Source organism: Nomascus leucogenys, unplaced genomic scaffold (assembly GCF_006542625.1).
Source record: "Nomascus leucogenys isolate Asia unplaced genomic scaffold, Asia_NLE_v1 000707F_120825_qpd_obj, whole genome shotgun sequence".
In the NCBI taxonomy this organism is placed as follows: Eukaryota; Metazoa; Chordata; class Mammalia; order Primates; family Hylobatidae; genus Nomascus; species Nomascus leucogenys.
Window position 1 is genome coordinate 31,763 of NW_022095961.1, and position 67,749 is coordinate 99,511.

General features: G+C 60.4%; 4 protein-coding genes across 4 annotated transcripts in view; 3 read left to right on the forward strand and 1 right to left on the reverse strand.

Annotated features, from left to right (window-relative positions):
- Positions 1-6,780, forward strand: part of LOC100599316 (autoimmune regulator) — a 12,252-nt gene extending 5,472 nt beyond the window's left edge. The window contains exons 9-15 of the mRNA XM_030808604.1: positions 605-704; positions 1,335-1,517; positions 2,121-2,242; positions 2,753-2,834; positions 3,381-3,401; positions 4,742-4,804; positions 6,251-6,780. Of these exons, the coding sequence (XP_030664464.1) occupies positions 605-704; positions 1,335-1,517; positions 2,121-2,242; positions 2,753-2,834; positions 3,381-3,401; positions 4,742-4,804; positions 6,251-6,322 (643 nt within the window). The 3' untranslated portion in view covers positions 6,323-6,780. The remainder of the gene's footprint in view (positions 1-604; positions 705-1,334; positions 1,518-2,120; positions 2,243-2,752; positions 2,835-3,380; positions 3,402-4,741; positions 4,805-6,250) is intronic.
- A 5,958-nt stretch (positions 6,781-12,738) lies between these two features.
- On the forward strand, positions 12,739-40,175 carry LOC100582114 (ATP-dependent 6-phosphofructokinase, liver type). Its single transcript, XM_030808601.1, has 22 exons — positions 12,739-12,894; positions 19,396-19,469; positions 23,788-23,865; positions 25,002-25,191; positions 25,874-26,039; positions 26,530-26,574; positions 26,811-26,919; positions 29,165-29,260; positions 29,358-29,450; positions 31,363-31,488; positions 32,243-32,307; positions 32,971-33,034; positions 34,616-34,762; positions 35,020-35,090; positions 35,850-35,937; positions 36,579-36,731; positions 37,299-37,463; positions 37,655-37,716; positions 37,954-38,065; positions 38,768-38,867; positions 38,965-39,070; positions 39,520-40,175. Exons 1-22 carry the CDS (start codon positions 12,810-12,812, stop codon positions 39,665-39,667), a joined length of 2,343 nt encoding a protein of 780 aa, XP_030664461.1. The 5' UTR covers positions 12,739-12,809; the 3' UTR covers positions 39,668-40,175.
- Positions 40,176-41,759: 1,584 nt separating this feature from the next.
- Positions 41,760-52,223, reverse strand: LOC115833774 (cilia- and flagella-associated protein 410). Its single transcript, XM_030808602.1, has 7 exons — positions 51,708-52,223; positions 50,159-50,177; positions 48,470-48,516; positions 45,756-45,985; positions 44,570-44,741; positions 43,559-43,652; positions 41,760-43,098 (listed from the first exon to the last, which is right to left on the reverse strand). The coding sequence occupies exons 1-7, from the start codon at positions 51,782-51,784 to the stop codon at positions 42,970-42,972; spliced, it is 768 nt and encodes a 255-aa protein (XP_030664462.1). The 5' UTR covers positions 51,785-52,223; the 3' UTR covers positions 41,760-42,969.
- Positions 52,224-66,488: 14,265 nt separating this feature from the next.
- The window catches only part of LOC115833775 (transient receptor potential cation channel subfamily M member 2-like), a 17,262-nt gene continuing 16,001 nt past the window's right edge, over positions 66,489-67,749 (forward strand). The window contains exons 1-2 of the mRNA XM_030808603.1: positions 66,489-66,583; positions 67,372-67,460. The gene's annotated coding sequence lies outside the window, so the exon portion shown is untranslated. The remainder of the gene's footprint in view (positions 66,584-67,371; positions 67,461-67,749) is intronic.

The following is a 67,749-nucleotide window of genomic DNA, read 5'->3' on the forward strand; positions in this document are numbered from 1 at the left end:
CCACCGAGCCCTGCCCCCATTCCAGCCCCACAGGACGTGGCAGTCTGTGGGAGGAAGAGCTCTGGGTGGAGTGGGGACCCACGTTCAGGCGAGGCTCTGCCCCAGCTCCTGAGTGGCCGTCACCAAGCCCCCTCTCAGCCTCGTGCGTCATCACTAGAATAAGGGGCACAGTGGGGGTCATTGCTCGGCTCCTTCTGAAGCCGTTCCTCCTTGCCGTCTCTTCTGCGCTTGATCACCTCCCATTCTGCTGGGTGCCATTCCCCTTAAGGAAACGGGTGGGTCAGCTTATGGAGGCCCCCGGCAGGGCCCAGCCCTGAGAGGCAGGCAAAGCCACTGTGGGCTCACAGGTGTTGGGGATTCCTGGGGTTCATCAGCGAGCACGCCAAGGGGACCCTGATTACGCTGGCCAGGGCCACCCCGCGAAGGGTAAATGTCCCCTCGCTGGGCTCTCCCTTCCTGTGTCTCTCCCCATCTCTCTGCTGTGCCTCGGTTCCCACTCTGCAAAAGGACATGGTGCAGAGCCCCCGAGCTCCACCTGTGGGTTTGGGGATCTGTCACCCGCTGTCTTGTTCTGCATGTCTCTGACTGGTGGACACACGAGCAGTGGGACCTGGAGGTGCTCCAGCTGCCTGCAGGCAACAGTCCAGGAGATGCGGCCCCGGGCAGAGGAGCCCCGGCCCCAGGAGCCACCGGTGGAGAGCCCGGTATAGGCCACGCCGCCTCCTAGCCAGGCCACCCCTCCTGTCCGTCTGTCCCCTGGAGTCCAGTGGGACAGGCCTGCCCCAGCCATAGCACTATGCCCCCCATGTCCAAGCCCGGTCCTTGTGGTCTCCTGTGGTGGAGTCCCCATCATGGTTCCTATGGGCCTAAACCCAGGTCTCCTGGCTGCGGGTCCACCCCAGGAGAGGCACTATGAGCACTGATAACGGCCCCAGAAGATGTGTTCATCGTTCTGCTGCTGTGAGGATAGGAGGGCTACTGTGCACAGACCCAGTGTTCGCTCTGACAGCCCTGAGGGCCCCTTGTGTGTAGAGAGGGGAGGAGGGAGGACCACAGAGCCAGGAACTGCCACAGACTTTCCCACTCAGTGTGGACGCCTTCCACCGTGCTGGCGCTCCGCCCCCACCCTGCCGGCGCTCCGCCCCCACCCTGCCGGCGCTCCGCCCCCACCCTGCCGGCGCTCCGCCCCCACCCTGCCGGCGCTCCGCCCCCACCCTGCCGGCGCTCCGCCCCCACCCTGCTGCCCCGGGTTTCAGGGTCCCAGCAGTCACTGACTCCCGGGTGGTGCCGGGCAGGTGCCCGCTGCCCCTCTGATGCTGACCCTTGGGTTCCAGCACCCCCCAGGGCTTAGGTCGGCGGGAGAGGAGGTGAGAGGTCCACCCAGGGAGCCCCTAGCCGGCATGGACACCACTCTTGTCTACAAGCACCTGCCGGCCCTGCCTTCTGCAGCCCCGCTGCCAGGGTTGGACTCCTCGGCCCTGCACCCCCTGCTGTGTGTGGGCCCTGAGGGCCAGCAGGTGAGCGGGGAGTGGAAGTCAGGGTGGGCTCTTCAAGGACCTACGGGGTGGATGAATTCACCTGAAACAGGAGGAGAGGGAGGCCCGGCGCGAAAGGCTGTGGGAGGCACAGGGCCTGGGGCCGTGGGGGGAGCGTGGGGGGCTGCGGGGGGAAGGGGACGCTCCTAGACCTCCACTCCAGCTCCTGGCCCTGGGCATTACTGCTCCCCCAACGAGGCACGACAATGAAGGGGGGGATGTCCAAGCACACATGGAGCCCTCCCCTCCCTGCCTCAATTCCCTTCACTGCACCCCTGTGGGCACCACCCTTTAGGAGACTCCCGCACTCAGCCCCAAAGGAGGCTGGGCCCACCAAGCAGGAGAGAGGTGCGGGTGCCAGGCTTGCAGGCGGCAGCCTGAGGGTGCTTGGGTCGCCTCTGCCTCCTGGGGATGGGACTGGCCCCGCTGTCCTGCAGCCTGCATGGCACCGTGAGGCTTCTCACTTGCACGCAGACCCGCCGTCCAGCCCTGGGTGGTCCCAGGGGAGAGCGCAGAGCACGGGTTCGGGTTCAGCTACATTTTCCCCCGCCCCCCCGCGTCACCCTGTGCTGTCGCCTCCCACAGAATCCGGCTCCTGGTGCGCGTTGCGGGGTGTGCAGAGATGGTACAGACGTGCTGCGGTGTACTCACTGTGCCGCCGCCTTCCACTGGCGCTGCCACTTCCCAGCGGGCACCTCCCAGACTGGGTGAGTGTGGTCGGCATGGAGGCCTGAACCCACATCCACACCCTACACCCCACCCCACACTCCTCTCCCACACCATACAGCCCACAACCACACCCCACCCACACCCTACACCCATACTCCATCCCACACCCCCCACCCACACCCCTACTCACACCCTACACCCCACCCACACCCTGCACCCCACCCCACACCCACACCCTGCACCCCACCCCACACCCACACCCTACACTCCACAGCCACACCCCACCACACCCCCCACACCCTACACCTACACCCCACCTCATACCCTGCACCTCACCCACACTCCACAGCCACACTCCACCCCATGCCCCACACCTCCACCCCACACTCCCACCCACACCCTACACCCACCCCAAACCCACCACTCCCACTCACCACCCATGCCCACACCCCACACCCGACACCTCCCCCAGCACCCCACACCCCATACCCCGGAGGTGGCACTCCTGCTCCCCCCCAGGCCTGGCAGCCCCTCATCCTCTGCTGCAGGACGGGCCTGCGCTGCAGATCCTGCTCAGGAGACGTGACCCCAGCCCCTGTGGAGGGGGTGCTGGCCCCTGGGCCTGCCAAGGTCAGTGCCGCAGGGACCCTCCATGCATGCCGGTGCTGGGGGTGGGGAACCCCTTGGGTTGGGGTGGGGGAAGCACATCTCAGGGCAGACCCTGGGTGCCAGCTTCGAGGGTTTGCACCATATGCACTGACCATGTGCTCATTATCTGTAGAAAATATTGTCCCTTTAAACCAATTCTTTTGGCAACTTAAATATAGTTAAAAAGCTCCCCCGAGGGTTGGTGACTGACATCATGGTTGGCTGTGTGGCTGCCTCACAGCTTGAGCCTGAGAGTCCCGCCAGGGCGCCCTGGTGGGGTGAAGGGAGAGCGGGAGTGCCACGCCTGCAGGAGCACACCCCCACCCTGTCTGACCCCTCTAGGTCGTCTCACCCCCAGTCCTCCCTGGGGCCAGGATCCACCCCATTGTGTGGCCGGAGCCCTCTCAGAGAGGCAAAGCGACCCCAGGTCCAGCCACTAGTTCTTCCTGTCCTCCTGCTCTGGCGTCAGAGAGGACCTGGGTGGCACGGACACCCCTGACTGCTGGGGCGGCTGAGCTTGCCCTGGAGCTGGGTGTGGGGGAGGCCCGAGTCGCTGCTGCAGGAGCCTCCAGGGGTGGTGGCCTCTTGCCCTGACCGTCCCCAGCAGAGGCCTCCTGAGCACGTCCTGGCCACCGAGGAGCCTTTAGGGATCCTGGGGTGATTACACGTCCCACCTGCTCCACTGGCCCATGCTCTCTCCCAGCTGTGCCTCCACCCTGTATACACCGTGTGGGTGACAGGCCACCCCGGCGTGGTACTCCCCAAGAGGGTGACAGCCCGCCCCAGCGTGTTACTCCCCGGGCAGGTGACAGGCGTCCCTGGCATGCAGGCTCTGGCCTGGCATGGCACAAGCCTCAGACCAAGCCCTGCCCTTGGGGCTCTTGTGAAACAGTGGCGTGGCCCACAGCTGTCACTGTCCCCTTCCTTCTAGAAGCCTCCCTCCTCATACCACCCACCTGGAGTCAGGGGCCCAGCCGGGCCTACACAGATGCCCCTCCCCAGCCCTAGGCAGCTTTCCTGCAGCTGCTCCTGCAGCGGATACCTGGTCATTAACCTCCTGGGTTCTGTCTCTGAACAGTAGAGCCCTCTTTCTTGTCATTGTGATGTGAAATGTAACGCCATGTTACAGGAAAAGTTCTGGCTGGCCTTGGCCCCTGCCCCCCACAGCCTGTCCCCTTCCCCCAGGGTGGTTGGGCTTGGCCCCAGACCCCGTCCTGAGCATGTCTCCCACCCCCTGGGAGCATCCTTAGGACCGGGGAGCATCCAGGGGCTTTCTCCTCCAGACCGGGCAGCCCCTCCCTCAGCCACGCTGGGCTGCCGGGCCTTGCAGCGCCAGTGTTCACCCGAATGGAGGAGCTGGGATGTGGCTGTTTGGGGCTACAAATGGGCAATTCCACAGGGTTCTATTTAATATGGTCTCCTCTCTGCTGGGGGTGCCTGCCTGGGCACCTTCCCCCACTCTGGTCACTCACTCATAGTGTGGGCTGGCCCTGGTGGTGCTTGTCGGGGGCGGGGTGGCATGGACCAGGCACTTTCCTGTCTGGGCCTCAGACTTCCCCTCTCAGAGTGGGACTTCCTTGCTGGTTCCCTGAGCCCCCTCGTTTTCCCCAGGAGGCCACACAGTGTGGAGGCTGTCTGAGGGCCGCGGCAGCTGGCCGTGGGCGGTGGGCAGTGGGCAGGACCCTGGGGAGGCAGCCGCAGCCCCATCATGCCCATGCAGCCCTGTGCCCCCGCCCCCAATGGAGCTGGGTGTAAGAATTCCCATCTCAGTGTGGGGGAAACACCCCCGCGGCCCCTAGGCCCTGCGGCCTCTGTGTCCCTGTGCGGCCTCTGTGTCCCCGCCAGGGCTGTGGGAGTTGGGTTGACCTCTTCCCTTTCCTGGGTTCCAGGATGACACTGCCAGTCACGAGCCCGCTCTGCACAGGGATGACCTGGAGTCCCTTCTGAGTGAGGTAATGCCTCCCCCGGCCTCGGCTGCACCTGCCCCTCCTCCACTCCCCCTCCCCTGCCTCAGCCAGCACCCAGGCCCCCCACTCTGGGGGAGGACTGCCAGCCCCCACTACTCCTGAGCCATGGAAACTCAGGCTGTCCCTCCTCCACCCACCAGGAGCCCCAGTGCTGCTGAGCACCTGGCACCCCCCACAGAAGCCCCCCCAGCCCCCTCGCAGGAGCCCCCCTGGCCCCTCCCCCTGCAGGAGCCCAGTGCTGCTGAGCGCCCCCAGCCCCTCCCCGACAAGAGCCCCCTCACGGCCCCTCCCCCGAGGGCCTGGACCCTGGCAGGCAGGGGCTCGAGCACCAGGCTCAAGTCCACTTTCCCAGGGAGGGTGGGGTGTGGGAGTGGGGGGGTCCCAGACCCCGTCCCTCTGAGAGTTGCTTGCCCCTCCCAACTCAGGCCTCTCTACGCTAAGATGGGCAGGTAGAATCTGTGGGGAAAATGTGACTTTTAAGGGCTCTGTCTTTTTGGCAAGAGGATAAGCTCCTCCAGCCTGCACGGGTTCTTCTCAGTGCCCGATGTGGCACCTGGGAGTCCCAGCTGACCATGGGGCAGGGGTCCTGCCCTGTGCAGTGGCCGTGCCCCACACACCCTGACCATGCAGGTGTCTGTAGAGCCCCAGGGCCTGAGAGTGGGCCAGGGGACCCAGTGCTGGGTAATGGAGCTGCCCCACTGGTTGGGGTCCCTGGATATAGCTGGAGAAATGAGGGATGGGCTCACAGCCTCTCCGGGGCGGCGGCCTTATTTCTGCTGGCATCGTGAGGCCCGTGGCCCCATCCTGTGGGAGCGTCAGGCTCCTGAGCAAAATAAGCAGCTGGCCCTGACCCCCCACCCCGAAGGAGCCACCCGAGGAGGCAGAACTGCCATGAACTGCCATGAACTGCCATGGGGATGTGCCCTGGGCTTATGGGATGTGGTGAAGTGCACAGGACAGGGTCCTCCCCAGACTGGCCTGTGCTGTGGACCCTCGGGCCTCAGTTTCCCCACCTTTGACTTAGAGGGAAGGTTGGATGGTGACTTCTCGTAACGATGGCCACAATTCTGTGGTCTCCTCTCTGCTGGGGGTGCCTGCCTGGGCACCTTCCCCCACTCTGGTCACTCACTCATAGTGTGGGCTGGCCCTGGTGGTGCTTGTCGGGGGCGGGGTGGCGTGGACCAGGCACTTTCCTCTCTGGACCTCAGACTTCCCCTCTCAGAGTGGGACTTCCTTGCTGGTTCCCTGAGACCCCTCGTTTTCCCCAGGAGGCCACACAGTGTGGAGGCTGTCTGGGGGCCGCGGCAGCTGGCCGTGGGCGGTGGGCAGTGGGCAGGACGCTGGGGAGGCAGCCGCAGCCCCATCATGCCCACATTCTGTGGCCGTGGCGGGGGCGCACCTGGAGGTTCTCACCATCGCTCTGTCCCGCAGCACACCTTCGACGGCATCCTGCAGTGGGCCATCCAGAGCATGGCCCGCCCAGCAGCCCCCTTCCCCTCCTGACACCGGACGGCTGGGACACACAGCTCTGATGGGAGGGTGCTGAGAAGGACACTTCCTTCCTCAGCCCTGGAAGCTGGTCGGCTGGGACCAAGAAGGGGACAGCACCACGTCTTGTTAGTCCTCGGCTGTAAACAGCCCTGTGTTTCTGGGGACACCAGCCATCATGTGCCTGGAAATTAAAACCTGTGGTTTCGAGATGCTCTTCAATGGGGGCATTTGTTTGGGGCGTTCGTACGCCTGGTGCCTGAAGTGTTGGCCAAGCTGGCTGGAAGGGAGCTTGCCGTAAGGGAACAGCGGTGCCTGTGGGCAGGAGTTCACCAACAAAACCACAAGGCTCTGTTCCCTGCCTCCCACGGCCCCCCAGCAAAACCCAAGCCCTTGCTGTCCACCCCGCAAGGCCCTGCGTGGTCGGGTCCCCACCCCCGGCCTTCACCCCTCACTGTGCTCTTGGCCTCCCTCTGTTCCCCCCAGCAGGCTTGTTCCTACCTGCTGGCCTTCGCTAGGCGTTCCCTCTGCCTGGACACTCCTTCCCCTAGAGCTCTGAGTCCGGCTTCTCATCGTTGACATCTCAGCTCCAATGTCACCTCCTCATTTATCTTCCCAGACGCTGGCGTTACCACTAGACCACGGAGCCCTCTGGTGGCCGGGTCTGGGCATAACAGAAGGCTCGCAGTCCTGTCTTCTGGTCACACCTTACTACGTCCCCTCAGCTCCTGTCCCTGTATGGCCTGGCTTTTCCTAGGTTATGATTATAGAGCGAGGATTATTATAATATTGGGATAAAGAGTAATTGCTACCAACTAATGATTAATGATATTCATATATAATCATATCTAAGATCTATATCTGGTATAACGATTCTTGTTTTATATTTTATTATACTGCAACAGCTCGTGTCCTCCGTCTCTTGCCTCAGCACCTGGGTGCTGCCAACACCACGGGGGAGGGTGGACATGCTCTGTGCAGACAGTCGAAGGTGACTCTCCAGGACGGCCAGGGCACTGCATGTGTCATGGCCTCTAGTTGTGAGATAACGCCCAGGTTGATGTGTTCTCACACTAGGCACAGTAGATAAGGTGGAAACCAGGAGGCGTTCATGTGACTGGGGCCAGTCCGAAGTCAACGTGGTGGATTAGCATCCAAGAGGGAGCCACCTTTGTCCCCATGGGGTGATGAGGTGGGGCCGTGGCATCCAGGGTGGCTAGAGAGCTGGCCAGGGCGGTCCCAGACGCTGCAGACACGCCACCCATCAGGGGCCAACGCCCGCCACTCCAAAGCCTTCTCCCTACCCAAATGCACCCGGGCCATGAAGTCCTCTGGACCTTGTTCCCAGGCACGCACCCAGTCTTCCCCCCAGCCCAGTGCTCTGCTGACACCTGGGGTCTCACCTTGGGGGCCTGGGGAACCCCAGTCTTATCAGAATTCCTCTACAGACAGGTCCAGGAGGACCCTGCCCCTGGGCCCAGCATCCCTTCATGGGGTTGGTAGTTCGACTGCGCTCATGTCGTTGTCCCCAAACTCTGTGTCACTCTTCTTTGGGACTTGAGCCCTGAGGTCCTACCCTTCCTTCATCCAACTGCATGCGGCTCTGGGGGCTCCTCCCCCAGCCACAGCTCAATTCCCTTAGAAACAGCAAGGATTCTGTTTGGACGCGGGTGGGCAGACAATGCATGGACGACTCCCCTCCTTCCACCCCACAATCACTGGGTTGAGGACCAGGGAGGCAGGGACGGGCCTCTCGAGGGCTTTGTGTGTGCATCTCGGGAAGCAGCAGTCTCCCCTGCTCTCGATAAGCATGTGCTCAATTGGCGTTTTATAAAGTAAATAGAAAATGGCAAAAGAATGACTGCCTCTCGCTGGGCGGCTGCTGCCCTCACCCTGCAGTCCCCACTGCCTCATGCTCCTCCTGTCTCCTGCCTTTAGACACCAGGCCTTCCCTGAGCTCGGCTGTCTCTCTGAGGGGATGGAGGTTTGTCTCCTTCATCTGGCCACTGGAGCGAGGTCTGCCCACGTAGCAGGCCTGCCATCTGCTGCTGAGCACGTGAGCACACACGCGTGGACACACATGAGTGAGCACACATGTGCGGACAGGCGGCTATTCACACGAGCAGCTGCGGTCCACAGAGCGGTCTACACAGCCTGCATCGGCCCACAGAGTGGTCTACACAGCCTGTGGCCCACAGAACGGTCTATACAGCCTGTTCCGCCTCCCATGTTCCTTTCCTAGGGTGGCCATGACAAAGGACCCCAGGCCAGAGGGTCAAATAACAGACACGATTTTCCCACAGCCCTGGAGGCTGGGGTCCGAGTCAGGGTGCAGCAGGGCTGGTTCCTGAGGCCCCTCCCCTGGGCTGGCAGATGCCATCGTCTCCTCCCTGTGCCCTCACAGGGCCATCCATGTGTGTGTCTGTCCTCATCTCCTCTTCTCACAGGACAGTCAGACTGGATCAGAGCCAGCCTAATGGCCTCATTTTAACTTACCTGCCCCTCTCTGTTTTTTGTTTGTTTGTTTTGAGATGGCGTCTCGCTCTGTCGCCCAGGCTGGAGTGCAATGGCCTGATCTCGGCTCACTGCAACCTCTGCCTCCCAGGTTCAAGCGATTCTCCTGCCTCAGCCTCCCGAGTAGCTGGGACTACAGGCATGTACCACTATGCCTGGCTAGTTTTTGTATTTTTAAAAAAGATGGGGTTTCACCATGTTGGCCAGGATGGTTTCGATCTCTTGACCTTGTGATCCGCCTGCCTTGGCCTCCCAAAGTGCTGGGATTACAGGCGTGAGCCACTGCGCCCGGCCTGTTTTTTTTTTTTTTCTTGAGACAGCGTCTCTCTCTGTCGCCCAGGCTGGAGTGCAGTGGTGCTATCAAGGCTCACTGCAGCCTCGACCTCCCAGGCTCAAGAGATCCTCCTACTTCAGCCTCCTTGCTAGCTGGGACCACAGGCACATGACACCACCCTGGCTTTATACTTTTTTTGTAGAGACGGGGGATTTTTTTTTTTTTTTTTTTTTTTTTGAGACGGAGTCTCGCTCTGTCACCCAGGCTGGAGTGCAGTGGCGCGATCTCGGCTCACTGCAAGCTCTGCCTCCCGGGTTCCCGCCATTCTCCTGCCTCAGCCTCTCAGAGTAGCTGGGACTACAGGCGCCCGCCACCACGCCCGGCTAATTTTTTTGTATTTTTAGTAGAGACGGGGTTTCACCGTTGTCTCGATCTCCTGACCTCGTGATCCGCCCGCCTCGGCCTCCCAAAGTGCTGGGATTACAAGCGTGAGCCACCGCGCCCGGCCCGAGACAGGGGATTTTGCCATGTTGGCCAGGCTGATCTGGAACTCCTGGTCTCTAGTGATTCATCCTCCTGCCTTGGTGTCCCAAAGTGCTGGCATAACAGGCGTGAGGTACCGTGCTCAGCCTTAGCCACCCCTTTAAAGACCTCACAGTGGGCCGGGCGCAGTGGCTCATGCTTGTAATCCCAGCACTTTGGGAGGCCGAGGCGGGCGGATCACAAGGTCAGGAGTTCAAGACCAGCCTGGCTAACATGGTGAAACCCCGTCTCTACTAAAAATAGGAAAATTAGCCGGGCGTGGTGGCACGTGCCTGTAATCCCAGCTACTTGGGAGACTGAGGCAGGAGAATCGCTTGAACCCAGGAGGTGGAGGTTGCAGTGAGCCGAGACCGTGCCACCGCACTCCAGCCTGGCAACAGAGCGAGACTCCATCTCAAAAAAAAAATAAATAAATAAAAAAATAAAGACCTCACAGTGCCATTGTGAGTAATGAGGGGTGAGGGCTTCGACGTGTAGGTCTGGGGGAGACAGACATTCTCCTTGGCCAAGCTTCGGTCGGGTTCCTCTGAGTCTTCTTCTAGATGAAGCCTCAAGCTTGGGCTCCGGCCCTGGTCCACTTAGTCCAGCTCAGCAGGAGTCCTGTGGTCAGGTTAGCAAGTGTTGTGGGCAATTCTGTGTAACATCCCTACCACCTACAGCAGCTCTTTGAATCCATCGGGGGCTGGGGCGGCCTCAGGGGCAGGCCCTGCCTTTGGTCTCTGCTCAAGTGTCACTGTTTGGAAATTGTCAATAATTTATGAACAAAGAGATCTGAATTCCACGGTGCTGAGCCCCACGGCCATCCTGCCAGGAGTGCTGTGGGCTCTGGGACTGGCCGGCTCTGGCTTGGGGCATTCTAAACACCCAGGTGGAGAATCGGTGGACACTGGCAAGCCAGCTGGGCTCAGAAGAGTATTTCTGGAAAAGATTAGGCTCAAGAGAGCAAATCAGGCTGGAGCTCTGGGCTCAGAATCTTCAGTGGATTAAAAGCAGCCCTCACCCGCTTGCCCTGTAACCGGAGCTTCCACATGCTCTATTATATTAACCTGGGTGATTCAGGTGAAAGACGCCTCAGCTCTTCTGTGAATTCCCAGGGACCTCAGGGCTTGCAGAGCTTCCCTTTCCTGGGAAGGCTGGGCTGGCACCTGCAGGCAGGGGTCCTCTCGGAGGTCCCAGGGACAGGTCCTGCTCAGTCTCTGGGACCCAGCCCCCAGGAGGCTCCTCTTGCCACCCCCTTTCCACCTGCGGCTTTTCCTACACCATCTTCTGTAGGGACCAGCCCCACAGGGTCGGTGGGTCTCTCCCTGTGTGAGGCGACGAGAGAGTGTAGAAATAAAGACACAAGACAAAGAGATAAAAGAAAAGACAGCTGGGCCCGGGGGACCACTACCACCAAGACGCAGAGACCGGTAGTGGCCCTGAATGTCTGGCTGCGCTGTTATTTATTGGATACAAAGCAAAAGGGGCAGGGTAAAGAATGTGAGTCTTCTCCAGTGATAGGTAAGGTCACGTGGGTCACGTGTCCACTGGACAGGGGGCCCTTCCCTGCCTGGCAGCTGAGGCAGAGAGAGAGAGAAGACAAACACAGCTTACGCCATTATTTCTACATATCAGAGACTATTAGTACTTTCACTAATTCACTACTGCTATCTAGAAGGCAGAGCCAGGTGTACAGGATGGAACATGAAGGTGGACTAGGAGCGTGACCACTGAAGCACAGCATCACAGGGAGATGGTTAGGCCTCCGGATAACTGCGGGAAAGCCTGACTGGTGTCAGGCACTCCACAAGAGGTGGAGGAGCAGAGTCTTCTCTAAACTCCCCGGGGGGAAAAGGAGACTCCCTTTCCCGGTCTGCTAAGTAGCGGGTGTTGTTCCTTGACACTTCTTGTTACCGCTAGACCACGGTCCGCCCAGCAAAGGGCGTCTTCCCAGACGCTGGCGTCACCGCTAGACCAAGGAGCCCTCTGGTGGCCCTGTCCAGGCATAACAGAAGGCTCGCACTCCTGTCTTCTGGTCACACCTATGTCCCCTCAGCTCCTATCTCTGTATGGCCTGGTTTTTCCTAGGTTATGATTATAGAGCGGGGATTATTATAATATTGGGATAAAGAGTAATTACTACCAACTAATGATTGATGATATTCATATATAATCATATCTAAGATCTATATCTGGGATGACTATTCTTGTTTTATATTTTATTATACTGGAACAGCTCGTGTCCTCGGTCTCTTGCCTCGGCGCCTGGGTGGCTTGCCGCCCACAACACACACACGTGATGAAGCTGTAAGAAAAGGGAGAGAATAATGACTCAAAATGTCGGCACAAGGATGCCTCAGGGGTAGACACAGGTGTCTTCTTAGCACCTTTTAGCCCACGCTATGTGCTTGCGCAGTCTCTCAGTGTGTTTTCCAACATTTCACAATTAAATAAGGAGTAGTCGATATTCACAGCCACCATTTCCACCGTATATGTAGCGAAAAATGCACAAATCCTAGTGATCAGCCCGCTGAGCTTTCACAAACCGAACACACCGTGCGGTCACGAGGCGGCTCTCCCGAACACCGGCTCTGCATCCCCAGGGCCCGGGGACCAAGACTTTCCCAAGGGCCCAGCAAAAGTGAGGAAGGAAGGAAAGGAGGGAGAGGGAGGGAGGAATGCTGGCTGCTTTCCGCCAGCGCCCCGTTTGGGTAACGCCTCTGCTGAGGCCTGAAGGCAGCCCTGAGGGCCCCTGGGTGGCAGGGAGGGGTGGTGGCTGCGGCCAACAGCAAAGAACCTCCGGAGAAGCAAAGCTGGGCCAGACGTGCCACGGGTGCCACCGGGGCCTGGCGCTGGAGAAGGGACGCGTGCGGCCGCACTGGGACCAGCCCCGCCCTGGTCCCCGGCCACATCCTCGAGACCACCGGGCTGGGGGGCTCTGCCCCGGGTCTCACTGCTCAGGGCCCGCGTTACATTGCACAAGTTTAGAAACGCACAGCGGGAAGGCCCCGGCGGGCCGAGGGCGCAGGATCCCTGCTCCGTCCGGGGTCCGTCCTGCGAGGAGGCGCCAGAGGCGGGCCCGGGGCGGGCCAGGGGCGGGGCGGGCGCAAGGCGCGCGCAGGGCGGGGACGGGGACGGCGACGCGGCGCAGGCGGCGGGAGTGCGAGCTGGGCCCGGGTCTCGGCCGCCGCCATGGCCGCGGTGGACCTGGAGAAGCTGCGGGCGTCGGGCGCGGGCAAGGCCATCGGCGTCCTGACCAGCGGCGGCGACGCGCAAGGTGGGCGGGGGTCCCGGCCGCGTTGCGGTGCAGGGTGGGGAGGGCGCCTCCGCCCCGGCCCCTCTGGAGCGCCCGCCGAGCCCTGGGACCCGGGTCTCGGGCCGGCCGTCCTCCCTCCAGCCCCGGCCTCCCGCCCTGGCCTCCTGCCCCGGGTCTGTCCCCCGCTCCTCCCCGGCGCGGTCTCCGGCCTACGTGCGGCCGGCCACGTTCTCGGCCTCCGCCTGGGTCTTGGCACCGCCCGCGCCCTGCCCCGGGGTGTGTCCGACTCTGGGCCGCGGGGCGGGACCCCCCGAGGATTCCCCGAGGCCACGTGAGCGGAGGGCGCCGGTCCCGCCGCCCCCAGAGCCTGGCCCTTCCTGGTTCTGAAGCGACCTGGGGACCCGGTGCCTCCCGAGGGCCGGCGCCCGACTGCGGGCTTCCGGGACCTCCTCCCGGCTGGGCGGGGGCGGACTCACCCCCGGACCGCGCCTCCTCCTCGGGGCCCTCGCGGCCGCCTTCGTGTGGATCTAGCTGAGGAAGAGGGCGGTGGGGAGATGAGCTGCCCGGGGCATTGAGCAAAGCCCCGTTGTCACCCTTTTTGCAGGGGTACTGGGGAGGCCCCAGGTGGTGGGGACTGGAACTTGGCAGAGCTGGGTGGGGGTCCGGCCTGAGGGCGTGGTATCCTCCCACGCTCCCTCCTGGAGGCCCGGTCCTGCCCACTGCCGGCCTCCAGTGTCTCTGGCCTGACATGTCCAGTGTGGCACCTGTGGCACAGGACGCCACCTACCCTAACCCTCAGGAGGAGAGAGGAGAGGATTTAGGAGACCAGAAGTGAGGTGCTGGGTTGGGAAGGGGCCCAGCCAGCACCCCAAGACTGTGCAGCGGGGTCTGGTCTTTTAGAGTTCAGAAAATGGTTGAGAAAATGCGGACACACACCCCCACCCAGCTTCAGGCATCTGACCCTCCTTTTCCCTATCTGAAAGCCAGGAAGAGGCGAGAAGGAAGCGGGCCTTGACCGGGACCAAGCCAGGGAGGCAGGAGTGGCTCATGGGTGTCACTGTCTGAACCCCGGCCTGCAGAGGGGGCTCCTTCAGACCTGGCTGGGCCAGGCCTGTGGTGGCTGCCCGCCCGCCCTTCTCACAGCTGTGGCAAGAGTGGGAGCTGCTGCTTGTTGCCGGCCACTGGCAGTGTCCTGGAGCGTGGCCTGGTGGGTTGTGGGCCCAGGTGGGAGAGGAGGCCCATGGCCTTGGAGGGTGAACTGGGGAAGCTCCATCCCATGAAATTAGACAAGAAAGGCCCCGAGTCTGGAGGGCAGACACGTTGCTGCGGGGCCGGCCTGCCTGCCCACCAGGGAGGCGCTTTGTTGGTGAGGCTGGCAAAGCCCCAGAGCCCACCTGTGGCTGCCTGAAACACAGAGGGTCCCCAACCAGCTTCCTTGTCTGCAAAGTGGGAGCAGCAGCAGCGGAGGGTTGGGAAGGTTCAGAGCCCGAGGTGGCACGTGCCCCCCCACCCCCCGCCACCCCATGCACAGACTGAACAGAGAAGGGGGGCTCACTGGAGGTTGCTGAAGGGCCAGCCTGGCAGGTGGTTCTTGGGCCAGCGGGGAGGGGCACCCAGGGTGACAGACAGGCAGTTCTGGATGCTGGTGGAGGATCTGGAGATGGGAGGCCCCTCCTGGCCCTGTGGACAGGCTGGCTGGGTGGGCCTCCCATCTCCGTCTGAGCTGGGGGTGCCGACTGCCCAGCTTGGCCCCAGTGCCTGATATGGGGTGGGCAGCGCTTCCTGGCTGCAGCTGGGAGGGTGCCCACAGTGCACCTGCTGGCCGATCATGGCATCCCAGCTGGGCCTGTGCCTTCCTCTGCAAATGTCCTCCCTTCCCAAGCCCTGGGCAGCTGCAGCGTCTCTGTATGCGAGCTCCCGTGCGTGGACAGGGAACAGGTGGTTTTCTGCAAGGGAGGAGGACTCCACACACTTCCCCAGTTCAGGGCTGGGGCTGATTCGTGGAGGATGATCGGGGGCGAGTAGGATGGGAGGAACTGACATTCTGGGCAGAACCAGGGTCCTTCTGTTTCATGAGTTCTGAGAAGCAGTCTGCGGGGCTCTCCCTGGCCACCACTGCTGCTGCCGTGTGGCTCCCCATGGTGGGTGCTCTGTTTTTCTTCTTGGGGCCCCACTGCCTTCCTAGAAAGGCTGACCCTGGTCGAGGGGAAGCCCGTGGCCTAGTGTGGCCTTCTCTGTGCCCTCCGTGTCAGCCGGACAGCAGGAGAGCGGGGACTGGGAGGCACTTTCTGCCCCGATGCTGAAGTCTGCGTTTGTTGGATGTATGGAACAGCCAGCCTCACCACCCTGCCAGTGTTGCCCAGTCCTGGGACTTCTCGGGCCTTGATTTTCCCTTCTGTGAAAAGGGGGGTTGGGGACAAGACAGGCCACCTTGCAAGTTCCTTCTAGCCAGCCCACAAGTCCTGTCCTGTGTGGCTCTGGGTCACGCCTTTCCTGTTGGCCTGGGGTCCGTGTTGTCGAGCAGGGGAGGGTGTTGTTCAGGGATGTCTCTTTGCACAATAACCTGTGCAGAGGTAGCTAGAAGACTTGAAACAGGCCGGGCGCGGTGGCTCACGCCTGTAATTCCAGCACTTTGGGAGGCTGAGGCGGGTGGATCACCTGAGGTTAGGAGTTCAAGACCATCCTGGCTGACATGGTGAAACTTCATCTCTACTAAAAATGCAAAAAGTTATCTGGGCATGGTGGCGCGCATCTGTAATCCCCGCTACTCCGGAGGCTGAGGCAGGAGAATCGCTTGAACTAGGAGGTGGAGGTTGCAGTGAGCTGAGATCGAGCCACTGCACTCTAGCCTGGGTGACAGAGCAAGACTCTGTTTCAAAAAACCAACAAAGAAAAAGCCCCAAAAATCAGCCAGGCGTGGTGGTGCACGCCTGTAGTCCCAGCTACTCGGGAGGCAGAGGCAGGAGAATCGCTTGAACCGGGGAGGCAGAGGTTGCAGTGAGCCAAGATCCTGCCACTGCACTCCAGCATGGGTGACAGAACGAGACTCTGTCTCAAAACAAACAAACAAACAAACAAAAAAAAACAGCCCGGCCTGCCTGTGCCCACCTTCATCTCGCCCTGGCCTGGGCACTTTTAATTCTCTGGGCCGTTTGTCTAGTGCCCCCTCCCGGCCCCTGCAGGACACTGTGCCCTGCCTTTCCCTGGCCAGCGTGTTTGGACCTTGGTTTCCTGTTATCGCAGGTGAGGACTTAGCTTCCTGGCCCGCCACGCCTCCCTGACATGGTGTCCTGTTTGGAGCCTTCAGGCTCATGCTTACGTCCTTAGCTGATCATTAAACTTTGCGACCATTTCATGCTCACTGCTTTCTTGCCCAGGAGCTAATGGTGAGGAAAGGTCACGGGGAACCAGCACACCAACCTCAGACATCGAGTTTGTTCCAGCCTTTTTCCTGGGCAAGGGTGGCTATCACCTGCTGGTAGGCAGCGGCAGGCCCACTGTCCTGCCTGTCCTCTGACTGTGTGGTGTCCGCGACTGCTGCTCGAGGTTTATTTTGAGAAAGAAGAGCCGATTAAAGGGCCATTAAAAAGGTCTTTTGAAGATTACAGCTTCCAATGAGGTTGACAGAGAAAATTTATTCCTTCAGGCCGCAGCCAGTCCCGTTCTAAAATCCAGGACATGTCCCGTTCCAGTCCCGTTCTAAAATCCAGTCCCAACAACAAAGTGGCCGTGTGACATGGCCACTTTGTTCTCCTCCCAAGGGCTCAGCACAAAGCTGGGTTTTGGCAGCTTCATTGTCTCTGGGCGTCAAAGCAGGTTTTATTTTGCAGAGCACCCTGAAGACATTTGGAAGCGAGGGGCACCCTCGCTGACCCCTGACCCTGGGGCCCCTTTGCTGTTCCCAGGCCCCTTGACAAGCCCACCAGGCCAGCTGCTGAGATGGCTGTGACCCTGGGCTGACCCTCCCAGTGGCACACTGACTCCGCCTGGAGCTGGGGAGACCAGAGAGGCCTTGTGGTTGGACGGTGGCCTGGGTGCGCTGCTCCTGCCCTCTCCTTGCCCTGCCTCGGCTGCTGCCTGCCAGAGGTGGGCTTGGACCTGTGGTGGGACCGGGTCTGCAGGGAGGGCGAGGGAGGGACAGAGGCTTAGCTTCGGCCAGCTGTGGCTGAGTGGATCTCCCTCACTGCCCCCAACTCCAGTGAGGGTGGGGGACAGGGAGCCTGTAGTCACAGCACCGCCTTGGACACTCAGCTTCAGGCAGCAGGACTTGGCTCTGCTGACTGTTTTTGGTTGTCAGGTGTTGGGGTGGCTCAGCTGTCTGGGGGGGCTCGGCTGTCTTTCGGGGGAGGCTTGGCTGTCTGGGGGGCTCAGTGTCGGGGGGCTCGGCTGTCTGGGAGGCTCGGCTGTCTGTTTTGAGGGGGCTTGGCTGTCTGGGGGGGCTTGGCTGTCTGGGGGGGGCTTGGCTGTCTGGGGGCTTGGCTGTCTGTCTGGAGGGGCTCGGCTGTCTGTCTGGAGGGGCTCGGCTGTCTTTCTGGGGGAGCTCGGCTGTCTGTTTTGAGGGGGCTTGGCTGTCGGGGGGGCTCAGCTGTCTGGGGGGGCTCGGCTGTCTGAGGGGACTCGGCTGTCTTTCTGGGGGGCTCGGCTGTCTTTCTAGGGGAGCTCGGCTGTCTGTCTGGGGGGCTTGGCTTTCTGGGGGTGTGTGGGATGCTTGCTGGGTTCCCGCCCTGGTTTCAGCTGTAGCAGCCGCGCTCCCATCTGTGTGGGGATGTGAGGGAGGCACTGTTCCTTTAGAGACGGGGTTGCTTGCTCAAGTGGAGAAGCTGCCAGTGTGGGCAGCTCCAGTTCCCTGCAGGCTCTGTGCTCTGCCTGTTCTGACGTCTGTGCCCCTTCCTCCTGGATGGCTGCCGGGCTTGGCTGTAGCCCCCCTGTTGGGATCCCCTGGCTGCTGGGTGGGGAGAGCGCCACCTACTGAACCTGAGGATGGGTCTGGGTGAGTCCTAGCTCTGCTGCCACCTGCTGGGCTCTGGAAGGTCCCTCACCCTCCCTCTGGGACCTCGTTGGATTCCTGTAGTGTGGGGATGGTGGCAGATATTCTGGCTGCTACGTGGGAACAGTGTGCCGATCCCTGGGGTTTCTCAAGGTGTGGCACCTCACCTCACACCTGCTCCCTCCTGCTGAGCCCCACGCCAAGCTGGAGAGCGGATGCGAAGCATGTGTAACCAGGGTAGAGGTCGAGAGTCGTCTCATGGGGGTCTCCGTGTTCAAGGGAGCTGCTGAGGCTTGAGCAGGAGCCCCCGGCAAGTCAGCACCTCCCGCCTCTGCGAGTGCTCGGGGGTGGGAGGGCAGGGGCTTTTGAGGGGCACGAGGCTTGGGGACAGAGGACCTGCATGGCTTAGGGATGGATGGCATGGTACGGATGCCGGGAGGGAGGCAGGAAGAGCAGGGCTGGTCCCAGGGGCAAGGGCAAGCTCAGGCCTGTTACACGGCCCCAGACCTCACTCGGAGGGGGACCCCGGCCGCCGGCATGGGTTTCCTCCTCTCTGAAGATTAGGTGGTCTTGGCTGCCCCTTTTGTATGAAGTCGTGGATATCTTTTGAGATGGGGGCTCTCAGGAAGAAGGTGTGAGGTACATTGGCACCAGCGTTTCCTGCCTGCCGCCGCCTCTGTTAATGTCCCTCTCCAGGAAACCGGCTTTGTTAAGGCCCCCGCCGGGACGGGCTATTTCTTTCACTGCAGTCCTGGGAGCCGAGGGCAAGGGGACAGGAAAGAGGAAGTGACCTCAGAGCCTGGTGGCACCAGCGGCATGTCCAGGCTGGGGGGTGAGGGTCCCTGAGGCCCTGGGGCAGGGCAGTGCTGTCCCCTGGGTGGCTGAGGCCGGAGGGGCTCTGTTCTCAGTCCCCTGTCTCATTGCGGAGGAAGGAGCCCATGGGCATTCCAGCGAGCGCTTTCCTCAGTGCCCAGAGGTGCTCCCCGGCTCCTCCATCCCCGTGCTGCAGCCTGAATGTCTGGGGTGGGGGCCGGTGTGGGAGGTGCCAGCCCCTTTTCCACCTGCCCCACTTTTTATCCTGCTCTGTGGTCAAGGCCTGGCCCCGTGGCCTGTGAGTGTGGGGGCTCCATGGCAGAGGTTGGGGTGGTGGGGTGTGGAGTTCGGGACACCCACACACGCCTGGTTGCCACGCCCTGCATGGGATGCTCCCAGTTTATCTCTAGGCACCATACTCCAGGTGCTCGGAAGCTGAAGCCTAGAGCCTGCTGGGTTCACCCGAGCCTCCACCCGGGGGCCCAGGGCTGGTCCTCAGGTTTCCTGGCCTGGTGCCTTCTGAGATGGGGAGGGTGACCAGGCCTTCCCTACCCCCTGCCCTCTGAGATGGGGAGGGCGACCACGGCCATCCCCCCCCACCCCCCCTCTGAGATGGACAGGGGGTCCAGGCCTCCCCGACCCCCTTGTCTTCTGAGATGGGGAGGGTGTCCAGGGCCTTGCGTCTCAGCGTGGGACTGACAGGTGTGCCCTGACCTCCACAGGCATGAACGCTGCTGTCCGGGCTGTGACGCGCATGGGCATTTATGTGGGTGCCAAAGTCTTCCTCATCTACGAGGTAAGGCCAAGGTGGGCTGTGTGTGTGCAGGGAGTGGGGGCCTCCTGAGGCGCATGCCGAGGTGTGTTCTGTGTGGGTCACCCTGGGAGACGGGGTGGTCCTGGCCTGGAGGAGCTGACGGGTATGTGGTCTTGGGGAGTGTGAGGGGGAGCTTGGGGCCAGGCCAGAGGCATCTGCAGAAAGAAGAGAAGACCTGCTGCCTTGGGACTCAGCCCAGCCCGGCTGGAGGCTCAGGGCCTGGGGGCAGGGAAGGAGCTGGGTGGAGAGGGAGCATAGGCCCTTCCTACAGTGATCGCTGACGGGCCAGGCCCCACCCACCACACCCCTGCCTGGTGTTCCCCAGCCTGGCCCTTGTCCCGCCCTGAGGCCTCTGTGAATGAGGACCAGGGACCTCACCGCCTCTGCCCTTGTCCTCCCCAGCCTCCTGCCTCACCACCCAAACCCGGGGAACAGCCCCTGGCAGCAGCTCTGCTGCGTCCATGTTCATTGTGTTCCCGTAGGAGCAGCAGATGCCCCACTGCCTCAGCCCCAGTCCCCGTGGGAGATTTGGGGCTCGCCCTCCGTCCTGGGTATTTACACACCCACACTTGCACTCACACGTGCGCACACACAGGCGCATTCACACACTTGGGCCACACCACGCACTCACAGGCTGCATTCTTGCCTTGTCAGGTGGTTTTCCACAAGACAAGGCCTTTTGTTATTTTGTTGCCACTTTTTATGTAATATGTAGCTGTTTACATAAAATGTGGCAACCCCAGCTCTGCAGCCCCAGGCACTCAGCCCCACCCGGCTCACTGCTCGGCTCACTGCTCACCGCCCTGGGTCTCAGTTCCCCCATCTTGGCCCCAGGGAACAGCAGCCTGCCCAGCCCTCCCTCTGCAGGACCCTGTGAATGAATGAGCGAGTGGGCAGGCTGTGCTGGCCCGTCCTCTCCCTGCGGCCAGGCTGGGGTGGGGCTGGGGTCCTGCCAGTATTGGATTAGGAAGCAGGTCTCAGAGCCCTGGGGAGCTGGGTGTGGGGCCTCTCAAGGCAGGCTGGGCTGTGTCCCTACAAACCCCTCCTGCCACCTGCTTGACCTTCAGTTTCTTCTTCTAAGTGGCAAAGGGTTCGAGCCCCCACACATTTGTGGTTGGGAAAGACTCCTGTGGGAAAAGACAGAAAACAGGTTCATCGGTGCAGAGTGTGTCCTGGAAAAGGGGACAAGAGGCACTTTGCTGTTCCTAAGAGTCCTGGCTTCTGCAGAGCCCAGCAGAGACCAGTGCGCATGGAGAAGCCGAGGGGTATGGGGACACAGTGTGAGGCCCTCGGAGGTGGGGGAATGCAGGAGGGTGAGTTTATGGGAAAAGGAATGAAGGGGTAGGCACGGGTCCTGGGGCTGTCTCTGGGTCCTGAGGGTTGCGAGGGGCATTTACATCCTGTCCGGGCGGGAACAGGAGGAGCCTTAGTCTTGGGATGCTGTGTGCTGCTTTCCTCTCGAAGGGAGGCAAGGCTGAGAGCTTCCCTGAACCTGCTGCCTAGTGGGCTTTAGCTCAGAAACATCCATATCTAAGAGGCAGATTTTGATGTGAGACATTCTGGTATAGCGGCCCAGGGAAGACTTCCCCTCCGTCCTGTGAAGGTTCTTGGAAAAATCCACTTGCCAAAGGCAGATTAATAGGGCAGAGGTGCTGGCATTCACTGTGAACAGGCGTGGAGAGGTAGGGCGAAGATGCTGACCTGCCCTCCTCCCAGGGGAAAGGGGCATGGGCAGCCTGGATGATTCTAGGGGGTAGGAATTTTTTTTTTTTTTTGGAGACAGAGTCTCATTCTGTTGCCCAGGCTGGAGTGCAGCGGTACAATCTTGGCTCACTGCAACCTCCACCTCCCGGGTTCAAGCAATTCTCCTGCCTCAGCCTCCTGAGTACTGGGATTACAGGCACCCACCACCACGCCCAGCTGTTTTTTGTATTGTTAGTAGAGATGGGGTTTCACCATGTTGGCCAGGCTGGTCTTGAACTCCTGACCTCTGGTGATCCACTCGCCTCTGCCTCCCAAAGTGCTGGGATTACGGGCGTGAGCCACCGCGCCCGGCCATGAATGGTTTTTAGGGGATTCAATGGGCTTGGACAGCATCTGTTTGTCCTGGTGACCACCTGCCCAGGTGTGTTGGCAGACACAGGTCTTTCTTCCTGCGATGACCTCAGTGCATGGAAACTCAGGGAGGGGACTGGCCGTCACCGTTCCTTTCTGCAGCAGCTGTGGGCTTTAGGCAGATACGGGGGCCTCAGGGAGCAGCTGCATCCTGAGCTTGGAGGAGGCAGAGGGTCGAGAGGCAGAAGGGGGAGGTCAGGGAGACCTGCGGCTGCGTCAGTTCACATCAGACAGCATTTGGGTTTCTGAGCCCCCAGCGTTGGCTTCCTTCAGCAGGGAGACCGATCCCTTCTCCTTGGGGCTGTTGTTAGGGCGGAAAGGGAGGGTGGCCTTGGAGGTGAAAACCCTTCTCAAGTTCTGACACAAAGGAGGGCTCGGAACAGGCTGCTCTTATCCCCCCAGGAGAGCCCACAGCGCAGCAGGGAGGGCCCTGAGCCTGGGTCCAGGCCTGCAGGGGTGAGAGGAGGGGGCGGGGTCCAGGTCTGCAGGGGTGAGAGGAGGGGCGGGGTCCAGGCCTGCAAGGGTGAGAGGAGGGGCGGGGTCCAGGCCTGCAGGAGTGAGAGGAGGGGGCGGGGCTAGAGGGGAAGGAGGGGAAGGTGAGCTCCGCCTAGGAGGACAGATACGGAAACAAAGTGGGTAGAGGGGGGCAAACCGCTTCTAGAAGGTTCCAAGGGTAGGAGGAAGTTGTGTCTGTGAGACTGATTCCAGCAGACCTGAGCCACTGGCCTTGTGGGGTCTCTGGGGACTGCTGGGCTGGCCACACCTGCCTGTCCCTCTGCCCAGTGGGGCAGGGGCCTGGCTGGCACCTGGGCTCTGTATTGGATCCTGAGTTTTGCAGACAGATCTGTGTTTGGTGGCCTCCTGCTCAGGTGGGGCTGTGGGTTTGGAATCATTTTCCTGTTTTCCTTGTTCCTAGCTCAGGGCTGGTACAACCAGAGGGGCCAGGCTGGCCTGGCCTGAGCTGGAGGAAGTAGCTCTGTGGTCCCTCAGATCAGCCCCTGAGATGGCGCAGGGGCACCTGTGCCCCAGCTGAGCTGGTGGGGAAGGGAGGCCGTCAGGCTGGGTGCCCGCCATGGCCAGAGTGGGGACGTTCACGCGCCCTGCAGCGTGCACTGTCCCTTGACCCCCTGCCTGGTTGAGGCACTTGCCCTCCTGGTCCCCAGGGCCCTGGCACCCGGTTGGGGAGGAGGCAGAGGGAGGAGCAGAAGCCCACAGCTGAGCTGGCATCAGCCCCAGCCGAGGAATGGCTGCTCCACTGCTTCACCTCACGGCCTGGAGAAGGCTGCTGATGCCATGGAGGGACCGGGGCTGCACGGAGGAGGCCGCCCTTCTCTTCTCCACACCCTTAGTGAAATGCAGTCATGAGTGTCCCTCCCCTCAAACAACAAGAAAGGGCTGGCCGTGCAGTAGGAAACAGGCACGTGGCGTGGAGGCTGTGCAGGTGCCAGCTGGGAAATCCCAGGTAGAACCGCACGAGGGGCAGATCCACGGCACTGGATGGAAGGCCCAGTGTGGCCAGCGTGGCGGGACGCGGAGCCCGGAGGAGCCCCTGCCTGGGGTGTTGCTGGCCTTACAGGCGATGGCCACTCGGGTCCACTGGACCCAGGAGCCCCCTCGGGCAGGGGCCTGCCTGTAGGGAGGTGTGTGTGTTCTCAGCTGCCCGCTCTGGTGAGCAGATGGTAGGCTGGGCTGTTCACGCGGCCGCCACACAGCAGGAGCATGCACCGTACAGCCTGCCGGCCGCGTGCCCGGGAGGACTCCAGGGGGGACAGAAGGAGCCACACACAGCAACCTCTACGGTGTCATTTCTAGGACTTCAGAACAGGCAGACCTAGGATGCACCCTCAGGAGCTGGATGGCGGGCTCCGCTGGGGCCTTTGGGTGCTGAACTTGCCTGTGTGGATCTGGGTGGGGTGAGGGAGCTCAGACAGGCCCCTGCACCAAAGTGTTTGCCACGGGAGTCACGCCCCGGGACACACGGACTCACCAGCTGTGCAGAGGATGTCTGGAGCCCTCTGGGGGGCACCCAGACCCCATTACCCCAGGCCCTGGGATGATGGTGGGGCCTCACAGTCAGCACCCTGGTCCTGCTTTCTGCTGCTGGGGTGAAAATCCTGCTCCCAACCACATGCTGCCGGCTGCCATGGGGTCCCCTATCTCATGCCTGCCCCGCTCTTGATTTCAGGGCTATGAGGGCCTCGTGGAGGGAGGTGAGAACATCAAGCAGGCCAACTGGCTGAGCGTCTCCAACATCATCCAGCTGGTGAGGCCTGGGAACGCGGATGCATGTTACACACGGACTCGCAGACAGACACACAGAGACAGATGTGCACAGACACATGCACAGACACACAGACATGCACACAGACACGCACACACACACAGATGCACACAGACACGCACACACACACAGATGCACACAGACACGGAGACAGACACGTGGATAGACACATACAGACACACAGACGTGCACACACACACAGATGCACACAGACACGGAGACAGACACGTGGATAGACACATACAGACACACAGACACGCACACACACACAGATGCACGCACACACAGGCGCATGCACACACACACCCGTGCACACACAGGCGCATGCACACACACACCCGTGCACACACAGGCGCATGCACACACACACCCGTGCACACACAGGCGTGCACACAGACACAGACGCGTGCACAGATACACACAGACAGACACAGACGTGCACACACACAGACACACAGACACATGGATAGACACATGCAGACACATAAATACACAGATACACACGTAGACACACAGATGCGCACACAGGTACACAGATACAGAAACATACAGACATGTGTACTCAGAGTCACACACACACGTGTCCCATCGCACAGGGGCTCAGGTTCGGGCCAACCCTGTCATCTGCTGCCATGGAATTGTTGGGTCGCAGGGTCATGGGGTTGCCAAGGGCCAGGAGGGCCTGGAGACGTGGCCGTGCTGGGTCCTGGAGGAGCCCTGGCTGAGGCTGGCTATGAGGGGCCGCGTGAGCACACCTGGAGCTGCTGAGGCTCGTGCCCTGGAGGCCCCGGCCAGTTCCCTGCGTTGGTACGGGGCCTGTGTGTGGCAGCCTATGCGTGTGTGTACTGTGCTTTCCGGTCTCCAAAGCCTTCCACTCTGTTACCTTTGGGCTTCCCGAGCCCGGGCCGGGACGGACATTGTCCTCCTCTTTGTCTCTCCAAGGAGAGAGGCCCAGGGAGGTAGGGCCACCTCAGGTTTCCAGAGACCCCGGGGCTTCTGCCTCTCACTCTGCAGGGTCTGCCGGTCCCCTTGCTGCCCCGTCCTGGGGTCCCTCCGATGATCCCAGGGGCTGTCTGCCGCCTGCCATCTCTCCTGAAGGTTCTGGCCTCTTCTTGCAGGGTGGCACTATCATTGGCAGCGCTCGCTGCAAGGCCTTTACCACCAGGGAGGGGCGCCGGGCAGCAGCCTACACCCTGGTCCAGCATGGCATCACCAACCTGTGCGTCATTGGCGGGGATGGCAGCCTCACGGGTGCCAACATCTTCCGCAGCGAGTGGGGCAGCCTGCTGGAGGAGCTGGTGGCGGAAGGTGGGTCTGTGCCTGGTGCACTGGATGCCCTGGGGTTTTGTTTTGCCGCTGCTGCCAGGCATGGGAATGGGCGGGACAGAGGGAGGAGGGAGTCCTGGGTACCCCGAGGCAGAGGAGTGGCTGTCTGGCGGCTGGCCGGGGAGGAGTGGCGTCTGCCAGCGCGAGCTCGGAGGTCTCCCAGAGATGGAGGTCAGTGCTCAGGCCTGAAGGAGGGGACTCAGGCAGTGCCTGGGCTGGTGGAGGCCGGCGTCGCTCACCCTACGAGGCGTGGACAAGTCTTCTCTGGGATTGATCCGAGGGAGATTCTGGACAGGCGTGGTCACAGTTTGCAGAAATAGAGTTAAAACCGGGGTGACATAAGACACGGAGTCCCGAGATTGCTGCTTGAAAAGTGGCCTCTTGGAGCCGTGTCTGTTCCATGTCCCTCGTGTGGGGGACCCTGAGGCGAGGCCTTGGCCGCTCTGCAAGGCACCCCAGAGGTCCCTCGTCTGCACTTGGCCCCAGTGGATCCGGCCGTGCTGCCACAGGGTTCCAGGCAGGAGGAGGCTGAGCCTGGAACTGCGGGGCCCCTGCCAGGCTGCACGCCTGGGATGCGGGGGAAAGGGTGGCAGGACAGGGGTCTCTGGCCCTGTGGTGGGGCCAGTGGAGCCTCAGCCAGGCCCTCCCGCTGCTCCTGGCCCAGGTAAGATTTCAGAGACTGCGGCCCGGACCTACTCGCACCTGAACATCGCCGGCCTAGTGGGCTCCATCGATAACGACTTCTGCGGCACCGACATGACCATTGGCACGGACTCGGCCCTCCACCGCATCATGGAGGTCATCGATGCCATCACCACCACTGCCCAGAGGTGAGTGAGGCTGGCGCCAGCGGCCAGCTCAGGGCCCCTCCTCCCCGCACGGTGGTGAGGTGGTCTCAGGGTGACAGCCATCCGCAAGGGCAGCGGACTCTGGTAGCCCCCGGCATCCAGGCCAGCCGCCCTCAGCCCCCAGCTGGGGGAACGCACAGCGGGCTCCACTCCCACTCTGCCAGGCTGCGGGGGCCTTTGTGCAGCCCCTTCTGAGGGGCAGCTGCTTGCCCTGGGGTGTGACGCCCCCAAAGGAAGTCCTGGGCTGGCCAGGCCTGGGCTCGGCAAATGACCCTCAGCCTTGGAGCAGTCGAAACCAGCCCAAAGGCTGGAAGGAACCCAAGGTATCTTTTCGCTCAGAGCCTGGGCGTGAGAAGGGGCTGTCCCCTGCCTGCCTCTCCATCCAGTGGGTCCCTTGAGCACCCCGCAGGGAATCGGGCCGGCAGGGCTGTGTGGCTGGCACTGATGCATCCCTCCTGTTCCATCTCCACAGCCACCAGAGGACCTTCGTGCTGGAAGTGATGGGCCGGCACTGCGGGTGAGGAGGGGCTTCCTGGCCGGCTGGGGTGGGCCGGGTGCTGCGGGGGACCGCAGCGACAGGTGTGGCATATTTATTCTAGGGCTCAGTTAACACCATGGGTGGGGTGTGAGAGAGCCGGGTGGGGGCCGGGAGAGACAGAGAAGCTGTGGCCCAGAGTCGAACCTCTGGGTAAGGGGAAGCTCCCCTCAAAGACTGGGTGGGGGTCCTGAGCAGGCAGGCGCTCATCCCTCCAGGTACCTGGCGCTGGTATCTGCACTGGCCTCGGGGGCCGACTGGCTGTTCATCCCCGAGGCTCCGCCTGAGGACGGCTGGGAGAACTTCATGTGCGAGAGGCTGGGTGAGGTGGGTGCCGTCCAGCCTGCTAGGGGCTGCAGGTGTCCTGGGGCACTGGGTGGGGCCGCAGGTGTCCTGGAGCACTGGGTGGGGCCGCAGGTGTCCTGGGGCACTGGGGTAGCGCCCCTGGGGTTTTGGGACCAGCTTTGACCAACTCATCTATCACTTATTGGATCATCAGCAGCTGCAGGTGCCCCTCGGGGCGGGACGCACAAGGAGTGGGGGGCTACGGGGCTGACCTCCGTGAGTCACCTGTGGTCCTGCCCCCAGTGGGCAGGAGGTGGAGAGGGTCACTCAGGCCACCGCCGCCCCAGGCTCAGCTCTGTGGTCAGTGTGGGGAGCTCGGTGAGGCTGCTTCCTGGGGTGGGACTGCTGAGCCTGGGCCAGTGGGAGGTGGTTGGTTGTGAGGTCCAGACGGCAGGGCCCTGGGGGCGGCAAGGCCAGGAGCTGGGCCAGGTGGAGAGCAGGGCCTTCCCCTGAGGGCAGTCAGGGCCCGGGGGTGGGTTCTAGCCTGGAAAGATGTGTCGGAAAGTGGCTGTAGCCACAGAGTGGACAGGAGGTCCTGGAAGCAGGAGAGAGTGGGGAGGCTGCTGGGAGGCCAAGACCGCCTCTGGGAGGGATGGGGGGTGCCTGGCGGGGAGGGGTGTGTCTGGAGTGGGGGTGCTTGGAATGCCGCCCTCTGGTTCCCTTGAGGGGTGGAGTTGGGGGCTCTGGCCTAGAACAGGCTGACACTGCCCTGTGGACCCTGAGACCCCTCAACTAGGACAGGTCAGCCCCTCGGTGGGGCGGGGCTCAATGGTGGACCAGAGGCACGGGCCATTCAGGCTGTCCTCCGCCCATACCCGACCATGCAGGGCAAGCCCAGGGGCCCCCGTGGCACTAGCTCTGTCGTCTGTGCGCTGAGGCTGAGGCAGGACCACTGGAACCAGCCCTGGGGGCAGAGGGTGGGTCTGGGGCTGACACGGTATCCCTGTCCCCATGTGAAGGTGGCAGCGTCACTCCCATTTGTGTGGACACTGGTTCCACCTCCGCGTGGCTGTATAGCGCTGCCGAGGGCAGTGGGAGAGGCCGTGGGTAATGACCTGGCTTCTAGAACCTTCCCCAATGGAGCCTAGGGGCCAGGGGGAGACGGAGCCCAACAGGCGAGGCTGGCCCGAGGTGCGGGTCCTATGAGGGGCCTGCTCTCCTAGGGCAGGGACTTCACCCCGGGGGTCCCAGCTGCAGTGGTGACCTCGGCCTTAGCTTATGTCTGTGACTCAGGTCGGGCCCTCCTGGAAGTGGCCTGGATGCAAGGCCGGCCCACCTGCTTCCTTCCTGCTCTGTGTGAGCAGCTCAGGCCCTCGCTGAGTCTGTTTCCTCCTATAACGTGCGGGTTCCCACCCTGCCCACCACCCAGGGTGCACTGGGGCAGGGAGGGTGGCGCAGCTCTCCTGTGGGACCTGCAGCCCATCTTCCGGGTGTCTGACCTCACCTGCACTGGCGCCACCTCCTCCAGGTAGCCCTCCACTCCCACCGCACCCGGGCCCTGTCTGAGCTGCTCCAACCCTGTCCCTGTAGGAGGCTTTGTGGCCCGTGGTGGGCAAACATGGGGCTTGTGGCTCAGAGCGAGTCCCACAAATGTTGGCTGGGTCGTTGAAGTGGACGGCTGGAAAGCCCTTTCAGTTCCCAGAGAGCTGGGCCGAGGCTGGTGTGTGGTGCTGAGGCAGCAGCCTGAGGCTGGCAGAGGGGACGGTGTGTCCTATGTGCACCAGTGTGGACCCACAGTGGCTTCAGGGTGCAGGGTGTCCGGGGAGCCCTGGCTGGTGCCAGCGATGTGAGGTCCCTGGTTGTAAGGATGAGCAGATGGAAGCTCACAGGGGCCCCAAGTGGCCCAGGCTAGCCCGGGCAGGCCCCTCTGCCCTGTGCCCCGTGGAGCGGCAGCCCTGTGTGTCTTCCTGCCTGGAAGCCTTCACCAGACACAAGGGCCCAGCTCCAGCGTGTGTGTGCTGGGCCCAGCCCCGAGGGCCCCCTTCCTCCCCTGCTGCCCTTCCCAGGCTTACGGGCACCACCTCCTGGAGGGCGGGGGTCCTAGTGGGCCCAGCCTCATCTCTGCCCTCGTGCTCCGGGCCTGCTTTCCTCCTGCTGGGTGGGGGTTGTGCCCTGGCCGACGTGGGTTGGGGATGGTGGCCCCAGGGAGGGCTCCTGGCGCCTGGGGGCTGTGTCCGGGGCAGGCTTCCCTGCCTGGCAGCTGAGCCCTGTCATGTCTTTGACCCAGACTCGGAGCCTTGGGTCCCGGCTGAACATCATCATTATCGCTGAGGGTGCCATCGACCGCAACGGGAAGCCCATCTCATCCAGCTACGTGAAGGACGTGCGTGTGGGCCTGGGGGTGGCCACTGGGCAGACCCCCTGCTCCTCTAGGCCGTGTGGGCTGGGGCTCAGGGCTGGTCCTTCCCACTGTCCTGCAGCTGGTGGTTCAGAGGCTGGGCTTCGACACCCGCGTAACTGTGCTGGGCCACGTGCAACGGGGAGGGACGCCCTCTGCCTTCGACCGAGTCCTGGTAAGTGGCCGCCACCCTGCCCTGCGTACGTGCGTGGGTAAGCGTGGTGTGTGTGTGTGTGTGTGTGGGCAGTGTGCACGTGAGCGTGGCACGTGCACTGTGTCCATGTGGCTGTGGGTGAGTGTCCATGGCTGTGTGTGGGGGTGTATGCGTGGGGGATGCCTGGTCCTTGTGTGTCTGTGTGTGTCTGGTCCTCGTGGGTGTGTCAGTGTGTGTGGGTGTGTCAGTGTGGGTGTGTAGTGGGTGTTCCCTCAAGCTGTTGCTCCTCCTGGGGGAGACTGAGGCCTGGCTTATCCGTTCCCCTGCAGGCGTAGGGAACTCAGACCTGGGGACCATGGGAGGCTCCCCACCAGCCTGTGCCTCCCGGTCGTTCTGCCCCCCACCCCCTGCCAGCCCAAGGTGGCAGCAGTCAGGGCCAGGGGTAGGCCCTGGGAGAGGGGCTGGGTGGGCAGAGGGTGGTGCCTGCGGCATCACAGTCTGGGAAGCTGGTGCTGGGAGGGAGCATTCGGGGTCTGGCCTGGCTCGCCGTCCTTGGTCCCGATCACCGCTGGGTGTCACTTTGTCCTCTGCAAAATGGGAATAAAGTTGGAGACAGATGGAATGGGTCTGGGGCCAGGCAGGCCCCATGGTAGGCAAAATGCCTGTGTATGAGGGTGGTCACCCTCTCAGGCAGGGCCACAGACTGTCAGACAGGTGGGCTTGTGCTGAGGGAGACCAGGTGACTGGGCCCAGCCCTGTGACTGCACCTGGCCCTGTGACTCCTGTGCTGAGCCGAGCATTCCCAGGGAACCCACAGAGCTGGACGAGGGCCACTCTACAGAGGGGACGCTTCCTCAGGGAGGGACCCTGCCGACCTAGCCAGGCAGCTGCTGTCCCCTCTGTGAGGCCTCAGGCTCACTCCGAAGAGCCTCGTAAGAGGCCTGGGACATCAGGGCAAGCCAGCCGCCGCCGCCGCTGAGCCTGGGTGACGGAAATGCCGCTGCTGTGACCAGGCCAGCCACATGCTCCCAGCCTGCAGGCTGCCGGGTTTTCCAGCCAGTGTCTCGGATGCCCAATGCCGGCTCCGAAACAAAGGACAGTTGATCATCCCCAGCTGCAGCTGTCACCCAGAGTGTCAGAGTTCTTGTGCTCCCTGAGCCCGTATTCCCCCTGGGTGCCGCGAAGGGGGCCAGGGGACCCTAGCACGTGCAGTGATAACCTGGACTTTTCCAAGGAGCCTCATCCTGCATGGGGGGTGTCTCCGAGGCTGCTCTCCCTAAACAGTGTCCTAGAGAGACCGCCTGGAATAAGGTGCTGCCTGTGCCTCACTTGGAAGATGAAAAAACCTGTGGCCCTGGGGGTGCAGCTGCTGGGCTGCTACAGGGCCGGCCGCTGGTGGTCATGGGATGGCCACGGCAGCCGCAGGCCTGGCTTTCTTTTCCACTGTGGCCGGTTCCTGGGGTGGGGCTGGGGCCTGCCTTTGCAGTGTGTCCCTGGGGGGCAGCTCCTGGATGTGTCCACTGCCCAGCCCCTTGGCCGGCGCGGACACACACCAGGGAAGTCACGACATGAGGGCCTCCACGGGAGGAACCATCGCAGTGGATGGGGCCCTGGGGACCTGGCTCCCACCCTTGCCCTGCGCGCCCAGCGATGGCACCGAGCGACGGTGGGTGGGTCGCATTGCATGGCACCCTGCACCCCGCAGTGCAGGCTGGGCCTCCCAGCAGGGCAGCGAGGACTCTGTGAAACGGTGTCCAGCGTGCCATCGTGAATGCTGGTCAGACACGTTTCCATCTCTGGTGCCACCTGTTCTGGAAGTTTCCGTCAGCGTGGGGGGCTCTGGAAGCTGGGGTTTGCGCATCTGCAGAGGATGGGCATGTGGCTTGGGGTAGAGGGACCAAGTGAGTGTGGCAGCCTGAACCCCTCCCCACAGAGCAGCAAGATGGGCATGGAGGCGGTGATGGCGCTGCTGGAAGCCACGCCTGACACGCCGGCCTGCGTGGTCACCCTCTCGGGGAACCAGTCAGTGCGGCTGCCCCTCATGGAGTGTGTGCAGATGGTAAGCCCTGGGGCCCCCCATCAGAACCACCTGGCCCCTCTCCCCAGTCCCCACTCACAGGCCCCACAGCTCTCAGGGGGTCCCAGCACTGTGAGCACCGGAGGGCAGGGCCTCGTGGCTGGCCCAGGGCATCCCAGGTCTCTAGGGAGGGGAGGGGTGTGAGCACATCCCCAAGTGGGACGTGGGACCTGGGACATTCCCCAAGAGGCGTGGCGGAGCTGCAGGGAGCCTGGTGAGCAGGGGAGTCACAGGGGTCCACGGCTACTGAGCTTCTGTGGGCAGTGGTGGGAGTTGGGGTTATGATGGGTTGGAGGAGGAGGGGCCGGTGATCAGAGCAGAGCCCTGGGAGGAGCTCGGGCAGGTGATGGGGTACACTGGGGTGGCTGGAGCAGGGACCCCGGGAGAGGAGGTACGGGGAGGGTAGAGGCGAGGGGGCCGGGTGTGGGGGCTGGTCCAGCCCTGGCTCAGTGGGTTTGGAGGCCTGCAACTGGGGCAGAGTGGCCCTGCCTGGAGCCGGCGCTGCTGGGAGGAGAGGAGGGCAGCTGGGGGCAGGGTAGGGCCTCCTGGCCTCAGCCAGCCTCAGAGGAGCTGGCCTTGGTGGGGACCACTGTTCCTAGGGAGAGGCTGCCAGGCCTGGGCCAGGGTCAGGAGATGCCGGCCAGATCTGCCCTCGTCAGGCCCACCGGCTGGGGCAGTGGCCATGGGTGTGTGGGCCGGGCACCGCATAGTCTGTGTTCTGTTTCTCTTCCTTAAGACCAAAGAAGTGCAGAAAGCCATGGATGACAAGAGGTTTGATGAGGCCATCCAGCTCCGTGGTGGGTAAGCCCCCTCAGCAGACCCCTGCACTCTTACATGGCTGGGTCCTGGTGCCAGGCAGCACGTGCTGCGGTGGCGCTGTGCACGCCTGGCCTGGGTCATCCTTCTAGGCACCGCGTCTGAAGATCGAGGGAGGAAGGGGCCCGCGGGTGGTACAGGAGGCGGGCTGGGAGGTGTGGTGCCACAGGACACCCTGGGCGGTGGCACAGGCAGGGCCCAGTACACAGGGATCTGGGCATGGCAAGGGGATGAGAAGCTGTGGATGCAAGCCTAGGACATGGGGTGGCCCCGCGGGGGCTGGGAAGGCTGGCAGATGTTGGGTGTGGGTGCCGCTCTCCTGCAGGCATCCTGGTGGCCGGGTCAGGCTGGATTGGACGTCTGGTTTCCCATCTGTGCCCCCACCCGCTACCAAGTTGGCCAACCCTCCCTTGAGCTGGATGCCGGCCACGTGCTTTGCTGCACGGGCTGGCGTGGCCTCGTGTTGGGGGTCTCTCACCTTCTGTGGAAGGTGCCCTGCCTGGCATACGTGGTGTCTGCTGCCTCATGGCTGAGCTTCCATTGGGCCGTGTGCCTGTGACCAGCCTCCTGGGCTCTGTCACGGCTGCACTGTGGCTGTGTGCCGTGGGGCTGCTGGGCTGTGCATGGCGTGACCCGAATCCTTTCCAGGAGCTTCGAGAACAACTGGAACATTTACAAGCTCCTTGCCCACCAGAAGCCCCCCAAGGAGAAGGTGAGGCAGGGAGCAGCACCCACAGAGGGAGAAATGGGCTCGGTTATTCTGCAGCCTCTTCACGCTGGCCCCTGTGGCTGGGCCCGCCTGCCCCCACTTTCCCTCCTGCTGGGGTCCGAGCTGTGAGCAGGGAGGGTGGGCTTGACCTCTGCCTGGGCTCAGGCACAACTGTGGCTGGCAGGTCCCAGAGGCTGGGACCCTGGCTGCAGGGCTGGCTGTTGCTTCTCAGTGGTTGATGGAAATGAAGTCAGGCCCACAGGCTTAACTCAGGAGAGGAGGAGCCATTGTATAGAAAATGTCCCCCGTGGCCAGGCTCACGCCTGTAATCCCAGCACTTTGGGAGGCTGAGGTGGCCGGATCACCTGAGGTCAGGAGTTCAAGACCAGCCTGGCCAACATGGCGAAACTCCATCTCTACTAAAAATACAAAAATTAGCTGGGCGTGGTGGTGGCACATGCCTGTAATGCCAGCTACTCAGGAGGCTCAGGCAGGAGAATCGTTTGAACTCGGGAGGTGGAGGGTGCAGTGAGCCGAGATCCTGCCATTGCACTCCAGCCCGGGCGACAAGAGTGAAACTCTGAAAATAAAATGTCCCCAAACAGCTGAAAACCTCAGGAAATGGGATCTTTCTAAAATAAGGATGAAATGGCTTGTTTCTAAAGTCCTGGGGGACAACGAGGGCCCTGTAGAGAGAGTCATGGCCAGTGAGGTCCTGGCTGCCAAGCCCCTTGAGCCACAGCCGGAGCTGCAGGCCAGGGCGGACAGCGTGGCCCAGCCTGGGTCTGGTCTTCCCTTCCGTGGTCATCTTTGGGTGTCCCTGCTGCTCCAGCCTCCTGCTTATCCCCAGAGCCAGTCAGTGCGCTCCACCCTCCGTGGTGGGGCAACATGGTCTCCATGAACCCAGAACCTGGCTGGGGCGTGACTGGCTTTGTGGGCAGCAGGGCTGGCTCGTACCAGGACTCAATGGGGCCATGTGGCTGTGGAGCCCTTGGGTGTGGTTGCTGCCAAGTGGGGTGTGCGGCATGTGACAGGTGCGCGCCAGGTTCAGAGCCTCAGCACTGGGGGGGAGGGGAGGTGGTGGTGGCCATCACTGGATTCACATAGACGTAGTGGGGTTTTGTGTCCATCAGGTTAAATTAACTGTAGTCCTGATGGGACTGTCTCCACGTCTTTTCCCTTCCCTTAACATGGCTACTAGAAAACACGATAGTCAGGGCCCCTTCCTCACTCGTGGCTGTGCACCCCCTGCCCCCCCCGCCCGCTGCCAGCCCCTTGTGTGGGCACTGACCTGTGCTCCCGCCCCCAAGCCTGGCTTCACAACGGTGCTCGCCCCCTCTGCCTCCTCTGCTGCCTGCGTGCCAGGGGGCCAGGCTTGCACCATGTCTCTTTTGGTCTTCACCAGAATCTTCTGGAATTAGAACAGATACCGTATTCCCAGGGCAGTGGGTGTGCTGGGCAGTGTCCAGGCTGGTGGCAGGGCCTGGACCCTTTTTCCAGAACCTGCCGGCCTGCTGACTCCTGTGCAGGTTGGGGGTCCCCTCCTCGGCCGTGCCTCACGCTCGTCTCCCTTTCTCTCTGAAGTCTAACTTCTCCCTGGCCATCCTGAACGTGGGGGCCCCGGCGGCTGGCATGAACGCGGCTGTGCGCTCGGCGGTGCGGACCGGCATCTCCCACGGACACACAGTATACGTGGTGCATGATGGCTTCGAAGGCCTAGCCAAGGGTCAGGTGGGTCCAGCCGGGGCAAACAAGCGAGGACTTGGGCCTTCTCTATGCAGACTTGGGGCGTTTCCTGTGGAAGGCTGGCTGCTGGAGGTGGAGGCCGAGGCCTGGGTCTGCGTGTCGGTGCCCACCCAGGCCTGGGTACTCAGCTCTGTCTGCAGCATGATGCCCAACACTGGCTGGCCCCTGGGCACAGGCCCACCTCTGGGGGGAGTTGACCAGAGGCTCAGACTGGCCCTTGAAGCTGCATCTCCTCCTGGCAGGTGCAAGAAGTAGGCTGGTACAACGTGGCCGGCTGGTTGGGGCGTGGTGGCTCCATGCTGGGGACCAAGAGGTGAGCTGCCTGCTGCGGGTACCTGGGGGCAGGAGGGCCAAGGCGCAGTATCCAGGCCCTGCAGGTGGGGGCGGCAAGGGGAACCCAGCCCGGGGCCCTGGGCTCGGCCCCTCTTCCTGCTGGTGGTCTGCCCAGAGCAGGCTTCACGCCTCCTGCCTGGGGCTTCCTGGCCTGAGCTCAGCTGTGTAGGGCAGGCTGCTCTGGCGGCCCCTTGCCCACGGTGGGCTCTCTGTGGCAAGGAAGCTAGCCAGCGTCTGTCCCTGCCTGGCCGGGCCAGGCAGCCTGCACTGTCAGCACTCTGGCTGAGGCTGTGGGCCTGTCTGATGGCTTTTGTCCCAGGGCCTTAGACCCTTCCGTGGGCATGGGGTGGGCACAGTCACCCTGTGTGACTACAGGGGAAGTTGCTGAGTCCTGAGCCACTGAGTGGCTGCAAGGGCCAGAGGAAGCATCCCCTCCTGCCACTGAGTGTTGAGCGAGAACGCCTCGGGCAGGAAGGGGTTCCCATGGGGAGCCCAGGGGGGTGGGGGGTTCACTCGGTTGCCTGGCCGGTGCCTGGTGATGCTGAGTGGTGCCCAGGCGGCTCACGCTGGGCGTGTGTGTCCCTCTCCGAGTGGAGCCACAGCGCCACATCCAGGGCGTTGCAGTGACTGCTGACCGGCTCGGAGGAACGGCCAAGGCAATGCCTTTCTGTGATCAGATGCAATCTGGACACGTGTCCCCGGCTGCTACGTGTTCACGCGGCTGTGTCTCTGACTGCAGGACCCTGCCCAAGGGCCAGCTGGAGTCCATTGTGGAGAACATCCGCATCCATGGTATCCATGCCCTGCTGGTGGTCGGCGGGTTTGAGGTGAGGGCTGCCCACGGACGAAAAAGCCCTGGGGCACAAGAGAGCCAAGGTGTCCTCCCGCCGAGGGGGCCTGTCCTGAAAACCCGTGTGCCAGCTGGGCCGATGCAGCGGCTGAGAGGATCGGGGTTTTAAGTGTGGTGTGTGGGCTCGGGGGGGTTCTTTACTTTCTCCGGAAAGCTTCACAAGGTTCCGATTAACCCCGGTGCTGGGGAGGGGCAGGGGAGGAAGGGGACTCGGAAGCCGGAGGACGAGAAAGAAGGGAGGCGGAGGAGGCCGAGGTGTAGGTGCTGGATGGCATCGCTTACGTGGTGTCCTGGCACTGGGCAAGCTGTCACTAAATAATGAATAAGTGACAGCCCTTTCCCCTTGCCCTCCATGGAGTGGATCTGGGGTCAGAGTGGGTTGGAGGGGCCTCCTGACCCTCATTAGAGTCCAGTTTCCCTGGTAGGCGTCCTGAGATGACACCAGGCTGACTGCCTGGCCCAGCCCCAGGGGATTGAGCAGGTGGGTCCTGGCGTCCAGCGCGGGGCACGTGGCAGGTCGGCAGGGAGCAGGGCTGGGCGGCCGCTGGCAGAGCCTGTCCCTGGCCCACCCTGGTCTTGGTGCTGTTTTTGACCTGCCCCCCGTCCCTACTGCTGCAGGCCTATGAAGGGGTGCTGCAGCTGGTGGAGGCTCGCGGGCGCTACGAGGAGCTCTGCATCGTCATGTGCGTCATCCCAGCCACCATCAGCAACAACGTCCCTGGCACCGACTTCAGCCTGGGCTCCGACACTGCTGTAAATGCCGCCATGGAGGTACGGGGCTCCTGGACCCCTGCCTGCCATGCCCAGGCCCTTGTGGGGTGGGGCTGAGCCTACGGAGGCTGCTGGAGGGGACAGTGCATGGTGAGCACCCGGGAGGGCTGCCAGGGTTGGGGTTTGTGGGGCACAGGCCCGGGTGAAGGGGCTCAGCTCCCTGCCATAGCCACTTCCAGGGCCAGGGGGGCCCTGCGTTGTTCCTCGCTACTGTGACGAGCTCAGATGGGGAGACTAAGGCGGGAGTGTCCCTGCCCCAGTGCTGGGTAGTCTAAGAGCAGTGCCTGGCCTCTGTCCAAGGGTGCCAGGGACACCCCTGCCCGCTCACAGCCAGTGTGTGTGCAGGCCGCTGTCCACTGTGCCTTGGGGGGTGGGGTCGCCTGGTTGAGAACCCTGGTCCTGTGGGGCCCAGGTGGGAGGTGGGCCCAAGCCTGGTGCTGCTGGCTGTCTGGGTGCGTCAGCCCCAGGCTGGCTTTGGAGACACAGGGCTCCCTGCAGGGTAGCCATGCCCACGGCCTGCAGGGAAGGGTGGGCACGTGGAGGACCCCGACCCCCCTTGTCCCCCAGAGCTGTGACCGCATCAAACAGTCCGCCTCGGGGACCAAGCGCCGTGTGTTCATTGTGGAGACCATGGGGGGTTACTGTGGCTACCTGGCCACCGTGACTGGCATTGCTGTGGGGGCCGACGCCGCCTACGTCTTCGAAGACCCTTTCAACATCCATGACTTAAAGGTGAGCCCAGCCCAGCCCCTGCTGCGGCAGACCCGCCGGCATGCCAGCCTGGGCCCCAGACACTCAGGCCGGCCAGTGCAGGGCAGCGCCTGGGCAGGCGGGACTCATAGCCCAGTGCTCTTGCTGGCCCTGCATCGCTGGTCAGCCTGGAATTCCCTCCTCTGGCTCATCCGTGTCCGCCCCTCCCGCAGGTCAACGTGGAGCACATGACGGAGAAGATGAAGACAGACATTCAGAGGGGCCTGGTGCTGCGGTGAGGCTGCCATGGGTCCCCGGCCACAGCTGAGCTTCCAACCCTCAGGGCTAGGGGTGGGGCTGCTGAGGAGTGGCTGGGCAGGAGAAGGCAGGAGGGGTCCTTGGAGAGGGTGGGCGAGGGCGGCTTTCCTGGGAGCTGCCACTCCCTCTCCCAGGCCTGGCCCAGCGGGGACTCAGGATTTGGGGGAGACCTGAACTCGTTCCCCGCTGACTCAGGCCCTGCTGTCCCTCTCAGGAACGAGAAGTGCCATGACTACTACACCACAGAGTTCCTGTACAATCTGTACTCATCAGAGGGCAAGGGCGTCTTCGACTGCAGGACCAACGTCCTGGGCCACCTGCAGCAGGTGTGGGGCAGGGGTGAGGCTCTGAGAGGCCTGCCCCTCTTTCCTGCTACCATCTGTCCCTGGGCCCAGTGGTCCCAGCCTTCACGGGCACCCACGGGCACTCCCGGCAGGCCCTCGGGCATGTGTGCCCTGCCCCAGTGAGGGGACCGAGGCCCGTATCTAGGTGAGGTCTCATTCCAAGAAGGGGTGGGGCTGGGGCTGGAGCCGGGGCCCAAGCCAGGGCATTCACAAGCTGAGCCGAGCTCCCCACCCCTGCCAGGCCTCCTGTGGCCACTTCCGCCGAGCCCCTCACCTAGATCCTGGTTTGCTCCCTGCCTTATGGTGGCCCTGCAGGAAGCCTGCGTCCTGGGGTTTTCTGAGCCAGGAAAGGGAGTCAGGGTGGCTGGGCATGGGGCCCGAGGTGATGGGGCCCGAGGTGGGGCCACCGGCTGCCGATGCAGGGCCCAGGAGTCACTTGACTTGGCCAGGGGGCAGCCGACTGCCGGCCTCGGAGGCAGCTTCTGGCCTGGACTTGGAGCTGGAGAGAGGAGGCAGGGTCCTCGATCGGGAACAGACGGGAACTGTGCACGGGCTGGAAGGAATGGGTGTCAGAATCCGCCTGGGAGGCTCCCCGTGGGGACCCTGTCTGCACTGGGGTTGGGCCTCCCCTCTCCTTGGCCCAGGCAGCCCAGGGGAGTCCAGGAACCGGCCTCCCGTTTCCAGGGTGGCGCTCCAACCCCCTTTGACCGGAACTACGGGACCAAGCTGGGGGTGAAGGCCATGCTGTGGTTGTCGGAGAAGCTGCGCGAGGTTTACCGCAAGGGTAGGTGGTGGGTGCGACCCGAGGCCTCACTCTGCCCTCCCCTGGCTCCCTGGGGCAGGGCCTGGCTGTGGAGGCTGCCACGTGCCTCTGTTTGCAGGACGGGTGTTCGCCAATGCTCCAGACTCGGCCTGTGTGATCGGCCTGAAGAAGAAGGCGGTGGCCTTCAGCCCTGTCACTGAGCTCAAAAAAGACACTGATTTCGAGTGAGTTCCACCGAAGCCTCGTGGAGGCGGGTGGGGCTGAGGGGTGGCCCAGACCTTCCCTGAGGCAGGTGTGCCAGGCCCAGCCCCACGCGCACCCTGACCCCGCAAGGCCTCCTGGGCCCCCACGCCCGGGTCCCCGCCAGGCTGTGGAGAGCAGGGACCATGCCCAAGTCTTCTGAGCGCAGCACTGGGCGATACTTTCGGGTGGGCATGGGGGCACAGCGGGCAGCCAGGAGTGGGCACGCCTGAGGGCGGCTGCGGCTGACTCTGTGCTGTGCCGCCGAGGGATGGGGACCCCAGACCCGTCCCAGCTCCATGATATCGAGATGTTTAGAGGGAGGGGCATGCACAGGCCGCAGGGTCGGCGGGGTGGGGGGGCTGGGGGCGTGGCCTGAAGAGCTGCCCTGACCCCTGACTCCCCATCATCCCCCCATCCCCGCCCTGCACAGGCACCGCATGCCGCGGGAGCAGTGGTGGCTGAGCCTGCGGCTCATGCTGAAGATGCTGGCGCAATACCGCATCAGTATGGCCGCCTACGTGTCAGGGGAGCTGGAGCACGTGACCCGCCACACCCTGAGCATGGACAAGGGCTTCTGAGGCCGTGCCCACGCCCCTCCCCAGCCCCCTCCCATGCCAGCCGCAGCGCCAGGGCTCAGATGGGGCCTGGGCTGTTGTGTCTGGAGCCTGCAGGCAGGTGGGGGCTGCGTCCCTGTTCAGCCCACCCCCTGCCTCTATCCCTGGCCACCTGCCAGGCCTCCCTGGGGCTGCTGTCTTGAGACCAGCCTGCCAGGCCCTCCAGCAGGAGGACAGAGCACCCTGGGGCATCCACCTGCCTGCCCAGGGGACGTGGCGCTGTCGGTGTTTGGAGGCTGCTGCCCCCTGGCTTTGGCGCCCCATGGGCCCTCAGCGTCTCCCCACGCTGGGCTCACTACATGGGCTAGCCCTCGCCCTACCTGGCCGGTAGGCTGCTGGCGCCTGGGTTGTGTTGAGAGGGGGATGCCCCTGGCCCTGCCTCACTGTGACCTGCTCCTGCCCACGTGCAGCACCTGTCACCTTTTCTAGAAATAAATTCACCCTGACTGTGGGGTGCATCCGTCTCTGGAGAGCACAGCCCGCGGAACTCCTCGGAGGGAGGGGAGCAGCACCGTGCGGCCAGCCCAGTGGGCAGCGGCCCCAGGGGTGGAGAGCCCTCTGGCCAGTGCCTGGGCCAGGCCAAAGGGACATGTGCCCTAGGAGGCCACAGGCGCTCTCCAGGACTCCCTGGGGGCCACCAGGGTGACCTGAGCCCCTCCTGGTCCTCCCCTGGGGGCAGAAGGGTACAGCCTCACTCCTCTGTCTTCCCAACCTCAGCCTGAGTGGGGGTCTCCAACCTGCAGGCTGGTGGCTGACTTGAGCCAGCATCCAGGAGACATTGATGGTGGACACGCAAGAGGGGAAGAGAAGGCAGTGCAAAGCTGTGCCCACCAGGGGCTGGGGCTGAGTCCTGCAGGTGGTTATGGGGTGGTGGACGCCCTGCTCGCAGGATGCCTGTTAACCTTAGCGTCGAAGCCCACGCTCTGCATCACCAAAAGCTGGCAGGTGCTTGCCCAAGAGGGCTGCTTCCTGCCTGCAGTGCCACCCTGGGGATGTGGTTTTGGGACACAGGAGGTATCTCAAGGGAGACCCTGGCTTGGAGGGTTCTAAGGGCCACATTGAGGGCCCCTGGGCGTCTCCTGGTTGAGCTCAGGCCAGTGAGGTGGCTCTAGGGACCTGGTGAAGGGGCTGCGGACCCTCTTGCCGTCGGGCACCTTGATATTCCCAAGAGCCCCTCACTGTGTTGGCCCTAGTGCCGGAGGCCTCCAGATTGCTTCACTCTGGAGCTGGGGTGGAGGGGCCCACACCTAGTGGCCTTCTAGTTCATTCTGAGCTGGGCCGTTCTGGGGCCAGGCCCTGGAGGGGACAGTTGTCTAAGGACAGTGCTCCTGGGTCTGCAGCTCTGTCTCAAAGGAACAGAGGAACGGGTTCGCAGGCCCAGGGAACCACACAGGCATGCCTTGGGGGCTCTGTTGTGTCACACCGTCTGGGATCAGGACTCAGTTCTGAGTAGACCCCCCTTGGCCTGCCCTGCCTGATGAGGTGTTAGAACCTGTTCAGCTGCCACTCAGCTGCTGCACCCAGGTGGTGGCCTGTGGCTGATGCCCGGGACAGTGGCCGCCTCCCTCCTGGGCGACGTGCTGTGGCGAGCGCCTGCGTCAGGCCCACTTCTGGCTGCGTGGAGTTGGCGTTTCTGGTATTCTGGGCAGAGTGACGTGGCCTCCTGGGCCCTTGGTCCTCTCCTGTGAACTGGGTGAATGGGACAGTGTGATGGCAGTGCTGCTCGGCTTGAGAACCCACTTTTGGGGTGACTTGGGGAGGAGTGGAGTGGGACTGTGGGGTACCCTGAGCTGGACGTGCTTCTGGCTGTCCTCCATGGCTGGGGGCATTGGGTGACGAGGTGTCGGGAGGGGGAGCATGCAGGAGGCTGAGGTTGGAGGCGGCAATGGTGGGGACGGGGTTAGGGGGAACCGTGGGGCTGAACGCAGGCAGCTGCCCCCACAGGTCCCACCCAAGGTGCGCACGGTGTGGGGCAGGAGGGCGCCGGTGTAAGCCCCACATGCCCACGGCAGCGCATGGCAGGGGAAGTGGAAGGGACTCAATTTAAACGACCTCAACCATTCCAACAAAGCGCTTTACTGAGGGCACCCACCCCACAGTCCCAAGGAGACACAGGCCTGAACCGTCCACCCTCTATGTCACGAGTGGTGACTCCACTCCCCACTGCCTGGAGATCACACACCTTCTGGAGCGACTGTCTTCACCCTGGGCTTCCCCAAGTCCGGCGACAGTGGCTGCCCCAATGCTGCAGCTGGCTCTGGTGATGGTGGCACGGCATGGCCCCGAGCTTGGGAGAACAGCGGCCTGCACGCGTGGTCACGCATCACCGCTCAGTGGAGGACGGGGACATCTCACGGAGATCTGGATCTCAACCCCACACAGGACAAGGGCCCAGGGAGCTGGCTTTCCTACACACCAGCTGGAAGACTGGCTCCCCATCTTACGTGAATGCTTCCTTGGTTTTGGGGGGCACTAGGAAGGTCCCCAGGGCCGCGGGTCACTGCCCAGATTGTGGCATCCTCATAAGACTTGCGATTCTTCCCAGAGGAAAGAAAACCCCTCTCAGATGCTCCAAGGACTCCCCTAGTCCAGCTGCTTCCTGTGCCAGGCCCGGACCCCAGAGCAAACAGGCCTGTTCATCCACAGCCTCACAGCTGAGGGCCCTCCTGCAGTTCTTCACAGGAGAGAGAGAGGAAGGCGCACCTGCCCAGCCCGGCCAAGAAAACAAAACCCTCTCCCGTGGATGCGGGAGGTGCTGCCTGCTGAGAGCAGCTCAGGGCAGATGTCCCTGTGGATGCCAGCATTCTCGAAGTCTCCCTTGTGCAACAGAAATCTATCCAAGGACCAAGGGCTGGAATCGGCAAAGCCATCCGTGAATACCTCCTCATTCTGTGGAGAAACGGCCCTTACTTTCAGGAAGACTGTCACAACCATGCCTTGGGAAATGTCACCTCCAGATCAACCTTGGGAAAATCTTTTATTAGGGAGGACAGCCTGCAAAATCCTCCCTTTAAGAGCCCAGGCCAGCCCAGAACCACCAAACCACAGAAGGGGAGTCCTGGGGACAGGACTGGTGCGGACAGCATCTCTACCGCCCTGGTTAGCTGGTACCTAACACCCACTCCTGCCCTCGGCCGATGTGGCGAACCAGGGAGGCTTTTGTGTGGGGCCAGGGCTGCGGCCGTGGCAGCCACCCTCCAGCTCCCGGGGGCTGGGGAAGACGCTGGGGTCCCCGTGGAGGGTGGAGTGGCGCTCAGGTCCTGCGGTCACTCGGCGTGCTCCTGCACCTCCTCCCCACGCAGGGCCTGCAGCCGGCTGCCCACAGTCTGCTGCACGGCCTCCAGCCCCTCTGCGTCCAGCTCCCGCAGCAGCAGCAGGATGGCACTCAGGACATTCTGGGGGCAGAGAGGGGTGCGGGCTAAGCCCACCCAGCACCGCGAGGCTGCTTCCCTCCACAAGGGCTGGGGCCTGGCCAGCGATGCCCCACCACAAAGCGACTGGTCCCGGGGGTGCGGGCCGTCCAAGTGACTGACCGGCACACACGGAGAATCTGAGCAGAGGAGGAGCCCTGTCTGTGAACATGTGTGTGGCGCTTCTTCCACGTGCCTCCTGTTGCCCTCAGCCCAGCAGGGCCTGGGCCCACATTCCACAGACCAGGAGACCAGGAGAGGCTGAGGGGCCAGGAGGGCTCCGTGCGGGGCACGTGTTACACGTGTGTGCGCATTCACAGACCCACACACGCAGCTCCCCCTGGGGCGCAGCTCTTCAAGGCCCTGTGAGGCTCCATCCTCCCTCCCCACGATTTCTGTGCAGTGGGCAGAGGCAGCAGCGGCCCCCTAGCAGCCCATCACTCACCCTGCTCTTGTGGCTGCTCAAAGCATCCCTGGGTGAGAAGGAAGGAAACTGGTCCTGGGAAGGGGGCTTCAGGCCAAGTTCACCCTGGGCGCTGCTGGTGAGAGGGACACAGGCGTGTGAGGGTCAGGGGCTCGTGGCAGCGGGGGCCTCTGCAAACCCTGTCTGCAGGTCACATCCAAGCAAAGGCGGGGCTCATGCAAATCCCACCTGGCACACGGGGGCAAGAAAAGGGAGGCAACTCCTGTGAGGTCAGGGGCTACAGATGGCAGCTCCTACAGAGCCCGGCACTTACTTCACGTGTGGGGTGCCCTCCCGGCACCCTGGGGCTCCCCAGCTGTAATACCTTCCACCCGGGGCCTCGGGGGCAGGGTGGGGGCCACCCGAACACACAAATGCGGGGGGAGAGCTCCTGACCATGGGGTCAAGCCCTGTGCCGGACGGCAGATGCCTAATGGAGATCACATCCCGATGCCCCCACCACAGGCACCAGCAGCAGGCGTGATCTGCCAAGCAGGAGAGAAGCGCCCAGCTTCTATCAAATGTGTTCGTGACCTGCAGCCAACTGCCCTGGGAGGCGCCGGCGTCTCACTGCAGTCAGCCCTGTGGCCCCTCCGCGGCCCCCAGGCCCAAGGCCGTACGGGCACTGATGGCCGTGCCCACAAACCATTCCAGTGACTGTGGCCCTAGGCCACACCCCCCACCAGGGGCTCCCTGCACCTCACAAGCTCTGGTGCTGCAAGCCTTCTCTGTGCCAAGGCACGGGGCCTGGCTCACCCCCCTCCTGCTCCCTGGCACATCCACTGTTGGGCAAAACATGGACCTGCCACTGAAATCACTACCTGGGCACTGAGTCACTCCCAGAGAATATGGATGAGAACAGACACTCCCCCGGATAATCCCTCTCCCTCACTTCCCAGAGATGCAGCTCACAGGAAGCCCCATTCACTCCCCGTTGGAGGACCCTGGGGGACAGGGACGGGCTGCGGAGTCCCCACTGCCCTCCAGCCTCACATTGCCTCCTCCTCGCTGTCCAGCGGGTCCTGGCCAGTCTCAGCAGCAGAGCTGAGGGACCTCAGTGTGCAGCATGGCTTGGGGCTGCCGTGGCCTGTGCCCTCTCTCTCCGGGGCGGCGGTGATCTCCTCTCCCTCACTCAGTGCACGGGACAGCTCTTCCTCCGTCACAGCTTTGGGATGAAGGACAGAAGACAGCATGAGTGGCCTCACCCACGTGCAGGCCACACGCACTGCAGCTCCAGTCCTTACTGCAGCCTCAGGCACAGCCTGCTTGTGAAATGCATGCAAGTGTATCCACCTCCAGGGACAACTCCCAGAGTAGGAGCCGGTTCCTCACTGTCCCATCCCCAGCCTGGCACGGGCCGACACACAACAGATGGTGGAGGGCTGCTCAGGAATCTCAACACCAGCCTTGGCCAGAAGCAAATACTCCTCAAAACCTCAACTAAGACACAATAGAAAAAGGAACAGATCATCCTTAATTTATTCCATTTTACTCACATATCAATTTCCCTAAAGTTTATATTACTAATATTAATAAAATTGTCTGGAAGAAAATATTAGTGTCCGTATGCCTGACAAGGATGAGACACTAGTGTGCTGAGAATGCCAAGGATGAACAAACAGCATGAAACCACAGCCTGGAAAACTGTGTCGGTGCTGACGCTGGCCAGAGGAGGCACGAGCGCCTCCAATAGGTGGAGCGCAGCAGCGGGCACTGCGGTGCTGGGCAGCCCCTTCCCACGGCGGGAGCGCGATGGCACCGCCACCCTAGGTTCACAGTGGCCCGTGGAGCCTGCCCAGTCCCTGTGGACCAGTGCGACGCTGCTTGCCAGATACTGACGCCCTCACTCGCCATGGTGCATGGCGATGGTCAGAGCAGGGCTGCTACTCACAGAAGCAAAGAAGGAACCCTTTTGCTTTGCTACCAGGTCCTGCGGTCATCGGGGCATATGCAAACTGTCAGTCCCAGGAGGGACCCTACGCTGCGCTGCTGCATTCGGGCGGCGGGATCAAGAGGAGACACAAGCTAGGGGAACAGCCTCTGGAAGAGACTTCACAGGACACATCTGTGTCCCGCCAGACCAGGTATTTGCAGAAAAGGAGAAGAGAAAAGAGGGCCGGGGACATCCCCTTCCAGGGATTGTTTTGGGAGGGCCGGTGACCCCGCTGCGGCCACCTACCCTGGTTGTCCAGCTTCTGTAGGCGCGGCAGGGTGCGCAGCACGGTCATGCGGTAGCGGTGGGGGCTGGCGCCGCAGCACGGGTTCTCGGCCAGCCACAGCACCCGCAGACGCGGCAGCCCCTTCAGGTGGAAGAGCTCGGCCAGGCTGGGGATGCGGTTCCTCCGCAGGTACAGCTCGCTCAGGCGCTGGCACCGGCTCACGGGCTCCAGCGTGGAGATGCTGTTGACGCTGCACGGAGACCAGCACAGTCGGCGAGGGTCGTGGCCAGGGCCCCCAAGGCCACCTCTCAATCCCCACCCCCAGTAAAAGGCACTCAGGGACCTGTGTCCCTGCCCTCTCCTGAGAAGCCCAAATCGGATGTCACGAGTCATGTGCAGCGGACCTGGGCCGAGGAGAGAGCTGTAGGAAGGCCAGGCCCTGAACTCAAAGGCGGACTGGGGTGGACCCCGCCAGCAACAGCCCCTTGGCCCGACGCTCCGCATCAGCTCCTCAGGGCACTAGAGTGTGGGAGGTGGGGGATGTGGCCCTCCTTCACAGGTGAGGAAAACTAAGGCCTCTCAAGGAACATATCATGTCGCCCCAAAGCAGGGAGCGGCCAGAAAAACTCCTGGCAAAAACTACGAGCCAGCTCCATGTGACATGGGAGTGAGCACGGACCTTCCAAACCCCCGCTTGAGGGCGACAACTCTGGGGATGGGCCTCATTTCCATTCTACAGAATGTGGATGCGTCAGAGAAGTAGAGAAACGCAGGAGGCCGGGAGCGGAGACCTGCAGGCTTTACCCGACAGCGTGGGGTCCGTCCCCTCCGCAGGCGAACACGCGGAGCCGCTCCCGCAGGCCCTCAAAGGTGCGGAGCGTCCGCCTCCCGAGAGCCAGGGCCCCCTGCCTGGAGGGCTGCTCTCGCATCCAGCAGGCGCCTCAGAAGGGCGGTTACCAGGCCCCCATGGGCAGCCTGCGGTGCTGAGCCCCCCTCTCCATGCCATCCCTTCACTCGGGGTTTCCCAGGTATTGTCTCAGCAGCACCTAGCTATGAGGCTGCCCCATTTTACCAAGAGCAAAACTCAGGCTGTGGGACTCTTTCCAGGATGGAGTCTGCCCCAGGCACAGGCAGCGGCGTGATGTGCGGACCACACCCGTGGCCTCCAGGCTTCCTGCTCCGCTCCAGGGCAGTCAGGCGTGCAGGCACCAGGCACCTGAGCTCGGTCAACACCCTCGGGATCCTGTCCCTCCTGAGATGTGACAGAAATGGCCCCACACACGAGCGGCCTGATGCTCGGAGGCCCTGTGGCCCCTGGGTGACTCAGTGAGCGGCAGGGACAGGGCTGGATCCACAGCTCCGCCCCAAGCTTCCTGCCACCGTGGGAACCACAAGCTCCCCGTTTCCCTGTCAGGTAAGCCTTTCGGAGGCAGGGCTGAAATCCCATCCTCACTGTGTCGCCTGACTTAGTGAAACGAGCCCCGCGGCAGGCACGCGCACCCCGGCTCAACCTCTGGGCGGGCACGCGCACCCCGGCTCAACCTCTGGGCGGGCACGCGCGCCCCGGCTCAACCTCTGGACTCGGGCTCCATCTCCTCCTCGTCTCCCTGTGGGGTGGGCACTTGTAATACCTCCATGTTACAGAAAGGAAACTGAGGCACAGAGGGCCATGCCTCGCCCAAGGTTAGCCAGCCAATAGACGGGAGGGCTGAGATTTGACCCAGGAACATGCCTCCAAGCCCATTTCATTCATTCAGCAAGGCTCGGGCAAGACAGGCTGGTGCCCGCACTGGGGATGCCTGAACACCAGATGGACTGGCCTCAGCCCATGGTGGGCAGCAGGCTGGGCACGGGCATCAACATGGCAATGCCAACCTTGGAGGGCGTTACGGAGGATGGGCAGGGGCTGGCCTACCCCGCAGCTGCCTGTGAGATCAAGAAGGTAGGTCACAGTCAGGGACCAGGGGCCTGCAACACCCACTCTCAGAGGGCAAGCCCTGGAGCCTTCTGAGCTGCCAGAGGGGTGGGCCTTCCCCACAGGGTTTAAACCCTTGTGAGCTTTTAAATGCGGAAACCCAAAGAAGGCACCCATCCAGCGTCTGGTGGGCAGTGGTGAGCCATGAGCGTCTGCTCCCTCCCTGGGTCCCACAGTAGGCAGGAGGGAATTCAGGGTAAAGGGAGCTCTTCTCTTCCCCAGAGCCCCCAAATACACCCCAACTGCCTCAAAGTCCAGTAACATTTGTTCATTCAAGGTTCCCTTAGTCTGTTGGGAGGGCAGTGACCCCAGAAGACAGGCACAGGTCATGGGGTGCAGAGAAACTGGTAAGCAGTGGTGGCACTGGGGGGCAGAAGAGGCCAGGACTCTGGGGTCCCGGGGCAGATGTGGCCACTGTGAATCCTTAGGAGGGCTGGCTCCACCACTGACTGGCCTAGTGAACACAGCAATGGCTTATCGGAGCACACAGGCCAAGGGTGGGCAGGGGTACAGCAGGGCAGGCAGGGGACAGGAGCCATCAGGAGGCCCAGGTGAGGCTCTTAGGAAGGAGGGCTGAACATGGGGGCCACAGGGTAGGCCCAGCTCTCGATGTCCCGGCCCCTCCCCTTCTAGAAGCCGCACTCAGTCTGTGCTGGAGGTTTCCAGGTTATGTCACAGTGCTGGGTCCCACTGGAGGGACGTGAGGCTCTGCCCCGGCTTCCAGGCCCCAGGCTGAGCATGCTGGCAGGAGCGAGGTACCTGAGTGTGATCACCTCCAGGCTGGGCATCTCCCGGCAAATGGAGATCTAGGAGGAAAAGAGCATGACTAGCAAGCATGGCACAGCAGGGCATCGCGGCCGCACTGCCATCAGCCACAGAGAACTGTCGAAGCCATGGCCAACCCACTTCCGGGGCCTGAGGGGCACGGCCCTGCTCAGCCAGTGTGCCCAGGGTGAATGCCCAGGAGCATGCCAGGCTCCCCTCTGACACCACCTTGCAGCCCAGACGCCCCGCAGACTGAAGGAGAAATGTGAGGCTCCTCCTTACACGCACTCTTTATTAAATTTTACAGCAGCATCGTTGCTGTCAGATGCTGCCAGCAGTGGAGACAGAGCATTCATTACTTTAGATGCCCTCAAAGGACATCAGGTAAGGGGACCCCAATGCCCCCTATGCAGGGATAGAAAGCAAGGAGAGGGTGGAAATCTCTTCTTGATAACAGGTCTGGGCCAAAAGGAAGACAGGCTTGAAACTGGATCTCAAATCACACTGGTACTGTCAATTCAGGGGTGAGGTGCCCAGTGGTCCACAAAGCCTTCACAACCTGCAAAGCTCCCACATATGCGAGAGCCCACCATACGTCAGGCATGGCACCAGCGCTTGGGTGCCTGGCAGGGCCCCAACCTTAATGAACTCACAGCCTAGTCAGATGCATCCCATGTATAAGGGACTCGTGTCTATAGACATGGTACGTTTGTATATTCACTGCTAAACATGGAGTATTTCAGTTACAGCACAAAACAGATTACATCCAGGTGCCATGTAGCCAGGCTTTTTTTTTTTGTCTTTAAGGAAATGTACAGTTCAAATTAAAAAAACAAAGGAGAATAAAGAGATAAATAATTGGGCTGGACATGGTGGCTCACACGGCTGAGGCAGGTGGACCACCTGAACTCAGGGGGTTTGAGACCAGCCTGGCCGACACAGTGAAACTCCATCTCTACTAAAAAGTACAAAAATTAGTGGTTGCCTGTAGTCCCAGCTACTCAAAGGCTGAGGCAGGAGAATCGCTTGAACCCGGGAGGCGGAGGTTGCAGTGAGCCAAGATCGTGCCACTGCACTCCAGCCTGGGCAACAGAGCGAGACTCCATGTAAAAAAAAAAAAAAAAAAAAAAAAGGAAAGAAACAATTGTTATGCGATCCCTGTGTAAGTTGGGGACATTTTGGACTGAGAAAGAGAATGAGGGAGAGAAGAAAAAAATCTTTCCCAGACGCACACGCTCAAGTTCTCCCAGCAGCGCTTATTCTCTGCCTGCCTTTGGGGTAGCGGTAGGGGGGTACGAGGCTAGATGTGACCAAGAAGAGGGGGTGTAGACCTTCAACTTCCCCTTAACAAAGTAAAACAAACCCTCCTGGGATTGCTTTCCAGGTGAGAGCAAGTTCCAAACTATTGCTCCCCTCCTCTGCGACCAAGTGACAAAGGGCATTTCATTTATAGGGATGTTGACGGGAACTGCAAAATAAGCCTGGCACTAGAGAATTGTTTTTCCGTTAGTGGTTCTGCAGAACGAAAACTGCTAAGTGAACGAAGTACCAAGTGTGGGACTGAACTGATAGGTGCAGTTTTGTCAACTTAAAAATTCTCTTGGGAAAGAAGCTACAACATTTGGGATTGAGGCTATTTGGAGATGATCAGCACAATATTTACATCTGTGAGGCAATACTTACATCTGTGAGGCGGCTGCCCCTAGGGAGAGAAAAGATACATACTTTAATTTTGTTAAAGTTGAATAAAAAATACTGAAGACAAAAATTCCAAAAATGACCGATGACTCCCTACAAACCTTAAGATTCTAGGATTTTAGGCCGGGCGCGGTGGCTCAAGCCTGTAATCCCAGCACTTTGGGAGGCCGAGGCGGGCGGATCACAAGGTCAGGAGATCGAGACCATCCTGACTAACACGGTGAAACCCCGTCTCTACTAAAAATACAAAAAATTAGCCGGGCGTGTTGGCGGGCGCCTGTAGTCCCAGCTGCTCGGGAGGCTGAGGCAGGAGAATGGCGTGAACCCGGGAGGCGGAGCTTGCAGTGAGCCGAGATCGCGCCACTGCACTCCAGCCTGGGGGACAGAGAAAGACTCCGTCTCAAAAAAAAAAAAAAAAAAAAAAAAAAAAGATTCTAGGATTTTAATGGCATGGCAAAAACGGAAGGTTGCCCAGATAACTGGCAAAGGTGTAAACAATTGTTTTAGTTGATTTTCAACTAAACTGTATGTTTGACGTTGGGGTGGTACTTTTTAGATAAGGAGCAGCAGGCGTTGCTCCATTTATAAGACACAAAAAGATGAACTCTTCTTCATGGTCCCTGAGTAGCAGAAGGTTCATTTCTCTCACTGACAGACATAAACAAGGGAGAAACTCATAAACAAGAGGCCAAAGTCAAAGGGTGAACAGGCACCTTATGAAGCAAACTTTAAAAGCCTGAAATAGGGTTGTTGTTTCTCCCAGCTTAGTGAGAGTACTGACCACCCCATGCAAAACAAAGAAATGCATTATTGAAAGCAAATGACACAGATGAATTGTAGCCAAAACACCAGATATGCCAGGGCAGAGAGAAAAGCTTTTTAATTAACAGGGAAGAGCTCATCTGGGCAGTCTGGGGACACCCCTGGGAGGAAGCGTCTGCTCTCCCTGACCCCCACGCCCGCCTGCACGGTGCGGCCTACGGCGCAGTGACTCCGCTGAGTCCCCAGGGAGCCCTGGAGCTCTTGCAGGCCTCAACTCCAGGCTCCCTCCTCTGGAAGCTCCTGGTCTTCCTTGGCCCAGTGAGACTCAGCATTACCCGCCTTTCAGCCTGCATGGGTCCCGCCGCACCCACGTCCCTTCCTGTCACCTGCCAGGAGTACCCTGGGCACAGCCGCCCCAGTACTGATCACCAACGTGTTTCCTGACTCAGTCCTCAAGAGCTCAGTTCTCTCTCCTATTCGACTTGGTCCCAGTGACTGCTGGCAACCCCAGACATCAGATCCAGCCCACAGGGCAGCCTGGGCAAAGGCGGGCCGGGAAATGGGGGGGCTCAGGCGACCCCCGACACCCGGCCTCCTCCCCTCCCCCACCCGCGGCTCCTTCGCCGCCCTCGCCCCTGCCCTTCCCCCCGTTCCATCCCGCTCCCGCCCCCTCCCCAGCCCTGGCTCCGCCCTCTCCCCGCCCCGGCTCCGCCCCTCACCGCCCCGGCTCCTCCCCCGACCCCGGGGCGGCCGCGGCCAGGCCCTGCCTCACCAGCAGTTGAGCTTGCGCACACTGTGCAGCTCCGAGGCCTTGGCCCGGGTCAGGACCATCTTCCGCGTCAGCTTCATGGCGGCCGCCCAGGCCCGACCGGCGGGCGTCCCCAGCCTCCTGCTCCCGGGCGGGTGACGACTGCGCGGCGCGTGTCTCCAGGGGCGGGGCCCGCGTCGTCAGGGGCGGATCCTGAGCCCATTGGCGACTAGGTGAGGACAGCGGGGCGACGCTAGCGCGCTGGGGCCGCTTGGGCGCTGCTGACACGTTGGCTCTGCTCCTGCTCATGCGCGGCCTGGGGCGCCCGGCTCTGACGCGATTCTAACGCGACCCCGGAAGCGCGCGGCGAGCAGAGGGTGGGTGCAGGTGGCGGTCCCCGAGTCTGCCCAGTGAGGGCTGAACTGCTGCTCCCAGGAACCGAGGGGGGTGGGCTCGGTCCCACGCGCATCATGGCCGAGTGCCTAGGCCTGACTCTGAGCGCGGGCCTAGCGTGGATGGGATGGGCACCACGCAGCTCCAAGTTACGCGATTCAAACTCTTGGAATAAACCCAGGGCAGCCCTGGGGCTGTGTTGATTCCTTGTCTCCCTCCCTCCCTGCATTTATAGGAAAGACGCACGGGCAGGTCCAGCAGAGCCCTTACAAGCGTTTCAGCCTTTTAGAAATCAGATAAGACCCTCTAAACATCGTTACACGGGCCACAGTTACATTAAGACAGGCGTTCTGACGTTCTGAAACCGCCTTTGCAAAAAATTGTATCGGTGAGAGAAGGATGGCCTTGAAGGAGATCTGGCCAACCCCCATCTTGCCTTTGGCCTTAAAGCCGCCCTTAATTATTCCTGGATAAGCAAAGCTAACTTTGGGAGGCATTTATAGTTTAAATGATAGCAGCCCTTCCTCAAAACTAAACAGCCTTTGTAAAGCTAATGAGACCACTGCAACCGCCTTTGCAAAAATCATAACTGAAGAAATTATGACAGGGAAAGGTCTCCTAATGTGGGCGGCAAGCCACCCAGGTGCCGAGGCAAGAGACCGAGGACACGAGCTCTTCCAGTATAATAAAATATAAAACAAGAATAGTCATACCAGATATAGATCTTAGATATGATTATATATGAATATCATTAATCATTAGTTGGTAGTAATTACTCTTTATCCCAATATTATAATAATCCCCGCTCTATAATCATAACCTAGGAAAAACCAGGCCATACAGAGATAGGAGCTGAGGGGACATAGTGAGGTGTGACCAGAAGACAGGAGTGCGAGCCTTCTGTTATGCCTGGACAGGGCCACCAGAGGGCTCCTTGGTCTAGCGGTGACGCCAGCATCTGGGAAGATGCCCATTGCCAGGCGGACCGTGGTCTAGCGGTAGCAAAAGGTGTCAAGCAGCAACAACCGCTACTTAGCAGACCGGGAAAGGGAGTCACCTTTTCCCTAGGGGAGTTTAGAGAAGACTCTGCTCCTCCACCTCTTGTGGAGGGCCTGACACCAGTCAGGCTTTCCCACAGTTATCTGGAGGCCTGTCTCCCTGTGATGCTGTGCTTCAGTGGTCACGCTCTTAGTCCACCTTCATGTTCCATCCTGTACATCTGGCTCTGCCTTCTAGATAGCAGTAGTAAATTAGTGAAAGTACTAAAAGTCTCTGGTATGTAGAAATAATGGCGTAAGCTGTAAATTAGTGAAAGTACTAAAAGTCTCTGATATGTAGAAATAATGGCGTAAGCTGTCTTTCTCTTTGTCTTCTCTCTCTCTCTCTCTCTGCCTCGGCTGCCAGGCAGGGAAGGGCCCCCTGTCCAGTGGACACGTGACCTTACCTATCACTGGAGAAGACTCACATTCTTTACCCTGCCCCTTTTGCTTTGTATCCAATAAATAACAGCGAAGCCAGACATTCGGGGCCACTACCGGTCTCCGCGCATTGGTGGTAGTGGTCCCCCGGGCCCAGCTGCCTTTTCTTTTATCTCTTTGTTTTGTGTCTTTATTTCTGCACTCTCTCGTCGCCGCACATGGGGAGAGACCCACCGACCCTGTGGGGCTGGTCCCTACATCCTAACCCACCCCATCTTCCTACTATCCTCTAAGCTGCCTTTGTTCATTCCTGGGTGTAGACCAGACTAGCCTTGGGAAGGAATTTAGTTTATAGATTAAACTCTGAAACAAAATTGATAATAGCCCTTTCCCAAAAAAACCCTTCTTGCCTGGGGACCAGTCTGCCTTTGTAGGACTAACAAATTAAGCTACGAGATTAAAAATTACAGTTTAGGGGCCATGCAACCTCTGGCAGCAAGAGTCTGAACCTCCCCAAATTGCTTCTGGGAATAACATCACTGTTGCAAAACTTAAGATCAGTGCTTGAAATATTTTGTAGACCCTGCATTCGGATGCAGCAGATGACATCACCCAAATGGATAATCTGGCTCAACCATGTGTGTGATCCCACCCAGGGACAGAAGTCAGCCAGAACTCGTTTCGACCCCCTATGATTTAATCTTCAACCTGACCAATCAGCACTCACCACTTGCTGAGCCCATACCCGCCAAATTATCCTTAAAAAGCTGATCCCTGAATGCTTGGGGAGACTGATTTGAGTAATAATAAAACTCCGCTCTCCTGCACAGCCAGCTCTGTGTGAATTACTCTTTCTCCATTGCAATTCCCTTGTCTTGATAAATCGGTTCTGTCTAGGCAGTGGGCAAGGTGAACCCATTGGGCGGTTACACTACCAGCCTAGAAGGGTAGAGGAGCATGAATTCCACTAAGGAGCAGATGTAAACTTTTGTCAGCCATTATTCTAGAGGTCACAAGACAAGCTACTTCCCCAATTACTCTTGCAGGTAACATCACTATTGTAGAACATCACTATTGTATCTTTGCAGGTTTCCTGCACGTCTGACACGGATGGATCCAGCTAGATGTCTTGCCAACAGCTCCTGTGGCCCCACCCAGAAGCCATGCAGCACAAAAGGACCAAAAGGACAGCTAGATTTCATCTCGCACGTAACCAATCGGCACTCCCCATGCCCTAGCCCCCTGCTCACCAAACTACCTTTGAACAACCTCTAACCTATGAGCCTTCAATTGTAACCGAGCAGCTTAGCAGCTGTGAATCCAAAATATCTGAGACAGGTCTCAATCAGTTTAGAAAGTTTATTTTGTCAAGGTTAAGGACAAACCTGTGACACGGCCTCAGGAAGTCCTGACGACATGTGCCCTGGGTGGCTGGGGCACAGCTTGCTTTCATACATTTTTAGGGAGACATGAGAAATCAATATGTGTAAGATGGAAAAAGAAGAGAAAAAGAAGAAAAAATGTATGTATAAGATGTACATTAGGCCGGGCGTGGTGGCTCACGCCTATAATCCCAGCACTTTGGGAGGCTGAGACAGGTGGATCGCCTGAGGTCAGGAGTTCGAGACCAGCCTGGCCAACATAGTGAAACCCCATCTCTACTAAAAATACAAAAAATTATCGGGGCGCGGTGGTGGGTTTCCCTCGCGTCCGTGTGAAGAGAACACCAAACAGGCTTTCTGTGAGCAATAAAGCTGTTTATTTCACCTGGGTGCAGGTGGGCTGAGTCCGAAAAGAGAGTCAGCGAAGGGAGATAAGGGTGGTGCTGTTTTATAGGATTTGGGTCAAAGGGGTTCTCTGGTGGGCAAAGTGCGGGTCACAAGGTGCTCAGGAGGGGAGCTTTTGAGCCAGGATGAGCCAGGAGAAGGAATTTCACAAGACAATGTCATCAGTTAAGGCAGGAACAGGCCATTTTCACTTCTTTTTTGGTGGAATGTCATCAGTTAAGGCAGGAACCGGCCATCTGGATGTGTACGTGCAGGTCACAGGGGATATGATGGCTTAGCTTGGGCTCAGAGGCCTGACAGTGGGCGTCTGTAATCCCAGCTACTTTGGAGGCTGAGGCAGGAGAATCGCTTGAACCCGGGAGGCAGAGGTTGCAGTGAGCCAAGATTGTGCCATTGCACTCCAGCCTGGGCAACAAGAGCGAGACTCTGTCTTAAAAAAAAAAAAAAAAAAGATGTACGTTAGTTCAGTCCGGAAAGGCAGGACACCTTGAAGGCCGGGTAGGGGTGGGAGGGTGGAGGGAGGCTTCCAGCTTCCAGGTCATTGGTGGATAAGAGACAAAAGATTGCATTCTTTTGAGTCCTTTCACTGAATACACAATTTCGTTTGGCATAGTGAATCTGCATTTTTACATAAACAATAAGGCAGAGAAAGCAAACAGATAGGCATGTGTCTCCGGTGAGCAGGGGGAGGACCTTCTGTCCCACACCTGTGAAGATCAGCTATCAGTTTACATTCCAGGGTGAAATTCAACAGAACTGTTTGAGGGTAAAGATCTTGAGGCCCACAAGGAATTTCCTTGTGGGCAAATTGAGGGAGCTTCATAGCTTTTTATCTTTGTAGCAATCTTATTTAGGAATAAAATTGGAGGCAGGTTTGCCTGATGCACTTTCCAGCTGACTTTTCCCTTGACTTAGTGATTTTAAGGTCTTGAGGTTTATATTCCTTTCACACAGCTAAGCCTCAAACCATGTTTTAAAACTTTTTTCCCCTTTCCTCCTCCTCCACCCTAGTCTGAAGATGTAACTGAGACAAGCTGCTTATGTTACCTTTCACCTTGAAATACAGCCTGGGAATGTGAACCTCCACTCCGTTCCCATCCCAGGCCTTATGCACATTTATTTTACCTGGATGCCTGTTAAGCACACACCATGCTCACTCACCTGGTCATCTCTTTGCTTGGAAGCTTCAGGGGTCAGCTCCTGAAAGGGACCGGACACCTCATTCTGTCTCCAACAAGATTACTTCAAGGCTGGAACTCACTCTCGGCCTTGAAGTAATTGAGGACTAAACTCTGATTTTTTTTTATCTTGCCCAAATTCCTAAGGGGTATGGAGAGTCATGCCCTACAAACCATAAATTCTCATCAGATGGGTTTTATTTAACCTTATATATCGTGGTGTTGACAAAAAGAGTCAAACTCTGTAAAATATTTGAAGAGATTTATTCTGAGCCAGATATGAGTGACCATGGCCCGTGATGCAGCCCTCAGGAAATCCTGAGAACATGTGTCCAAGGTGGTCGGGGCACAGCTTGGTTTTATACTTTTTAGGGAGACATGAGACAGCAATCTAATACACTTAAGAAATACGTTGGTTTGATTCAGAAAGGCAGGACAACTCAAAGTGGGGGCTTCCAGGCTATCGGTGAATTTAAACATTTTCTGGTTGACAGTTGGTTGAGTTCGTCTGAAGACCTGGGATCATAGAAAGGAAATGCTCAGGTGAAGATAAAAGACTGTGGAGACCGCCGGGCGCGGTGGCTCACGCCTGTAATCCCAGCACTTTGGGAGGCCGAGGTGGGCGGATCACGGGTTCAGGAGATCGAGACCATCCTGGCTAACACGGTGAAACCCCGTCTCTACTAAAACTACAAAAAAAAAAAAAAATCAGAGCTTAGTCCTCAGGTTGGTGTAAGATGTGGGATGATAGAAAAGTCTGAGAGCAGTGCCTTCTGAGCTCTTCTACACCAAGCAGGCAGAATGTTCAGTGCTAATGAGGCTGGAGCTGGGCCCCAGCAGCGGTAGGAAGCTTCCAGCAGGCTCAGGTTGCGGGTGCTTGCAGGAGTGCAGTGTGACGGCCACGGGCCTCAGAGCTCTGGTGGGCTCACGAAGGCTCCGCTGGACCTACGTCACAGCCTTGGCCCCCCGCCCAGCCCTGGGCCTCCCTTCTTACAGGGGGTGAGTTAGGCATGCTGCTCCCCAGTAAATCTCAGGGGGCCACACACAGAGCCTGCTTCCCAGAGACATGGAGAGTGGGGGACACTGGAGCTTCCTGTCGAGTCTTTGAGCAAGGCCACCACTGCTGTCACCAGGCACACGGGGCCGACACCCGCTTTGTGGTTTCAGCCAGTGGGTCGGGGTTTCTGGCTTGCAGCTAGGGGTGCTGCTGAGGACAAGGTACCATGGATTGACCGCTGCTCCCTCCTGCCCTGACAGCTGGGGGCTCTGCAGGGCTCAGCAGGGAAGGCTCACCCCCAACTCAGGGCAAACGCTATTCTGGTGACACGTGGTACTGAGTCCCATGCGCCCCAGGTCCCGTCCTTGTCTCTTCTTTCCTCCACCACCTTCGCCCCGTAGTCCAGACCCGCTCCAGGCTGATACCCTAGTCACCTGCACTGCATAACAAATCACCTCCAGACTTAGCAGCTCACAGTGGACATCGCTGTCTCCCGGTTTCGGAGGCTCAGGCATCTGGAGCAGCTGAGCTGCTTGGCTGGGCTCAGCCTCCTGGGAGGGAGGGGGACCGTCTCTGAGGACCTGGCTGGGGTCTCCCAGCTGCCCCACAAGATGTCCGTGGGAGGCTTTGCTCCCTGCAGCATGGTCTCTCACAACATGGCCTCCCAAGGAGTGAGGGATGAGGGGGGCAGGGAGAGGGGGAGAGGAGGAGAGAGAGACAAATGGAGAGTCAGCAAACGTGCTCCGGAGCTGAAGTTTTCATGATCTCGGAGTGACCACCTCTCCCCTGCCCATGTTGCTGGCCCTGCCACCCCCACTCGGGGGCAGAACCTGGTCCACCCTGGAGGCTCTGGGCTCCATACCATATCCCTGAGGCAAACTTTGGAACTACTCGGGTCGCAGGTGTGGCACACCTCCCAGATCCCCTTGGGAACTCTCCCTTGGTCTCAGAAGCCAGTGCAGTGGGTAGCCTGCCTGACCCCTGGCTGACCGAGGACCCCCGGCTGGTGCTGCAGATGGCTCAGATCCCTGTGGCAGGTCAGAGCCAGGCCTGGGAGAAGGGACAGGCAGCACGTGTTGATTTATATTTTTTCAGCGTCCTGAGAGGTCTTCAGGCCTTGTGGTCATTTCCAACTCCGTTCTCGTAATTGCCGTTCTGGGAGCCATTGGGGCAAGGGCGCCTGGCACAGAGAGTTCACGGTGGCCACGCCGGCTGCAGTCTTTACCCTGGCGTGGCATCCATCGCTGTCCTTTCACATTTTAAGAACAGTTCTGTTGTATAAGATATTTCCAGAATGCAGATGACTCTGTGGACTCCAGAGATGAAAAGAAACATGTCTGTTCCCTCAGCCCGAAGCCCTGCTCTAGACCAGGTGTCAGCAAACTGCAGCCCACTGGCCAGATTGGGCCCGCCACCTGTTTGCAAATAAAGGTCTTTTCTTTCTTTCTTTCTTTCCTTCCTTCCTTCCTTCCTTCCTTCCTTCCTTCCTTCCTTCCTTCCTTCCTTCCTTCCTTTCTTTCTTTCTTTCTTTCTTTCTTTCTTTCCTTTTCTTTCTTTCTTGATGGAGTCTCGCTGTCACCCAGGCTGGAGTGCAAGGGCCTGATCTTGGCTTACTGCAACCTCCGCCTCCTGGGTTTAAGTGATTCTCCTGCCCCAGGCTCCTGAGTAGCTGGGACTATAGGTGTCAGGCCTCTGAGCCCAAGCTAAGCCATCATATCCCCTGTGACCTGCACGTATACATCCAGATGGCCTGAAGTAACTGAAGAATCACAAAAGTGAAAATGGCTGATTCCTGCCTTCACTGATGACATTCCCTTGTGAAATTCCTTCTCCTGGCTCAGAAGCTCCCCCACTGAGCACCTTGTGACCCCCACCCCTGCCCGCAAGAGAACCCCCTTTGACTGTAATTTTCCACTACCTACCCAAATCCTATAAAACAGCCCCACCCCTATCTCCCTTCATTGACTCTCTTTTGGGACTCAGCCCGCCTGCACCCAGGTGAAATACACAGCCTCGTTGCTCACACAAAGCCTGTTTGATGGACTCTTCACACGGACGCGCGTGACAATAGGCATGCGCCACCATGTTCGGCTAATTTTTTGTATTTTTAGTAGAGACAGGGTTTCACCATGTTGGCCTTCAACATGCTGATTTCAAACTCCTGGCCTCAAGTAATCTGCCTGCCTCAGCCTCCCAAAGTGCTGGGATTACAGACGTGAGCCACTGTGCCCAGTCTGCAAAGTTTAATATTAGTGCCCAGCTATACTGTATTTGTTCGTTCTTGCATTGCCATTAAAAAACCCCTCAGACTGGGTAATTTATAAGGAAAGAGGCCTAACTGGCTTACGGTCCTGCAGGCTGTACAGGAGGCATGGTGGCTTCTGCTTCTGGGGAGGCTTCAGGAAGCTTCCAATCATGATAGAAGGCAAAGCGGGCAGGCGTCTCACATGGCAGGAGTAAGAGAGAGAGACAGGAGCAGGTGCCACGTACTTAAACGACCAGATCGTGGAAGAACTCACTCACTGTCACGGGAACAGCATCAAGGGGATGGTGTTCAATCGTTCGTGAGAAACGCCTCCTTGATCCAATAACCTTCCACACTGGGGATTACAGTTTTTTTTGGGACAGAGTCTCGCTCTGTTGCCCAGGCTGGAGTGCAGTGGCACGATCTCGGTTCACAGCAACCTCTGTCTTCTGGGTTCAAGTGATTCTCCTGCCTCAGCCTCCGAGTAGCTGGGATTATAGGCGCACACCACCACGCCTGGCTAATTTTTGTATTTTTAGTAGAGATGGCGTTTCACCATTGGACAAGGCTGGTCTTGAACTCCTGACCTCAAATGATCTTGCCTGCCTCGGCCTCCCAAAGAGCTGGGATTACAGGTATGAGCCACTGTGCCCAGCCTGGGGATTACAATTTGACATGACATTTGGGCGGGGCACAGAGCCAAACCACGTAACATACTGTTTCATTTATGTAGTTGATCCTTGAACCACTCAAGAATTGGGGGCTCCAACACCCCTTAAAGTTGAAAATCTGTGTATAACTTTTGACTCCTCCAAAACTTAACTATGAATAGCTCACTATTGACCAGAAGGAAGGCTTACTGATAGCATAAACACACATTTTGTATGTTGTATTATAAACTGTATTCCAACAATAAAGGGAACTAGAGAGAAGAAAATGTTATTTAAAAAATCATAAGGAAGATAAAATATATTTACATTAAGTAGAAGCAGCTCATCATAAAGGCCTTGCCGTCTTCCCGTGAGTAGGAGAAGGGGGAAGAGGAGGGGGTGGTCTAGCATCTCAGGGGTGGCAGAGGTGGAAGAAAATCCACATAGAAGTGAATCCCGGCAGCTGAAACCCATGTCGTTCAGGGTCAGCCGAATGGCCCATGGCTGCCTTCCCACTGCAAGGGCAGAGGCGAGGAGCTGGGACAGAGACCATGCGGCCCTGTGCAGAGAGTTTGCTGCTCCTGCTCTAGCTGGAGCTTCCCTCCTTCCCGGAGTCTCCTCTGAGGAGCCCGCCGCCTGTCACCTGCTCCCGTGTCTCACTCAGGACCAGAGTGTGCCAGTGCCTGCGGCCCTGTCACTGCCTTTTTCTCTAGTTGTGGTTTTCTCCTGCTGCCAGAGCAGGGGCCTTTTCACCTGGGCCTCGTGCCCACACCGTGAGAAACACTTTGTGCCAAGTGCTTTCTCTCTCTGAACTCGAGAGGACTCTCCAAGGAGATTGGTACCTGCCCTGCTCGAGTTTTATGGTCACGTGTCCTCTCTTTTATGGGAAGAATATTGCATAATTGCTACTGCAGCAGCGTCTGGGCAGACAGACATGGCCCTCTGTGGAGTGTGCGGTTCTTCTCTAGAAAGGCAGGAGCCGCTCCCAGGGCGATGTGGGCCCAGCTGGTTCATCAGAGATGGTCAGCTTGGTAACTACTTCACCTTAAATGACGTTCCCACAGAGGCCCCGGGATACTTGGAAACAAGCGCCCAGCCCGTCTCGCAGATGGCTCTGCAGTTATGACTGTCTTATAAAATAGTAACTGCCCTGCAGTATGTTTTTAGTTAACGAGATGGCCCTCCAGCCAGAAAGCATCCAGGGCAGGGGCACTGGATGGGGCTCTGCTGACATGGAGCGGGTGAAAGGGAGGGGTCTTCACTTCCTTTGCCTGTTAAGGAGGCTCTAAGACACCTCTCTGGGGATGTTGCTGGTTGTCATAGAATCCAACTCCTGCAGCGGGTGCTCATCGAGCACATCTAGTTGCAGGGTGGACCGGGCGGAGGACTGTACCGTCCAGCAGGGCACAGCTGCGGGTGTGTGGGGACACTGTGCTGGTTACTCTGGAGGGCAGCTTCCGGCCACGCTTGTGCAGAGTAGTGTCCTGAAAAGGTGACAGTGTCCTGAGTGCTGTCCTACACCAGGGGCTCTGACCACTTTCCCACCACTTTGCAGGCACCAGGATGGTGGGTTAGTGAGATGGTGGACATCCTTCAGCACGCCAGCACTGCTGGCTGGCTCATCTGCGGAGGGCCATCCAGAGGCGTGTGCTCTGGGCAGGAGTCCGGGCAGCAGGCCTGCACACGCAGGGAGGAAATGAGGGTGGCGGGTCAGGCAGGAGTCTGGGGGCACCCTCCCTCCTCCCAGATCAGAGGCCACAGGATCTCTTCACTTCCCTGGACACGGAGGCCAGCAGAGCCCAGGAATGGCAGCCGGGTATCGCCCTCTGGTGGCAAGGAAGGGGCGGACAGTGTGGCTTTGCGTCTGGGTGAAAGGGCGTCTGGGTGGTCTGGGCCATTTGGGAAAGCGTATTCGCCTTCTCAGGCATCAGAGGGCAGTCCCCGCCCCTCCCCAAGCCAGAGAGTGGGCAGCACACAGGGTGGATGGGGCCCCGTGGCCAGCACCTGCCGCGATGGGGACTGCTGGGCTTGATCTTTCTGGCTGTTCCTGTCCCCTCTATTGTGACAGATCCAGGGAGCAGGCCCTGAGCCTGCCCCAGCCTTGGGGTCCTGCCTCTCTCACTGGGAATGGTCCCTGGCTCTGGGGTCACATCTGGAGTGCTGGGGGAGGGGGCTGCAGAGGTCTTTGAGCAGGGGGTCCTGAGTCTCGTTGTGGGGGGTCTCACTCAGGCCCAGGTCCCCCTGCGACTCCTGTCCTGCCTTTCCCACTCCCGTTGGCTATTCAGGGCCTAAAGATAATCGCGGCAATCGCCGGTTTAAAGGAGACACCTGTCCCCAACCCTCGGAAGGCACATATCCGCGCGAGTGTCCGGTCCCAGGTCTCTGGGGAGGGCGGGCCCGCAGGTGCGGTGTCTGGGCCCAGTCTTCCCTGGCGTGTCCTTGGCTCTAGCTGCGGGCGCGGGACGCGGCGCGGGAGGCGCTCTCCGGGCTGAGTGACGCAGAGCGCTGCGGGCGGCTCCACTGCACAGGGCACGCGGCGCACGCTCGGGCGAGATGCGGACGGCCCTGCGGGGCCAGGGCTGCGGTGCCGCGCGGGGACGCGGGTGACGCCCGGGCGCGGGCTGCTCCGAGCAGGTAGGTGCCCGCCGGGGGCGGGGCAAGGGCGCGAGCCCGGGTGCGGGGACTGAGGCAGCGGTCCCTGGAGCTTGTGAAGGTTGCGGCGGGGTGCAGGGGCGTGGACCGGGGACGAGTGCGTGCAGGGGCGCGGGGTGCGGGGACCGAGGCCGCCGGCCCCGGTGCTGCTGCAGGGCGCGGCGGGGTGCAGGGGCGCAGGCGGGGTTCGGGGCCCTGGTGCAGGGCACGGCGGGGTGCAGGGGCACGGGTGGGGCTTGGGGCGCTGGTGCAGGGCGCGGTGGGGTGCAGGGGCGCGAAGGGGCTCCGGGTGCTGGTGCAGGGCGCGGTGGGGTGCAGGGGCACGGGTGGGGCTTGGGGCGCTGGTGCAGGGCGCGGTGGGGTGCAGGGGCGGGCGGGGTTCGGGGCGCTGGTGCAGGGGCACCGGTGGGGTTCGGGGCGCGGACTGGAGCACCGAGTGTGCGCAGAGGCGCGGGGCGCTGACTCGGAGCCGGGTGCGGTCTGTCCGCGGGACGCCTTGCCGCTGGGGCGACCCTGTCCGGCTGGCGCGAGGGGACCTGGAGATGAGGGACTCGGCCGTCCTCGTGCCCCTGCCCGTCCGCCGGGACCGCAGGGTCCGCTTCTGGGGCGCTTACTTCCTCCATCCCCGCACCCGCCTCTGCCTGTCCAGTCCCCGAAGCGCTGGCTTTCACGCGGGGATTTCAGAGGATGCCCGAGCAACCTCCAAAGAGGGCAGGGAGGCCACACGGTGTACCGAGGGAGTGCAGGGCGCGCCTGTCCCAGTCCTGCCGGTGCGAGAGGCCCGCCCTGCCCAGACAGAACCTTCCATTTCCCGGGGAATCTGCTGGCTGGGCCGGGCTGGGCTGGGCTGGGCTGGCTGGGGGCGGGTGGGCACACCAGGATCCTCTTGAGTCGCCTGGTCCTGGGCTCGCGTGCCAACGAGTCTTCTTGAATTCGGCCTAGGTGATGGTGGTAGTGGTCTTCCCGCTGCCACCCCTGCCATGTGGGACCCCCGGGGCTGAGGGTGGGGCTGCTCAGTGGCTAACCCTGAAGGGTCCGGAATGCCACCCCAACCCACGCTCCCTGGGGCTCCACTGCACCCCTTTCTCCGGGAATAGCTCTGTGCAGGGCTTGGGTTTGGAAATCCACCCCACATGGGGCCTTGCCTTGCTCCTGCCTGCTTCATGCATTGTCTTCTGGAAGTTCACTTCCTACCTGAGTGCTCTCAACACTCACACCTGTGCCAGTTGCTTGTGGAGAATTTTAGCTGTGAACCAGGGTGGCCCAAGCTGTTCTCAGGCGACCTGTGAGAAAGGGATTGAGCCTGTAATTTTGGGTAGAAGAACCCCAGAAAGGGCTGGATGGGCCCTTGGAAGGTTGTTGCCAGGCCTGGGTTTTCAGGGTTCTGCACCCCTGGGCTGAGGCTGAGGCACCCGTCCTGTTGGGCACTGGGTCGAGCCATTGGCCCCCTGACAGCGGGCATCAGATGCTCACGGGGGCTCCTGGCTGCCTCCTGCAAAGTCTGGGGTGGTGCTGGAGCAGGTCTGACCTGCTTCCCAGGGCCCATTTGCCGCTGGGATTAGAGGAACCTGCACAAGACCCCAGGGGCTGTGCTGAGGTGGGCAGCTGCCTGAAAGATGAGCATGTGAACAGAACATGCTGGTCTTCCTTAAGGCAGAGAGCCCCACACCGTGGGCCCTCCTGTCTGATGCTGGGACCTTCGTTTCCAGCATGGAGCCATCCTCATCCCGTGCAGGGTGGACCACCTGCCTGGGGAGCCACCTGCAGTCTGGGTCCCCTTGCGGTGCCACTGTGATCTCTCTAGAGCCTCCTCTTCCTCCTGCCACTGGGGACGTCTCTGCCCCTCTGCTTCCCTTGTAAGCTGGTTGTGAAGCCGGGCCAGTGGCTGCGGGGACAGCTCATGGCCCTGGAAAGGCCCCACTGGCATGCGGCACGACATCTGCTCTGAGAACTGCAGGAAAGGGCCGGGCAGGGCACCCCTGCCATCCTGCCAGTGAAGTTTACGGGTCTTGGAATGAGTGTGGCCAAGGGGCAAAGGGGAGGAGGGAGAGGGGGAGGTGGGGTTGCCTGAGAGTGCCTGCCCCAAGACAGCAGCCAGTAGCTCAGCCCCAAGTGTCCGGCACCGAGCTTCGAGCTGCGTGGCCCCAAAGAGGGGCTCAGTCACCTAATGTGATCAGGGGACGGCAGAGCAAAGTCTTGACTGACAGTGACCGTAATGTGTAGTGGAGAGGACGTGGCCAGAGATCGGGTTTCAGGGCAGGGATGAGGGGGGAATTGCAGTCAGATCTTTTGCCTCCCAGCAACCCTCTCCTTCACACCTTTGGGGCAGGGGCAGGGGATGACCATGGATGACCTCATGAGAACCGCCTTGTGGGTGTCAGGGGCTCAGGGAGGCCCCGCAGGGCTTGAACACGCTTATGTTTCTCATTTGTAAAGGGAGGGCAGTCATCCGGTGGCTTCTTGTGGCCTCGGTGATGAAGGCCGCATCAGAGCCAGGGAGAAAGGATATGAGAGAAAAAGATTCCTTTGAATTACTGTCTTTTTCCTGGAGTGGAGAGATGTGGTACTCCCCAAAACTTCCTTTCTAGGCTGGGCACGGTGGCTCACGCCTGTAAAACCAGCACTTGGGGAGGCGGAGGCCGGTGGATCGCCTGAGGTCAGGAGTTTGAGACCAACCTGACCAACATGGTAAAACCCTGTTGCTACTAAATACAAAACAATTTAGCAGGGTGTGGTGATGGGCACCCATAATCCCAGCTACTGGGGAGGCTAAGGCAGGAGAATCACTTGAACCCGGGAGACGGAGGTTGCAGTGAGCCGAGACTGTGTCACTGCACTCCAGCCTGAGCGACAAAGTGAGACTCCGTCTCAAAAAACAAGAAGAAAAAGAAACTTCCTTTGTGGACAGTGAGGGCTATTTAAAAAATTTTTGGAATATGAAAGTAGTCACTGGTGTCTGGAAGCAGGAAGTGTGCAGAATTGCACAGTTGGGAAACCATGTCGCCGGCAGCTGATGCTGGCGGTGGAGACTTCCCTGTGTGGTGCTCAGTGCAGATGCATCCGTGGGGGAGGGAGCTTTCTCTGGCCCTGCAGTGACCTGAGGTTGTTACCATTATGAACGGCCGCTGGGACCCCCGCATGTGCATGTACTCCCCCCAGAGTGTCCGGGGGCCCCAGCCAAGGGACACAGCTCAGGCAGCTGGGAAGATGTGCAGGCTGATGAAGAGAACCGGATGAGGGCTTCACATGAGGAAGCATGTGGCCGGGTCCTCTCAGAACATCAGCCTCATCTTCCTGTCTCTGATCTATTTCAGCAACCACCCCGTGTGTCTCTAGAACCCCCAGTGTAGTGAGCTGGAGAGAGGACTGTCCTGAGGGCAGCAGGCCTGGTTGCAGCTGGCGTGGGGGTCTCAGGATGGAGCCCTCAACCCTGGGGAAAGCTGGCTCCGAGCAGGAGGAGGGCTTTGGGGGGCCTCCCGGAAGGGTCACTGCCCTGGGGAGGGTCTCCAATCTCCGGCGCAGCAACAGCAGCCTCTTCAAGAGCTGGAGGCTGCAGTGCCCCTTCGGCAACAATGACAAGGTAGGCTTTCTGCTGGTCAGCCTGCAGCTGGCACGTGGCCATGGAGGTCACTGTTGGGCAGGTCATAGCTTGAGGCTGTGACAACGGGGGTGGGAAAGGGTCTGCTGACCTTGGGGGCTGCTGCCCAATCATACCCTTGGGAGAACAGAACTGGGGAGGGTGATGTGTGGCTGGCCTTTCTGGCCTTCTGTGGGTTGCATGATCATTTCCCGTGGTTGGTCTGATTGGGAAATCACTGGGTTAACTCAAAAATGTTGTGCTAGAGTCCTGGCAATCTGTTGCCCATGCTTACCTTGTTGCATAATGATTTCACATCCTTTATCTGATTGGGAGGGCCTGGGCCTGGGCTAGCTTTCCCCGAAGCCCCGGATACAAAGACACAAGTGTGTTGAAAGCACGTGGCATCTTGCAGTCCCCTTGCCAGGCAGCCAGGAAGGTGGTTACCCTTTTCCCGATGGTGCAAGATCCAGGTCCCCAGATCCCTAGCCTCCACGTTTTCCACCACACCACGTTGTTCCCAAGGAAGGTGGTGTTGTATAAACTGTAAAGTGCGTGCACATTCAAATTGGCCCCAAGAGGAAAGGATTTCTTAGCTTCATTGCTCCCTCCTGAATCCCCACCTGAGCGTCTTGGCAAGGTGCTTCTAATCTTTGGCTCGGGGTTGCGCAGGCTTCCTTCCTTCCAGCAAATAGTGTGGAAACTCCTCAAGGAGCTCAGATGTGTCTCCGGGGGGCTGGGTGTGCTCTTTCGAATGTTGGAGGATCTCATTGTGCCGTCTTCACCTTCAGCAAGAAAGCCTCAGTTCATGGATTCCTGAAAACATCAAGAAGAAAGAATGCGTGTATTTTGTGGAAAGTTCCAAGCTGTCTGATGCTGGGTAAGTGACATGATTTGTGTGTCAGGCCTCTGACTTCTTCCTTCTGATCCCACATGGAGTAGCTGATCAGGCCAAGACCCCTCAGGGCCTCAGTGAAGGGTCACTGGAGATAGCTCTGTCTCCGTACGAGGCTTGGAGTCCGTAGAGCATTTCCACCTAACCCTCACAAGCCTCCTGTCGGGGACAGTTGACCCTCATCCTGCCTCGCAGGTGCAGGGACCAAAGTGCAGGGTTTAGGTGACTTGTTCAGGGTCGTAACGGCGCTATCGCACGGCGAGGCCCAGTGGTT

Excerpts from the sequence above, each read along its gene's own strand:
- LOC100582114 (XM_030808601.1), top strand. The coding sequence starts at position 12,810 with ATGGCCGCGGTGGACCTGGAGAAGCTGCGGGCGTCGGGCGCGGGCAAG. Across the intron at positions 12,895-19,395 it reads CAGCGGCGGCGACGCGCAAG|GCATGAACGCTGCTGTCCGG; the intron begins GTGGGCGGGGGT and ends TGACCTCCACAG. Across the intron at positions 32,308-32,970 it reads GCCATCCAGCTCCGTGGTGG|GAGCTTCGAGAACAACTGGA; the intron begins GTAAGCCCCCTC and ends AATCCTTTCCAG.
- LOC115833774 (XM_030808602.1), bottom strand. The coding sequence starts at position 51,784 with ATGAAGCTGACGCGGAAGATGGTCCTGACCCGGGCCAAGGCCTCGGAG. Across the intron at positions 45,986-48,469 it reads CTGGAGGTGATCACACTCAG|CGTCAACAGCATCTCCACGC; the intron begins GTACCTCGCTCC and ends GTCTCCGTGCAG. Across the intron at positions 44,742-45,755 it reads ACAGAAGCTGGACAACCAGG|CTGTGACGGAGGAAGAGCTG; the intron begins GTAGGTGGCCGC and ends TTCATCCCAAAG.